The 72,089-nt window shown below is 39.8% G+C and overlaps 1 pseudogene; it reads left to right on the top strand.

Moving 5' to 3' along the window:
* Nucleotides 1-35,544: 35,544 nt before the first annotated feature.
* Nucleotides 35,545-48,049, top strand: LOC123600476 (annotated as a pseudogene).
* Nucleotides 48,050-72,089: the final 24,040 nt, after the last annotated feature.

The following is a 72,089-nucleotide window of genomic DNA, read 5'->3' as shown; positions in this document are numbered from 1 at the left end:
ATGGATGTAAATAAGCACTTATTAGAAAATGTCCATTTATTTATACGTTGTCTATACCTTCTCCCATGCTTCTTTCACAGTAATGGCCAATTGAGTAGCTGTGAGAGAGATGTTATGGCCCACAAAGTCAAAAATATTTAAGTAGTCGGTCCTTTTTATATAGGCACAAAAGTTTGCTGACCCCTGTCCTACACCATGGCATGTCAAGCCCCTTCATCATCTTTATTCTTTCCCAGATGCCTTTCATTATTTCAGTACCCAAGACTGTGATGCTCCCAAAATTGACAAGTTTGTGCCATTTCTTCTGGATACTCTTTCTACTAGTGCAGACAAAAATCCAGTGGTTTAAAGAAACCTCGAAGCACAAATCTAGTGAGATTAGCCTGGTTTGTAGGAGAAAAATATAAGTTTTTGTAGTTTTTTTCTGAATCGGTTCTTATTTTAATTTTTTACTGCTACCTTAAAATGTCCTTTTGAGTACCTGCTCTTGCATAGCATTGTTCTAGACACCGTATGAAATGCTAAGTAAAATAGTCCTTCCCCAAAAGAGTATGTAGAGAAAATATTTACCAAATAATTTATCTTTTTTATTACCTCCCTTCGGTAGATTACCGGAACCACGAAGGCAAGATGTTTGTCTGCCTTGTCCTCCTATGTCTCGCCCAGGCCTGGAAGAGTGTCTGGCACATAGTAGATGCTCTGAGAATATTGATTGGTTGAGAGGACTAATAACAAGAGGAAAATAGGCGCCTGGGTAGCTCAGTCAGTTGAGCGTCTGACTTTGGCTCAGGTCATGATCTCACGGTTCATCAGTGCCGAGCCCTGCATGGGGCTCTGTGCTGACAGCTCAGAGCCTGGAGCCTGCTTCGGATTCTATGTCTCCCTCTCTCTCTGCCTCTCCTCCGCTTGCACTTTGTCTCTCTCTCTCTCTCTCTCTCAGAAATAAGTTTTAAAAAACTTTTTAAAAAAAGAAGAGAAAGAAGAGGAAGATAAAATATCAAAATTTAGCTAAGTATTAAATTTGTGATAATATATACAGAGTACATGACAAGTTGGAATTCTGGGTAGAGATGGATCAACACGGTGAGGACACAGAGCTGGATGAAAACTGTGCACGTAATCTAACCTCCCTCAATGTGGAAATTCCGTTGATGGTCTTCAGATTAATATTTCTCATTTGCATCAGAATCTTCTAGTTCACTTATTAAAGACAAGAGATTCCTGATACCTACGACTCACCTACCGAATCAGAGCCTCTGAATCGAAGCCCAGACACACATTTTTTACCAAGCAGTCCCATGTGAATCTCTTGAAACCTACAATTTGAAAACTACCACTCCTAATAGAAGGTGACCCACCTCCATGTGAATACCCATAGCAATGAAGGTCTCACATTACCACAGGCCAGCCACTATGTCTGTTAGTGTTAGTAGTTGGGAAAAAAGTATTTCTCAGGCTGCAATCTGCCTCCTAGAATTTCCAGCCACTGGTCCCAGTTGCATTCATTAAAGTTGCAGATAACAATTTTTTTTTTCTCTTCCACATGACAGCCCTTCAAATGTGTGAAGACACCTATAAAATTTCTTCTCTAAGCTCAACAATTTATAAATGCTTTATTTTTTGTTGTTGTTGTTGTTCATCAGCAGGACTACCTGGCATCTATCAGCCACTCCAGGATCTCAGTCTGTGTTGCCAGAAGAACTTGACACCAAGAGTGAAAATAAATGGTTCCAGAATCTACAGATAAACCCCTCTTCTTTCCGCTCCAAGCAAAACAGTCTACCACAGCCGACTCTTCATCCACACCTGAAGCCTCACTGTGTGCCTCCTTGTCTAGCTTTTGATATTGACTCTCACTAGACTCATTGGAAGGGGATAAGGGGAACTTTGCTCATAGATCATGAATTCCAGTCTGCACACTATTCTTGGGGCTTTCCTAACAAGTTCTATATTTCTCAACATCTATCTTAAAATATGTCTCCCAGAACAGACTAGTTATAGTGGTCAAACTGTGACTCAATGAATCAGACTTAAACACTAATTAGCTCTGCAACCCTGGGTGATTATTGTTTAAACTTTATTAGCCTCCATTTGTTTTTTTTTATAGAAGAGACTGATACAAATCATGATAATATTTGTAAAGTATTTTATGTGGTACCCGGTATATGGTGAAATTTCTATAAATGTTGGTTACTATTACTACCCTCCTGGTAGAATGAGACCATTTCTTTCCAGCAATCCTGCAAGTGTTGTAATTTTTTATTTACATTCCTGTCTCCTATTGCAGATGGTGAACTTCTCAAGGCAGGGACCACATCTGACTTATCTCTAGCTACAGCTACTAAAAGGCCACTGGGGAGATCTCAAATAATTCAATACTCTCTAAATAAGTTTTCAACTTTTCCAGTACTTTGCATATTGCCAACCCTCTACTTTGTGCTTCTATACTAGGCCAGTGCTAATACACCCAACTTTCTGGGCAACCAATTTTTAAAAGCCACCATCGCACCGACCCAAGTCTTGGTAATCGTCTCAGAACCAGTCTCCCTGCCCTTGCTCTTATGCTGAGTCTATATCCCTATCTTTCACGTGATCTTCTGGCTTGGTCAGAAGGTTTTCATTCTGTACTTGCCTTGTCGACATAAGGACCAGGTTTGAGCTTGCTCTCTGATTCTCCCTGCTTCTGACCCCTAGACACATCTACCTTGCCTGCCTTATTGCAGTCCCCAGAGCCTAAGGCTGCACCTGCTGTTGGACATCAGGCCAGCACTCTAGCCATGTCTGTTCTATCACCCTGGAGAAGAGCAAAGCAGAAGGATGAGAAAGATGCCGTGATACAGGGGTGGCTGCCCTCACATTGTCATGTTGGTTTCAACTGTGTGCTATGCAGACAGAGGGTGAGAGCAAACACATCATTAATATTTCAGTGATTATCATCAGTGGTGAAGTGCTGATATAGCCGGTTCAACAAGACACGGGGTTATGTAGGTAAGTCCCAGAAAATGTCATCAGCGTCAGCTCTAGAAGTCAGAAGGGATGACGATGGCATCAGGTCTTAAAGCAAACCGCAAGTGCTGAGTTTGACCTCCTTTGTCCTTGTGGTGGTGGCCCGACACCCAATCAATCTCAGAACGGGAGTGTGATGCTGTGCACAGAAGAGGCTGGTACAGTTCAGCTGAGTGGGCGGGTTGATGGAGAGTGACTGTGGCATTGCTGAGTTCAAATGGAATTAAGGATTCATGAGAGCACTGCACAGGCAGGCAGAGAGCCCTGAGTGAATACAGAATGAGTCACAAGGGAGCCCCGGCGAGGCTTCAAATCCCAAATAAGCAAGGAATTGCTTTTTGATGATGCCAAACTATAAATATCATCACCTCAGAAAACCAGGTTCTCCTTTCAGGACGTCAGGAATGAGCGAAGAAGACTGTGAGGCCAAATGCATTTGCTATAGCCGGGCATAATGCTTTGCGTAAATAACACCGCCACTCTGAAGCCATTCTTGAAAGAATTTTGAAGAGGCATATTTTTCTTAAGCTATTATTTTAATAGTATCTTAGTCATACTGGAAGTCATGGATAGAATTCAAACAAAATCAGCGTCTCTAGCCTACTTACCAGGCGATAACGTTTATTTATTTATTTTTAATTAAAAAAAATTTTTTTTAATGTTTATTTATTTTTGAGACAGAGAGACAGAGCATGAACGGGGGAAGGTCAGAGAGAGAGGGAGACACAGAATCCCAAGCAGGCTCCAGGCTCTGAGCTGTCAGTGCAGAGCCCCACACGGGGCTTGAACTCACGGATTGCGAGATCATGACCTGAGCCAAAGTCGGACACTTAACCGACTGAGCCACCCAGGCGCCCCAATTTTTAATTTTTTTTAATCTTTACTTATTTTTGAGAAACCGAGAGACAGAGCACAAGTGGGGGAGGGGCAGAGAGAGGGAGACAGAATCTGAAGCAGGCTCCAGGCTCTGAGCTGTCAGCCCAGAGCCCAACGCGGGGCTCAGACCCATGAGCCATGCGATCATGACCTGGGCCGAAGTTGGACACTTAACTGACTGAACCACCAGGCGCTCCCAGGTGATAAAATTAAAAGCATTTTCTCTGGTCCCTACTCTGAATCTGCATATGGGATTGCTGATGTGTAAGCGTCACATAAAAAAACAATAGTGTGTTTCAGATTTAGGGTGATGGTTATTCCTCTAGTCCCTTACGCTCTTTCAAATTTCATTATTTCAACCGAAGACAGAAAACTGGAGAATAGCAATGGTATTTTTGCCAGAATTTTCTTAAAAGCGTTGAAACGAATGTGTCCAGAATCGTCGGGTTTTCCAATCTCTGACTCTGCTGTGCTTGTCATGAGCCGTTCTTGCAGAACACCTCCCTGCAGGATTTAATGGATTAGAACAGATCTTACAGCCGAGGAAGACGGTAAGGGCTGGATCCTCATGAACTGTCTGATTCTGCAAGGGCAGGTGGGCCCTATTTTCAGCAAAGCAGGTCCCGAATAATTTGCCCAAACAGAGGAAGCTGAAATCGTGCTTATAATCTAATCCTGTGCTGTGGTCACTGTGTGCCCGGGGGAGGTGGCATATGCTGTTCCACTGGAGCTGTGTGTAGATGCCTTAAGGACATCCACAGACACACACACACACACACGTAGATCTGTTACGATCCTACAGTCTCACTACTGCAGCTTTCAATATAATGTGTCAAAAAAGGGAAATAAAAAATACCTAATTTAGGGGAAATAAGTTATGCATGTGGGGGTCTGGATCCATATGGCTGTACTAGATTCTAATGTTTGGGAGCTGATTAAACCAAAGCAGGTCTGAGCTCTGGTCTGGACTACGTGACCAGAATTCCATTAAAGTAGATTCTGCATCTTCTGGGAAGAACTCATCTACTTTCGCTGATCTTTTCCAATTTCAGACTGCTCTGTCTGTGGTTGTTTGTCGACTAAATGGAAGGAGGCAGCGCTTCTGGCTATTTTGTGTTCCTATCTTTACAAACATCAGCGACAACAACAAAAAATTCCAGCACCTAACCAGACAAATGCAAACAAAATGCTGTGTGTTTGATTAATCACAGCAGTATCACAGAACATTCATCTTTTATTAAAAAGAATTGTCGGCTTTCCAGAATTTTCTGGGACTTTTCATTGTGTCCTCCATTTTTATGGTAATGTAAAGGAAAGCAGTGTTATATAAACCTAACACTTCTCTTTTTCTTGGATGTAATTTACACCATGTAAACTTCACAACTTCCTTTCAATACTTTAAAATTACACTGTGGGCTCCTCATCTGGGATTTTTATTACATAAATAAAACACTATCTGACTTTAAACTTAAATATATATATTTTCTCTTCCCTAAAAAGAATTATAGCTTGGAAATCACAACACTGATATATTTTTATTATTTCAATCTTTGCTCACAATATGCCTATACATTAGAACCAGGTTTTGGCCCTACTAAAATCCATCTGTGAATGTGACGTATGTTAATGAACAAATCATATTAATTTTTTCCTTAGAATAAAAGCACATGAGAAATGGCTTGGAATCTGTGGGTGAAAATCATAGAAGAGCTACTATCTAAGAAAGCACATGGTATATCAGAATAGCATTAAAAACCCTGAGATTTAGCAAAAAAAAAAAAAAAAATCTACCCTTCAATAAGGTGTTTATAGGCTCGCCTTATCAGACCTTTTACCATCTGGTCTTAGTCCATCTTCCCAGGCCACCTTCCCCTTTTAACCTCTCCTACTAACCTACCACTCTAAACCGATTTGGCTAGTCTCAATTCCCTGAATGTATGTACACTCATACCACCTGGACCATGCTCATGCTGTTCCTTCCACCTGCCCACCTTCCCATTCTTTCTCTACCCACTAAGAGCTACTTACTCTTCCAGACTCAACTCAGGTGTCACCTCTCCAGGGAAGCACTCCTAATGCACACTCTGTTGACTGTCCCTTCCCCACCTAGCACAAGAGAATGTCAGCCCCTTGCATGGCTGGCATAGTTTATCAAACTTCCTCAACCCCTGGTGTAGTAACTGGCATGAATAAATGAACATGCCAACCAATCAATTCTCAGTGAATAAACCTGAAAACGTCCTTCAGCTTCTATGACCTCCTCTGAGTCAAATTTCTCATTTAAATTATTCTTGCCCTAATTTTCCAGTGAAGCCTGCTGCTCATTGGTGGCTCCAAAGCTCTTATCAAGCCCTGGACTTGTCCTATTAATACCTATATTTTTCCCATCAGCAATCCCACAATATTTTCTTTGGGAACTTGTGACATGTTTAATACTAATATACACTGAGCACGAGACTAAGAATCAGGATACAGACAGTCTGGTCCTAAATATTCTACTAATTTACTGTGAAGCCTGAGCAAATTATTATTCCTGTCTGGGTCTTTGTCTGTTGTAAAATTAGGAGGATATAAAGAATGTCTTAGATCCCTTCCAACTTGAGGGAAAAAAAATGTCGTTGAGAATGTTTTAAGAGTAGTGTCCCCTACTTGAGGAACTATAGTTTAATAGAGATTTAATTCATATAATGCCTAGTTTTGCTAAGCCTTTTTCTAAGATCTGGGAATACAGTGGTAAGAAAAACAAAACCAAAACCAAAATGCCATCTGTAGCTTACTTCCTGGTGGCAGCAGGAAAATAAATGATAAACAACTCATTTACATATATGTATGTTTATACCTATTTCTATCTATCCAAAAAATCAGGAGGTGATAAGTGCTGATGAAGGAAAATTTTCAAGAACAAATTCGTAGAGAAAGAGACTATTGTTGGGGCGAAGGTGGAAGATAGATGGTTTATGATTTTATATACTATATGCAGTGATGGCCTCGTGTATAAGGTTGACAGCTGAGAAAGAGGGATGTTCCAGCAAAAGGGGACAGCAAGTGCAAAGGACTTGTGATGAGAATGTGATGGGCTTGTTCAAAGAAGAAAAAGAGGTGGAATAATGCTAAAGAATTAGAGAGAGGATGAGAAATGAAGTTGAAGAAGTTAAAGCAGAGGAAACAGATCACAAGGGCCTTGGCCATTGTAAGTGCTTGGCTTACAAGTGATGAGAAACTGTTGGAGGAATCAAAGGAAAAGAGTGACAAGATTTCAACCAACATTTTGGAATAGTCCTCGTGTTGGTTGGGTTGAGTTCAGACGGGATATGTTCAGTGAAACATATAGACATATAAAACCGCATAATCTACACATAAAACTGCAGGTGACTTGGTCTTGGGAAGAAGCAGTGGCTATGAGGACAAGCTATTGGATTCCATTTTTATTGGAAGGTAGAGCTGACAGAACTTCTTATGGATTAGTCATGTGCAGAGTGGGACAGACAGGTGTTACAACTTACAGTGTTTGTGGCCTCAGCAAGTGGAAGGATAGTGTTGGCACTTAGGGAAAACTGCAGAAAGAACAGGAGAGGCAGTGGTAGGTTGGCAGGAATATTCAGTTTTGACTGGGACATGGTAAGTTTGTGATGTCTATTGAACATTTAAATGGTTATGTCAAGTAGGCAGTTGAACAAGATACTGGAATTCAGTAAATCCTGGGTTACGATACGCATTTTGGAATGATCAAGATAGAGATGGTTTTAAAGATATGGGAAGAGGGTGTGATCATCAAAGGAGTGAATGTATATAGAGAATAGGAGTGGCTCAAAGATGGACTCCTGGGGAAATCTAGGAATAAGAGATTGAGGTGATGAAGGGAAATAGCCAAAGAATTTGAGAAACAGTGATCAGTGAGCTAAGAAGGAAGCAAAGAGACAACGTGTCCAGGAGCCAAATGAAAAATGTATTTCAAGAAACAGTAAATGACAGATGATGTCAAATGTAACTGAGAGGTAAAACATGGTAGAACTTGACTCAGCTTTCAATTCCCATTGCATTACTGGGAGTCTGTTTCTAATTACGGTCATTCTAGACCCTGTGCCAAGCAGGGACCCCATATTCTCATCATGGTCTGTATGAACTCGGGTGCCCTGGAGTTATGCCGTGCAAAGCCTGAGAATGTACACATGGCATCCTGAGCCAACTATACAGGGCCAGCAGGGTCTTTCTGCAAAGCTTCTTCAATCAGCAGTATCAGATGACTAGGTAATAGTGGATCTGTCTCAAGTGCACACAGGTACTTCCCCTACCTCAACACACACACACACACACACACACACACACTCAGAGTATTTGTCATTTTAAATGCAAAGATGAGAATAATGGCATATTCACCCTGATCTCCTTCTGAAAAGTAAATGGGTTTGTGTAAAAAAATGACACTAGTTGTTGATATTACTGTTGTTATTATTATTAACTGCTTACATTTTTGAAGTGATTAACAAGTACTAGGTATTATTTTAATAATTTTACATATATAATTTTGTTAAATCCTCATAACAACCTATGTGATTGATATTAATATCAACATGTCCTCAGATGTGGGTAGTTAGCCTTAAAGAGGTGGAGTGGCTAGGGGCCCCCGGGTGGCTCAGTTGGTTAAACATCTGACTACAGCTACTGTCATGATCTCTGGGTTGCAGGGTTTGACCCCTGCTTCAGGCTCTGTGCTGACAGCTCAGAGCCTGCAGCCTGCTTTAGATTCTGTGCTCCCTCTCTCTCTGCACCTCCCCTGCTCATGTTCTCTCTCTCTCTCTCTCTCTGTCTCTCAAAAATAAACAGTTAAAAAAATTTTTTTAAGAGGTGGAGTGGTTTTCTAAGGTCGAACAGCAAATAATGGTAGATTCTCTTTTCAAATCCAAAAGTCTGCCTCTGGGGCTCTCAGCCAAGAAATAAGAATGGGACCATTCAGTTCTCCTAAATGCCCTGTTCCTTGAATCATATGTGAACTTTGAACTCTCTGTTATCAAATGCTCCTTTTTTGTGATTCTCAACAAGGTTAGGCTATCTGGAACTAGCTCCAAAATTTTCCTGATGCTTGAAAATTCGGGCAATATCTGAATTTTCCATCGCCTTAGACAGTTACCTATTGCTAAAACAAAGTATCTTGTGGGACTGACCAATGAATAGTTAAAGAGCCATTTGAGCGGTAACCTTCCAATCCTTCAGGATTGTAAAACTGACCCAAATCATTACTAGCATTTCTGGAAGCATACCACAACATGATAATTAGCCGCTGAGTTCACTTTTCTGGTCATACTCCAAGGGTTAGATACCAGACTTTAATGACTAGGCAGTAGTTAGAACTTTACTAGCATCTTGGTTATGACAAGTATAGAATTGGTAAGAAATTATCTAATTCTTTTTATGTAAGTGACTGGTATCTGAGATGGCTTCTTTTTAAAACATAATAAATCCATAAATTTGAAATGTAAAGTCATTTGTTAGAGAAAGGAATCAAATTCCTTAGTAGACAGAAAGAACTTTAAAAAAATTGTCCATGCTATTGAAAAACAACCAGTTTAGAGTCCCACCCTCCCTCCCCACTGGAAAAAAAAACAAAACAAAAACATAAGTTTAGCCTCTAACTTTGCCTCCTTGTTCAGTGAAAAAAAAATATTCTTGGAAAATCTTATTTCATGGAGAATATGGCTAAATGACACTAAATATCTATGCTTAATGGATACCAGAAAATGTTTTCTTGAACTGTTTCCATTATTCTCCATGCTTTTCCATTCCCTCTGACAACCTTGATCACTTCAGGTAAATCTGGAAAGTATTAGGGAAGAGATGGAACAATTGACTCATTCTCAGCAAGGCAGGTGCCTTGGAACTTGACTTCCCAGTCATCATGATAGGCAGGTGCCTTGGAACTGCATTTCCCAGCCATTCTGATAGGCCGTCATCCAAAGTCTCATCTGGTCTCCCCAGTTTCTCACCCAGGACCTTCTGCATACCTTTGGAAGTAGTCACCCTGGGATCAGGCATGTGATCTCTAGCAGTGACTCTGTGTGTGTGTGTGTGCATGTGTATGTGCACGCATATGTGCATGTGCTTGCACATGTGTGCAAGGAACAAGTCTAAGTTCCCCACTTCATTAGCAAAACAGTCTACCCAGTAGAGTTTCCTGATGCAATTTAAACCTAGACTCTGATCACATCTTTCCTTCCTCAGTGGCATCAGATAGCAAAAACATGCGTTTCAAATTTGCAGCCAGTTTCGAACGCATATGCTACATTCTCATTCCTAAGCCATCTTAATAATTTCTTTGATGAGCTTTGGTGTCCATCTTAAGAAAATAATTTATGCTGAGCTTTGGTGTCCTCATGTGATCGAGAGGAATAAATAGATCTATGACAAGTGAGATGTACTTACATATAGCAAATGCACACACGGTCACCCCTTTAATTTGGACATCAGTGAAGCCTGAGCAGTAGCGTCTTCAGTTACATTTTTGAAAATTGTCATCCTGTTGTAGAAAATAAAGTTATCAAGCTGCTCTTTATAAAGTGATAGAAGTTAACTAATAGCTGGTTTTGAATTTAGAAACCATCTTAAAACCAGGTTAAAGCAGTAACATGAAATGTTTCATCTAGTCCTTGTCAACTGGAAAGTCTTTTAAATTTTCTTTGAAATGTTTATTTTTTTTTTGAGAGAGAGAGAAAGCTGGGGAGTGGCAGAGAGAGAGAGAGGGAGAGAGAAATCCCAAGCAGGATCTGCACTATCTGTGCAGAGCCTGACACGGGGCTTGAGCTCATTAACTGTGAGATCATGACCTGAGCAGAAACCAAAAGTTGGATGCTTAACCGACTGAGCCATCCAGGTGCCAATTTTTTGTGGACTCCAATTAAAACATGGCTATGCTCATGGGCCTCAAAAAGACTCAGAACTGCTGGGAATAAATAGATAACAGCTGACATTTGTTGGGTGCTTATGGTATTAATCTACTGCTGCATCGCAAATTACCGCAAAGCTTAATGCAACAAATATTATCTCACACACTTTTTTAGAGTCAGGAGTCCAGAAGCAGCAGCTGGGTAGTTCTGACTCAGAGTCCTTTATGAGGTTACAGTCAAAATGATGACCAGTTCAGTCATACAAGCTGAAGGTTCTGCTTATAAGCACCCTCACAGGCTTTTTGGCAGGAGGATTTAGTTCCTTGCTGGCTACTTACTGAAGGCCTCAGTTCCTCACCACATGCACCTGTGCATTCAGCAGCTTAGCTTACATGCCCTAGCAACAAGGCACTTGGCTTCTTCCAGAGCCAGGGATCCAGGAGGGCCGCTAAGACACAACGCCAAGTATCGGAAATAATACATCATTATTTTTCTCTGTAATCTATTCAGTGGAAGTAAGCCACTACGTCCAACCAGCTGTCAAAGGGATGAGAACTGAGCTCCACCTCTTGAGGAGAGGACTATCAGAAAGTCTGTAGACATATTTTAAACCCACCACACTTAATACACTAGAAACTGTTCTGGGCATACAATGTGAATTATTCCTATTTTTTGCCCCCTAACTCTCTGAGATTAGGAATTACTCCAGCTCCCATTTTATAGATGAGATCATTGAGGATTAGCAGTTGAAAGATACTCACAGCTATGTGGTAGTGCTGGGATTCCGAACCAGTGGAATCATTTGGAATCATCAAAATAATAATAATAAGATAATAATTTTCTTCAGCAAAAATCTTAATAAAGATTTCTTCTTCTTTTAAATTGATAATCTATACATAGAATATCTGACAATGCCTTGGGAAATAGAATTTTGGATTATGCAGACTATATCAGTCTCTGTGTCAAATAATTAGGAATTTACTGCTTATGGTTTAAGACCCAGCGTGACAGGTAAATACAAGTCTATAATATTTTACCATATGGATTATACTTCATTCTCAAACGCCATCAATCCCAGAAGAATACTTTTTAAAATATAAGAAATATTTAGGAAATGTGGCCATTTTTACAGTTTACTCACCCAGGATGGTAAACACTCGTAAGACATTCCCATGGAGTCAGCTGTAAAATGGTCTTAGTGTCTTTTTCACCCACTCTATCTTTTATGGTCTCAGATTTATTTCCAATTATCTCATAAACGTGGGGGGGGCTGGTGTGGGGGGGGCTCCACTGAGAAATTACTTAGACGGTCATTTAAACGCTGCTTTTCTGCCAACAGTGGCTCGGGTTTAATTTGCTAGGGGATAAAACTCCAATTGTTGATCAAGTCAAAGTAGAAGGGGGAAAGACTAAATGATCCGGATGACGGCTTCACTAACAGGCAAAGAACAAACCTCAGCAAGATATTAATCAAATAAATAATAGATGAGAAGTGGAGGGGACGGAGAAGGAAGGAAAGAAGGAGAGTGAACAAATAAATGAATGAACAAAAGAATGAATAAAGGAAGAAATGTGGGTCTGAACCCGAAAGAGAAAAGAATGGGATAGGTGAAATCTTCCATGGCAGGGAGAATAATGGTCTCCCGGTTTTGTGCAAAAGCTTTTCACGGCTCTCCATTGTCTCCAGCAGGGATGGAGAGACTGCTGCCTACTGCTGGCTCCTGCTGCCTGTCCCTGACAGGAGGAAGAGCCTAGGGCTGAGAGCCAGAGCCTCCCAGAAGATGGGCGGGACGGTTCTTCAGTCCCAGAGAAAGATCTTGGAGGCACTGCACGGAATCCTTTCCCCTCTCCAGGCATCCTTTGCTGCTTTAGGCAAGTACGGTTTTTATGCTCAATAAAGGGACATATTCTCCTTCAAAGATGCCAGACCCAAATCTCAATCGTTTATCTGAGAGCTAATTTATCTGATCATCAAAACAACCACAAAGAAGATTAAATGAGATAAAGCAAGTAAAGCATTTAGCATGGTATCAGAGAGGGTCAGCTGCAATCGTTATTATTAATATTATTATTATTAACTATATTTCAGGCTTTAGGAACCTATTCTTCCAGCAAATACTCCAAAGATCAGAACGAATATGTAGTCCCAAAGATTAAAAAACAAAACAAAACAACAACAACAACAAAACCAGGGGTCATGGCTACTGAAATCTTTAAGCATGCTCAATAAACGGCACCTCTGTAATCACCTCAGGATCTGAAAAAGTTTTTTAAAAAGGCCAAGGAGTGGCAGATAGATGTCCAAGTATGACATTTTGACAGGTGAAAGTTGAGCGGGGCCAGCTAATGTGTATACGAAGAATTAGGCAGACTACCCGCCCAGGTACGGCCACACCGAATAAGGGCAAGCCTCCCACATGCCCTCACAGGGGCAGAGCTAGCCTGGAGGCGCAGAGCAGAAAGACAACATCAAAAAATGGAAAGCGATGGCTGAGCTGAGTCTGCTTTTGCCTCGTTCATTCATCACAAGTGTACTAATCAGGTCCCTCTTCCTCCTGTAGATCAGAGTAAGCAAGAAGCAGATGACGTAAGGATATCTGCTCACTGAGCTCCTCCCATGGAAGTAAGCACCTAGAAGAGATGGAGAGAAGTCTTTCCCTGTAGCACTGGTTTCATAGAAAAATTCTGACTGTTCCCATCCAAGGTCTGGCCACATCCGTCCAGAACATTAGGTCTGGGAACAAAGACACAAAAGATCACTTTGAAAGTTGTAAAACTTTCTAGGAATGGCAGATGCTCTATAACAAACTTTTTGTTTTACTGATGTATTATCATTTTGTGCAGCATATTTTTTATTGAGGAGTCTGTTACCTTCATAAAGCCTAAGGAATTACTTTATAAACAAATAACACCTAACGCACCTAACCAAGGAACTGATGATATTACCACATTCGGGGAAAGCCCTCAACTTGTAACCCAAAGATCTGATTTTCAGTCCCAATCCAACCATTTTCTGGCCAAATATCCTTGACCAGTCGTTTATATTAAATCTCAGTTATCACATCTTTAAAATGCAGAAGATGCAGGTTGCCTAAAATGTTTCATAGATGCTGGTCACATCACTAAAGGATGTATGTAAAAGCACTTTGAGGCTACTGTGCATGTAGGTATGGCATCTCCAAGGGCTTCAAATGTATTTTAATTGAACAGAAAAATAAGAGAATCTTGTACCTTGGAAGTACAGGTAAAGGAAAAGAAACAGTTCATGTTTTACCAGTATATGACAGCAAAGCAGAGAGGAAAAAAGAAAAAAGAGATTTTGTTTTTTTCCCACGCATAAACCTATTAATTTTTCATGACGGGCTTAGCCTTGAAGAGATTTTACATACAAGAGGAGCTTTTTATTATGTAGTCCAAGGGCCAAAGATTTGGGAACCCATAAGTTGCCAAACAATCGGATATTTCATATAGATGCAAAACCAGTATATTTATCCCTTTCAAAAAAGTCAGGCTGAATCTAACACAAGTATCTTCTTGTAAATGCTTTTCATTCAAAAATGAAACAAAAGATGTGCCGCTGCTAAGAGCTTCAAGGTCTAGAATGCCTATGTGCTCCTTATTATAATTCCTTTCTTCAAAATAGGCATTTTGTGTCCCCGAAGGACAAGCCTTGTGTTCACTCAGCTCTAGGAATTGATTAATGTCGCAGGATGTGATGTATATTTAAGCCAGACTCATGGCCTATTAGTAATTCACAAACCGTGACTGTGCACAGTTCTGTGCTCAGCTCCATTTTGCATTACAAAATGTTTATAAATCTGCCTCCATTCTCAGAATGGCATATAAACACATCAACAAACTGTATGTATACTGAGGGAAGGGAGGTAGAGGGTTATGAATTTATTATAGCCTCAGGCTGCTCTGTGACAAATTAAATATCACCCTGGCCACTGAGGTCCCCACCAGGCAGTTGGTCAGAATGAACTGTAGATAGATTGAACCTCTCTTATTGGTGACAAGTCAGCAGCTCACCCAAACATTATAAATTGTATCCCCCACCCTCTAAAGAAAATCACACCATGTTAAAGGCAAGGCTCTCTTTTCTGAAAGTCTGCAATCTTATGATTTCCTTAGAAGAAAAAGAGAGTTTATGGCAAAAAAAAAAAAGTCACAAGACATAGATGGATGAAGAATGGTGGGAATATTATCCAATTTTGAGCCCCAGCACCTGTGAAGGAGGTTTCAGATTAAGTGAATATATATATGTGTATATATATATATATATATATATATATATATGCTCTTTTATATATACATATTTTGTTTCTAGAAGGCGAATTCTTTCCCTTCTCATCTTTAGGATCTTAACAGAAGAAAGTGGACAGAAAAGGGGCCACCAATCAAAGGGCTCACAATTTGCACTGAACCCTCCTCCAAGAGATGATTGTCTGGATTCCATTTTCAACAGGATTTAGTCACAAGGAAATCTCATTTTCCCTTTTAATCTAAGGGTATGCAGTTGTACTCAAAATATAAGTGTTCAGTGACTGGTAAGAAGATACGCTATGACCAGCTATCTTAAAAGATCCTACGGTCAACTAAAAGTTTCATCTTTTAAAGCTTTACCTTATAAAGTAAGGGGTTTTATTTATGTTAGCTATACTTTATTACAATAAACAAAGAAAAAAAATAAGGTATTTTCTCCCAGAGAAGCACACACACTAACTAGAAAGGGGAAAGTTTATCTGTGACATTATAGAATATAGACTTTCAGAACTAGAAGAGCTCTTAGAATATTCATCCCCTACAGAATTTTCCAGAATGTAATTCTAAGTTAGTTACATCTTTTGCCGTAAGAAAGGGTTCCAAAGTCAGAGTAGTCATTTTTTCTGCTCACCACCATCCAGCTTTCCTCTCCTCTGTGCAGTTTCTATTTTCCCTGTAGTTGAGTGGGATCATGTGACTGGTTCTGGCCAATGAATTTTGAGCGGGAATTATATGTGTCTATTTGGGCTGTACCATTTCATGGCTGGTTTGAGACCCTCCTGAACTTCCTCATTTTTTTCTGCCAAAATGACCTGCAATTTTCATGATGATATCTACTCCATGAGCTGGTATCCCTGAGTGACTATGAACAAAAGAGCCCGTCTCCATTAAATCATATTACAAATGGAATAAGAGAGTGAGGAGAGAGAGAGCGAGAGAGAGAGAGAGAGAGAGACCTTCCTATTCTAAGCTTGTGAAATTTGGCTGTATTTTTTCTCTCAGCATAACCTAGTCTATACTCACTGATACAATGTTCAGTTAAGTTGGAAGAACACAGTTTTACACAGATGCCTCTATGACAGAAATGTTCAAGGTTTTAAAGTGACAATAGAAAATATGAATCTTCAAAGCAGGTATATATTGGAAGCATTTTTCACACTTATATGATAACAGAAGTCTTTGCTTTATTTTATTTCGTTTTTGTGTATTGTGCAGGACACTTATGTCAAAGATCATAATGTTCCACAGAGCAATTAGAGAAAAAAACAAAATAGTTAAACAAAGTCCTAAGAGATGAAGGTCTTCTTCAAGGTAATATTCAATCCTATTTAGCGGCAGACATGGGAGCTGATGCCCAAGGTCCATCCTGGACCTAGAAAACTGGGATAGTTTCACAAGTGAGTCAAATGTTTGCTAACGTTCTAACCTTTCACATGAGTCTTTACAAAATTAGCACATTGCAAGCACCCACACCACCTTACCACCTCACCATGCAAATTAAAATCAATACAAGGTTACCATTTGCCCACAGAGATTTAAAACAAAAAAACACCCCCAAGAAAAGCTCAAAAAATTTCCCAACCAAGATAAAAGCTAGAGATAATGTTAACATTTTCTGGAAATCTGAGGGAAAAAAAAATTCAGTTGGATCTTCTGAACCAGGACTCTGTAGACCTCTGAGGGGGAAAATATGTTTTGCTAAATCCTGGCAGTGAGAGCCTCGAGGACATGTCACACTCCTTTTCCTTGGGGAAAATTTAGCCAAAACTGAGATTTCAGTCTGAAATGAGGGGGAAACTAATTCACTGAGGGGGTTGTTAAGCCATGGAAGACACCTTTCTCCTTTGAAACAATTTCTTTTGACTGTGGGAAGGGCCCTAGTAGAATTTCTTTCTCTGTCACAAAATCATCACAAAAACCAGATTGATAGCTTTGACAGTGTGGAAGCAAAGATCTACTGAAACACTATTGGGATTTAATCACAGTATTAAAGGAAGGGGTGAAACCTGTTTCAAAAACAAACAAACAAAACACAGAAAACCCAAATCCCAAAAAGCAAAAAACAACAACAATAACAACACACACACACACATACACACACACACATAAACTGCGGCATGAATATGGATATTTCCAGAACTTGATTCAGAAAAGTTCTAAGAATTTTTTTTAATTACCTTTGGTAGCAACTCCAACCTGAATCTCTGAGTTTCCCCAAAGCACTTTATCACATACGCTTAGGAAGGTTTTAAATGGTACGCTGTGTCTTTCTGGAAATATGTCACAGGTTCTCTGTGGCTGCTTTGAAATGAGCCAGATTGTATTGGGTTCTTCACTGGAGTGAAATGAGATCTTTAGTTAAAAAGTAATGAAGTGTAATTGGAACATAAATAATTTTAAACCATTTTGGTCTAGGCCAGAACACTGGCATGTGAATCATTTTGAGTCATGCCTCAGGGAGTATATTGGTAGACACAGGTGGGGAGCCTGAATTCCAAATAGTGCCTTGAGGGTTCCAGACATAATGGCGAGGGCAGACAGACCTCTGCATTTTTTAGTCAAAGAGCCTCTACAGAAAGCTTTCTGCTGCACTGCTCACCCCCATGGAGAACAGAGGGGCCCACAGCCTTCCCAGCCAGCTGGAGAAGCAGAAACAGTTCAGCTCGGCTCATGAATGCTCTCTCGGCCTCAGCAAACACCCAAATAACTGCAGGACCCAGCCTAAGCTCTCCTTCCCCACAAAACAAGAAGTGCAATTAGAATAGACAGGACTTGGGAAAATATGAATTTGAAGCTACTGTAACAGCTTCCTTGGAGGACTGGAATACAGACGGAGATACCCACTAATATACAGAAGGAAGTAGACCACACCTGGATGCCAGAGGAACCTCCTTCACCTGGCATTCATTTGCATAACCCCACCCCTCCAGATATAGGATGTCCTTACTCATCCAAGGGGCTACTTGTCATGGAACTGCTACTATGCCAAGACAAAGCATCAGTCATTGTCTGCCTCCTGCATAAAAATGTGATTGAAAAAAAAATCTGATTGGAGCCTCCTTCCTGTGTAAATACCACAAAGAGGTTCATCCCTCAGGAAAAACAACAACAACAACAACAACAACTGTATTGTCATCCCACCTTCTTTTCTTCCTTGTAGCCCAGTTCTTTCATTTTCTCTGCAGCTCTGATCTGATAAATACATGCTCAGGAAAAATGTTCTGGATTTAACAGCTTATTCTTTCCAGAGCTGGGGCTTCTAAAGAGATCATGAGAACCGTGAAAACAGTGAATCTGAAAAAAAATTATGAATCTGATGGTAAGCTTTCTCGATTCACTATCATTCATTGACTAAGGAAGAAGGGAGGTCTGCCTGCAAATGGTAAGCTAGAGCAGTAGGTATCTACCAGTTCAGTCATTGCCTCACTCCTACATTCAATTAACAAACGTGTTAGAAACTTCGATAAGCAGAACACTGTGCTCATTACTGACTCAGATACAGAGATTAAAAAGACACATGCCCTGATTTACAGAAACTTCCAGTCTGGTAGAAGAGACAGGTATATAAACAAATATCTATAACACAAAACACAGAGACATAAAATACATGATAGAAGAGGGGAGGTGGGTGGGGGATGGGGAAAATAGATGATGGGGACTAAAGAGTACACTTACCATGATGAGCTAATGTATAGAACTAATATATAGAACTAATGTATAGAATTGTACACCTGAAACTAATATAACTCTGTATGCTAACTATACTGGAATTAGAATTAAAAACTTAATTAAAAAAACTTTAAAAACCATGGGATGGGGGAACTGCAGCCTACGATAGAATACGGAGAGCACAGTTGATTCAAGCCTCAACCTAAGAGTACTGGTTTTATGCGTGGAGTGGGGAGGGGGAGCGCAGACCTACTGGGTGGAGCAGACAGCACGGGTGATAGACAGAAAGCTGGCCACAGAAGCAGAATCTGGCCAGACCTCAAAAGGTCAGAAAACCATCTGCTGTGTTAAAGAGTTTGGAAATGTCTATTAATAACTATATTCATTTCCTAGGGCTTCTGTAACAAGCCAGCACCAAGTGGTTAACTATAAACAACAGGAATTTATTCTCTCACAGTTCCAGAGGCCAAAAATCCAAAAGTAAGGTGTTGGCAGGACCATGATCTCTCTGAGGGCTCTAGGAAAGAATCCTTCCTTGCTTCTTCCTAGCTAGCAATTCTTGGCATCCCTTGGCTTACAGCTGGATTGCTCCTTTTCTGCTTTGGTCTTCATGGCTGTCCTTTCTGAGTCTGTCTCTGTTTCTCTGCTTTTTCTTCTTATAAAGATGCCGGTCATCGGTTTAGGCCCCCCTAATCCAGTATGACCTCATCTTGACTAATTACATCTGCAAAAACCCTATTTCCAAATATTATCACATTTTGAGGTTCCAGATGGACATGAATTTTAGGGGAACACTATTCAGCCTGGTATAGTAATCAATGTCATTTACCATTTTTGAGGTAAAGGGTAGGATAATCTGTCATAGAGCCAAGCAGGTAAGCTTTGTGTCTAATATTCTAATTAAAATCCCCTTCGTAAAGACAATTAGGGACACACCTGGTGGCTTAGTTGGCTAACCATCTGATTTTGGCTCAGGTAATGATCTCATGGTTTATGAGTTTGAGCCCCACATCAGGATCTCTGCTGTCAGGACAGAGGCCACTTCAGATTCTCCGTCTCCCTCTCTGTCTCTGCTCCTCCCCCACTTGCCCGTGCTTGCATGCGCGCGCTCTCTCTCTCTCTCTCTTTCTCAAAAAAAAAAAAAAAAAACCCAAAACAAAACAAAAAACCCCCACAACATTTAAAAAATCCTTTCGGTAAAGATAAGTTCAATAACTATTTCAAAAGTAGCATAGACTGAATAGCCAGTCAGACATGGAAGGATGAAGGAAGAGAGAGGACCAATGATCTTTCTTTCAGGTTTCCAGTAAAGGTGATAAGATAACAATGCTGATGGCAATGATGATAGCATCAAACGTTTGTTGAGTATTTCCTATGTGCTAGGCATCTTTCTAGCTGCTGGTATATCATTAGTGCTCATAACAACCCTAGTGAGAAAGATTTTTCCCATATTGCAGATGGTGACTTTAACCAGTATAATAGAGCTACCTCTCTAAGATGGTACTGCCTTGAACTAAGGGAATCCACAAGAAAAAGTTTTATTAAAGAAGACAAAGAACAGGGGAACAAACTTGGTTGGAAGCATAGTTAAGGAAGTGTGCTTCCTAGCACTTGCTTCAGAATCTGAATTATATGTGGTGCCTTAGAATGAGCAGGCTTATGTAAAAGATCCAAATACACAGCATAAACACTGTGCTAGAGAACAATGTAATACCTCAGAACGTTGTACGAAATTATCAGAGGGGGAGATTCAATGATAGAAAACACTCTTATGCATTTCTGTTTAGACTTGCTAGTCCAGTCTCCATCCAGACTCTATGCTCTGCTCCTCTGCAGCTCAGTTAGGGGATCGTAGAGCTCTTGGTCACTGGGAGGAAGTGTTACGGCATCATGTTCCAAACTGCCTTATCGCTTTCTCGTTACTGATACTACAGAGCCATCTAATCATCAGAACGGTTCCATATATTGTATCTTCATTTAAAAAGAAAGAAGTCTCCTTGGGACGCCCGGGTGGCTCAGTCAGTTGAGCTTCTGACTCTTGATTTCGCTCAGGTCATCATCCCAGGGTTGTAGGATCCAACCCTCTTGGGATTCTCTCTCTCTCTCCCTCTGCCCCTCTCCCCTACTTGTGCTCTATCTCTCTCTCTTTCTGTCTAAGGAAACAAAAAAAAGTCTCCTTTAGGCATAGATCACCTCTAACTAGCACCCACTCTTCTTTTACAATACCTTTTTTTTTTAAGTCACCTTTCCTTACTTTTTTAATTCTTCGACTTTTCTCTTTTACCCACAGTAATCTGGACAACAGTGCACTGCCCCTGCCTAGATTACCAATGATACAACTGAGGCAGCTTCTGATACTACCATAGTATTTGACACTCATGACCTCTCCTGCCTTCTTGAAACTTAATGTTTCGGTGGTTTGGAGGACATTCCCCTACTGCTGGTTTCCTTCTCACCTCTAGAGTTTCTTCTGTGCCCAGTTTCTTTTTGTATTTCTCTGCCCAGAATTTAAATCAATGATTTTCAAGTAGGGCATTATGAATAACTCATAAGGGGATGTGATGGGGATGAGGATTTTGTTAGGCAGCATCAAAGATGACCCCCAATGATGTGTTCCTCATGGTATTTATTCTTGTATGATCTCCTCTTCTTGAGTGCAGCCTGGTGGACTGGATTTACAGACGTACTTCTAATGGATAGAATACTACCAATGAGATGTGATGCCACTTTTGAGATTAGGCTATAAAAAGACTGTGGTTTCCATCTTGAAAGAATCTTCTCTTGCTCTCTCTTGGATTGCTCAACCTGGAAAAGCCTGCTGCCAGCTCATGAGACAACTATATGGAGAGGCCTATGTGATGAGAGACAGGGGTCTGCCCAAACCCATGTGAGTGAGCTTGAAAGAAAATACTCTGCCAGTCAAGCTTTCGGATGAGACCAGAGGCATGACTAACAACTAGACTGCAAACTGAAACGCCATAAGCCAGAGGCACCCAGCTAAGCCTCACCCAGATTCCTGGCCCATAGAAACTGAGATAAAAAAATGTGTGTCGTTTTAAGCTGCTAAATTGGGAGGTGATTTGTTAGGCGGCAATAGATAACTAATATAAGAACCCTGACTGTTAGGCTTTACCACCTACTCCCAGCTCCCAGCTCCCAGCCCCCACTGCAGTTCCTGCTTGCAGACTCCAGCTCCCACCCATTGCCCTTTTCTCCACCACTACCAGAACCATTCAACCAGAGTAGTTCTGTTTTGACTTCTCCTATAAATTGATTTTCTTTATACAATTTTATTGTGTTTTATTGCACAACTACTTCCCCAGATACAAACTAGTTTGACAGCCAGTGTTCTAAATGTTGATGTTTCTCAGGGTTCCCTCCTTGGTATGTTTCTCTTTTCACTTTTCCCACTCTCCCCTAGAAATCACGCTTATGTCCATGTCAATAACTACCTCTCTCTACGTTCGTAGTTCCCAAATGCACATTCCTAGACTTACCTCAAAACTGAACTGATCATTGACCACCTCCACTTAAATGTCCCACGGGCATCTGAAAGTCAAAATGCCCAAAACCAAACTCATAAACTTTCTTGAAAAATATGTTTTTCTCCTATATTTTCCACTTTAATAAATGGTGCTACCATTACTCAGATCATCTTTAGTTTCCTCCTCTCATTCCCCAGCATTCTTTCAAGAAACATTTAAAATCCCATAAAATCAACTTCCTTGCTGTGCCTTGGAGATATCTATATTCTGTACCAACCATGTCATTCTCTTATGTTCAGGCCACCATTGTTTCTGCCTGAACTATTTCAACACTCTCATAAACAATCTACCCATATCCATACGACACAGAGGTGGAGAACTCAGGTTCTTATTTCATACTCATTTCTAGTCTCAAATCATTTTAATCCTACCTCTGTCCCTTACTTGCTAGGTTATATTGGATAAACCATTTACTCTCACTCCTTATAGTTATATCATCCATAAAGCAAAGGTAATAAGAATACTTGCTCATAAGGTGGTTCTAAACACACTAGCAGACTCAGGTAACAGGTCTGGAATACCGCCTGGCATAGAAATAGCTCTCAGTAAATGTTTGTGATTATTGAAAGGCAGTCTAGCAGAGTGGTGAGGACATGGACAGTCAGCCTGATGAGTCTGAATTCTTATTCTGCCATTTATTATCCAAATGAACCTGGGAAAGTTACTTTACTGCTCTGTTCCTCCACGTCTTCGTCTATATTATAGGGATACCAATACTAATCAACACACAAAATTGTTCTAATGTTGGCACATACCAACCACTAGCCAAATGTTTTCTGGTATTACCTCTATTGTGCCACTTTTAGATCCATGCATTACCTTGCCAAAGTGATATTTCTAAACCTCAGAGCCAAACCTTATGACATTCCCCTGCTCTTTGACAGTCCACCCATCATTACTCCTTAGCACAGCATCTTGCAACTTTCATGATCTGTCAAACATCTCCAGCTTAATCTCTCTCCATTCTTCCCCACTGAACTGTAAACTCAATTCAGACTAAGGTATTGACCTTCAAATGTTCCATGTTCTCACATGTCTCTCTGTCATTGCAAATGCTGTCCCTTCGACCATAAAGACCCGTTCTACACTACTGACCTAGCTAATTTCTACCCATCCTTTCAAAACCTAGCTGATGATGTAAAGTTTTCCAGGAAAATTCCCTAACTGCCACTGATAGCCCATGTAACACAAATATACACACACACTAACACACCCATGCGTGTTGGTAGATCTTCCATGAGTGCCCATAGTTCCCTGCACACATTTCTGTTTCTAATATCCAGAATATTGTAACTAACTGTGTACATTTATGACTCTCCACTAGACATGAGATGTGTGCACCAGCAATGAGCAGGGACATATGGAACATTATAGGGAGTCAATAAATATTTAATCAATGAATAAACGAGGTCGCTAATTTGCCATGTCCTTTTTTCTTTAAGAGACTGTATGAACTTTCTGCATTTTGTTCCTATAGTTGACTTTTGTAGCACTACCTTGATATGGCTGGACAAACAACTAGAGAGAGTCTTAGAGCTCAATGAGCACGTGAACTCTGAACAATGAGGATCCCCAAGAGGCTCCAGACACTTTATAGCCATGTGTTCAACTGAGCCCAAGTGAATGAAGTCATAATAATCTCTCCGAGCCTGTCCATTCCATAGCTTCAGACTGCTACATACCTGGCTAGAGTCTGCTATCTTTAGCTCCCCACTCCCACAAAATTCCACAATACTTTTATGAAATTCAGAGTTTTTGAATACTTCAAGCAAAAGCTTCAGACCAACAACTCCAATGTAGGTTTGGTGTCCCATATTTCAACAATTTTCTAAGTACAGTTCTCTAAGTCAGTTGCTTAAATTGGGGCTCCATTAGCCAGTGTATTGATTTCCAATTGATGGGAGGGCCAAGGTGTGAATCACTTCACTAAAATGCCAAGAAAGATAAGTGAAAAGACCAAAGAGTTTCCTGTCTTTTTTGGTTTAATCAAGGAACTGCCAAGTTCCCGGTTCTTAAAAATATGTAAGAATGAGGAAGCTATACTTTTTTTTCTTCCTATACAATTTTCTCCTTTGATATGACCTGAAGAAAAAAAAAATCGCTGTCGAGAAATAACATGTTCTCCTGATAGAAATGGAAGAAATTGGAGCGATCGTCTTCGGGTCTCAACACAAACAAAAAATGAGCAGTGCCATATTACTAATGATATCTCCTACTGAAACCGGAGATGGTTTCATAAAGGGTCTAAATATGTGAGATGAGCAAGGACTTTTTCTTCAACAGAACATTTTTCTGTAGCTACGAAAGAGAATTGAAGGGAAAATTATACCCGTAAAACTGATTGAGAGGATAAAGAAAGAATGCTTTATATTTCTAACACAGAGAAATGGAAACATTTTTCCAGAATGTGTTTTCTTTACTACAGTAAGGTGGCAATGATCAGGGTAAGATTGAAAGGGAATTTTTTTATTCTTTCTAAGATATACATATTGAGATCTTTGGCATTTCTTTGGGCACAAATAATTTTCACAGAGATGTTGGCTGGAAATTTCTATGCTGCTGCATAAATAGCAAATAGAAGAAATAAACAAGTGGTTAGAATATTTTATGTAAGAAAATACAACTCATAAAAAGTGATGACAAATAACAGACAAAAAAGTGTTGACTTAAGAAAAGAGATGTCAATTTCAATTAACAACTGAGAGATTGTGTCTGCAAAGGTGGGTCCAATAAGGTATATCCAGGGCTACACAGTGTAATACATCTCACCTGTACCATAAAACCATTCTAGACTCAGAGGAAAAGAAGTTAATGCTTAAAACAAAACAAAACAAAACTTCAAAGTCTATCTTCAAACCTGTGATACATTCTTGTTAACTCATCTCCTAGTGGAAGACAGTGACTTTATCAGCAACCAAATGATGTATTAATGAAAGCCAGTCCTGCCTAGGAAAGGATTTTCCCAAGATACCTACCTGGCAAGGGACTGATATCAAGGATGATAGAAAACAAAAAAAAAAAAAAAAAAAAAAAAACAATGGAGGAATAGACAGGACTCTGAACAGATACATTAAAAGGGAGATTATGTGGATAGCCAATAGGTACAGGAAGGAGTATACCATTATGCACCCATAAAATATGCCAAAATCTTAAGGACTGAGTGTACTAAGTGTTGGTGAGGATGTGGAGAAACTACAACTCTCTGTGGGAAAATAAAATGATACAGTCACTTTGGAAAAAAGTTCTGATTGTTCCTCCTATTCTCTGCCGGACAGTAGGTACCTAACATTGGTGAGCACTTTGCTACAAGTTGCAAAACCACATCTTGTCATAAAGATGCAAGAAGTTTGTTTTTCTTTTGGATAAAGCCAATTAGCAAACACAGCTGACCTATGTCTTGCCTCTAATGTCATGTAGTACTTTTCCACTAGCTTACCCCCAGCCCTAAAAACCTATGCCAGACTTTGTTCCACTGGAGTTGAGGTCAGACTGAGTTCTGTCCTCTCTCCTTTTTGTTACATTCTTGAATGGTCATCTTTGCCTGTTTAACTTTGATCCAATTTTTGCTTTGACACGGGGTAACTGTTACACATTCTTTCAAGAATCAGCTTAAATGTCACTGTTGTTTAGGAAGTCCTAATTACCTTGGGCTACCTTCTCATGCAAGCATTAGGTTGTCTTCCTTCTAAACTTCCACAACATTTGGTAGGTACACACTCCAAATAAAACATTTTTCTTTTTGTTTACCTGTCTCATCTTCCAGAACGAGAGTTCCTTGATATGCAAATATGTCTTGCATCTTTGTATCCCAAGCTTCTAGAATAACCTTTAGTCCATAATGGACATCAATTAATAGTGGTTAGATGAGGGGCAGCTGGGTGGCTCAGTCGGTTAAATGTCCAACTTCGGCTCAGGTCATGATCTCGTGGTCCGCGAGTTTGAGCCCTGTGTCAGGCTCTGTACTGACAGCTCAGAGCCTGGAAGCCTGTTTTGAATTCTGTGTACCCCCCTCTCTCTGCCCCTCCCCAACTTGTGCTCTGTCTCACTCTGTCTCTCAAAAATAAATAAATTAAAAAAAATTTTAGATAGTGGTTAGATGAATTAATAATTAAATGAACAAAGATATCAGGTTCAGATCTTGCCATAACATGATGCTGGTTAGTAGGCTACTTACTACTTATTTAATGTCTAAAGTATCTGAAGCAGTCATACAGAGCACATTATCTGATAAGTGTAACCCACAAAAATCTATACTGAGCAAGTGAGAAAAGAATATCCCTCTTCCTCCTGGAATATATTTCATTTTATGTCCTCTACTAGTTTCTAGCCTCTGGAGATCTCAAATATCCCCATACCCACTCTGCTAAAACATTTATGACAAACCTAAAGATGTTACGTTTTTTTCTTTTGGATAGGGAATAACCATATTCCTGAACTCAGCTATTTGAGCTAAAAATGTAGGGAGCTGAATACGAGAATATTGTGAGTTTCATGGCAACCTTGACAGTGTTTTCCTAAAAAGGAGGACAACAACCTTGTGCTTTTAATACCTCAAGGCCTGTACATGCAATGGAAAAACAGACTTCAAGGTTTATAGAACACATCGTATTCACCACATGCCTGAGGAACACAGCTACAATTTCTTTGGTGCTAATAAGGGAAAACACATTAAGCTAACCATTCTGCAAGCATTATTTTATTTAAATACCAATTCTATACTTTAGAGTCTGTAATTATTTTCACTGGCCAACCTCATCTTGTTGAAATCTCCCTTTGCCCCTTTGTCCCAGCCACACGACCTTCGTTCTGTGCGTGAAGTCCCTGTCTCGGAGCTTCTTGAAACTAGCTGTTTCTTTCATCTGAATTCTTTTCCCTGCAAGACTCTGCTTGGCCGGTTCTTTCTCATCTTTCAGGTGTCAGCTTAAATCTCATCTTCTCAGAGAGGCTTTTCTTGACTATTGAAGCTTAAAGCTGCTGTCTGCCTCACCCCGGTCACTCTTTACCACTACCTCTTGACTTATTTTCCATATAGTAGCAGTTCTCAGAAGGTACTCTGCAGTCTTATGGGGACCTCTGAGACCCTTTTAGGGGCTCCCCGAGGAGAAAATATTTTCATAATAATACTGAGATGTCATTTGCCTTCTCTGCTGTATTGACATTTGCACTGATGCTGCAAAACCAATGGTAGATAAGATCTTCGGTGCCTCGGTAGGAATCAAGGCATTGGCACCGAACTGCACTAATGGTCATTGTATTCTTCCACACCATGCAGTCAGTCACAGGACACACAAACACAAAAATCAAAACAAAAAATCAAAAAAGTCACTTAAGAACATCATTAATGGGGCACCTGGGTGGCTCAGTCGGTTAAGTGGCCGACTTCGGCTCAGGTCACGATCTCGCGGTCTGTGAGTTCGAGCCCCGCGTTGGGCTCTGTGCTGACCGCTCAGAGCTTGGAGCCTGTTTTGGATTCTGTGTCTCCCTCTCTCTCTGATCCTCCCCCATTCATGCTCTGTCTCTCTCTGTCTCAAAAATAAATAAACGTTAAAAAAATTAAAAAAAAAGAACATCATTAATAAAGCAGTAAAATGTATTAATTTTATCAAACCTCTACACTTTTTTTTTTAATGTTTATTCATTTCTAAGAGAGGGAGAGAGAGAGAGAGAGCACACACGCACAACAGGGGGAGGGGCAGAGGATCCAAAGCAGGCTCTGCACTGACAGCATAGAGCCTGATACGGGGCTCGAACTCATGAACCATGGGATCATGACCTGAGCTGAAGTCAGATGCTTAGCCAACTGAGCCACCCAGGAGCCCCTAAACCTCTACTCTTAAATACACACTTTTTCAACATTCTATGTGATGAAATGGGAAGTACTTGTAAAGCACTTTTGATGCATTGCACAATATAATGATAATCTCAAAGGAATGCACTCGTGTGACCACATTGAGAACAGAATTAACTATTTCGTTTTTCATGGAACAGAATTTCCATTTAAAAGAACAACTGAGAAACTTGAGTACTTAGCAAATATTTTTAAACAATAAGAAAAAGTGAGCCTGTCGCTGTAAGGAAAACAACTGACAATATTTGTTGCCAGTAATCAAATGTAAGATTTCTGGGAAAATGAGACTTTGAGAAAATTTGCACCTTCAGGAGCTTCACGGCTTTCAAATACTTACGACTTCTCTGATGAGAGCTGTAGTACTGTCAACAAATGTGAGCGTTTTCATATTATATAATGAAATATGCCCATACTGGGGACATGCACTCACCTCAGTGAACCAGTGTTTTCCAAATGATCAATGTGATGCACGACGTTACAAAATCATGAATAGATGATAGATCCTTTCAGAGTGCTAGACGGATGGCTTTTATCGTAACAGCGTATGAAAAGTTCATTGATACGATTTCCAATTCTACATTACCATTAGCCTGTAAGAAGTTACCACTTCTTATCACCAGCTTCCATTCTGCTGTATGTTTTTAATTATTGTTCATTGTCTATACCCATCCATCAGGTAGTTAGCCATGAGAGGAGGATCTAACTCTGGCTTGTTATTGATGTCTTCTGTGCCAAAAAGAGGGGTACATACTAGGTGCTCAATAAATATTTGGTTGCATGAAAGAATCCCTATTTGAAAGATGAAGAAACTTAGTCTTGAAGATCTAAAATTATAGCATCACCGGGGTGGCTCAGTTGGTTAAGCATCTGACTCTGGATTTCTGCTCAGGTCATGATCTCACAGTTCATGAGTTCAAGCCCGATGTCGGGCTCTGTACTGACAGTTGGAGCCTGCTTGGGATTCTCTCTCTCCTTCTCTTTCTGCCCTTTCCCCGCTCTTGCATGCTCTCTCGTTCTCTCTCAAAATAAATAAACATTAAAAAAAAAAAGCCTTAAAGTTATGTACCCAAGGTCACAGATCTAGTAAGTAGCTAAAAGGGATTCAAATTAAGCTCTGTACAATTTCGAAGCTGATCTCCTTTTTTTTATATAAACTTTTTTTTTTTTTTTTAATGTTTACCTACTTTTGAGAGACAGAGAAAGACAGAGCTCAAGAGGGGAAGGGCCAGAGAGAGAAGGAGACACAGAATCCGAAGCAGGCTCCAGGCTCTGAGATGTCAGCACAGAGCCTGACGCCGGGCTCGAACCCACGAACCGCGAGATCATGACCGGAGCTGAAGTCGGACGCTCAACAGACTGAGCCACCCAGGCGCCCCTGTAGCTGATCTCTTAATTGAATCTCTCCACCAAACTGCCTCTGCAGTGAGGCTGTGGAAGTGGTCTTGCCATATCCATATATAGTTTTTTTTTTTAATTTTTTTTTTAACGTTTATTTAGTTTTGAGACAGAGAGAGACAGAGCATGAACGGGGGAGGGTCAGAGAGAGGGAGACACGGAATCTGAAACAGGCTTCAGGCTCCGAGCTGTCAGCACAGAGCCCGATGAGGGGCTTGAACTCACGGACTACGAGATCATGACCTGAGCCGAAGTCGGCTGCTCAACCGACTGAGCCACCCAGGCGCCCCCACAACTAGTTTTAACATCAAAGGACTTTCAGCCTTGGGGAACTCTTAGAGCATCTTAAGTTTGATGTGAAATCATTTTATTTTATTTTCTAAAGATTTTTACATTTATTTTGTTTATTATTTGTTTTATTATTATTTTTTTTTTCAACGTTTACTTATTTTTGGGACAGAGAGAGACACAGCATGAACGGGGGAAGGGCAGAGAGAGAGGGAGACACAGAATTGGAAACAGGCTCCAGGCTCTGAGCCATCAGCCCAGAGCCCGACGCGGGGCTCAAACTCACGGACCGCGAGATCGTGACCTGGCTGAAGTCGGACGCTTAACCGACTGCGCCACCCAGGCGCCCCTATTTTATTATTTTTTAAGTAAGCTCTACTCCCAGCATGGGGCTTGAACTCACAACCCTGAGATCAAGAGTCACACGCTCCACGACTGAGCCAGCCAAGCGCCCCGATGTGAAGTCATTTTAGAATTCTCAGGCACCTCAGAGAGTATTTAGTCCATCTTCTCGTAGACTTAGCTGGGGCCACAGTCAGTTATTCACGTAGCTGAGAAAAAGCCCCGGAGCTTCCATCCATACCCATTAGGGCAACAGATGCGGAAGCAATGCCATAGATGTCACATGAAGCAGTCTTCATTTCTCCTACCTCATGCCCAGTTCTTTCTTTTCTAAAACCCCAGATAGTGAAGAAAGGAACAAAACAAAAATGGAAACAAAGAAAAAAACAGCCCACAAAAACCGGAGGCCTGGCCTCCTAAGTTGAGGGCTTTAATTTTCTGACCACAGCAAAAATTTTTCCATAGCGGACAACTAGGTCACACAGCTTTTAGAGGTGTGCCTTGATGAATGACCCCCAGCTACACCAGGCAGGCCCCACAATATCAAAGAGTGCAGCGTCTGAAGTGGGAGTACATTCTGGCAATTCCAGCACTTGCTAGAGGCACAGACTGCAAGTCTTTGGAGAATAAGGCCCCGTGGAAAGGCCCTTGCCAGGTCTGTCTTGTGGTTTAATTACTTTTCCTTGACATGTGACACTTAAGCCAGCAACAAAAACACTCCATTAGTAAATCATTTCATATGCTGCAAAGCAAATGTGACTGAAACTGTCACTCAAGAATATGTTCATACGTGTGTTCACAGGTAACATAGCTGGGTAGTTGGCAAATAACATAAAAAGAGGCCGTGCCTCCTACACTTTGCCCTAATAGTGCTCAAGGTCATACTTCTCTGACACAAGCCCAGTGCGCAGCACAATTCCCTTGATCGATATTATTCTGAAGCGTTGAGTACCTACTTAGAGTGGTAAGCTTACCAGCTTCTAGCACAGAGCAGATGATCAATAAATAACCTTTGAATGACTAATTTTCCATAATGTCAGTATGTATTTTATGCTTTTACCATGAGTATGGTTCCTCTAATCTGGAAACATTGTGGTTGTATGGAAGACCAAACAAATCCTGCCGTCTGCAGCAGAGAAGGTTAAATTTGTAAATCATGGATGTTTCCATATACTTCTGTTGGTAATGATGATATTTTACCTTCAGAGAGATCTTATATCCACCTCACAGCTGTCAGAAGAAAATGGTGGCTTAGCCTACAGTCCAACTACAAAAAATAAAACAATAACACCTACCTCTTCCTGAAGAAATTCAAACACATTATCATTTGGTGGGGTGAGGAAGATATTAAAGAAGCCAGATACTTAAATTGAGGGAGTTATTAATACAAGGTTTAAAATTATCCCAATTAATGCACTTGCTAACTATTTTCCCTTACCTTGATAATATTCATTTCTGAATTTCAATCTATGTTATATTCAGATACTAGCACAAAATAATTGCTTAATAAATTTTGTTGAATTAATCTGATACAGTGATTCCCAAAGTATAGTCCAAGGACTCCCAGAGTTGTGATGTCCTGGAGCACACACACCAACTGTCAAGTTTTTGACAATTTTAGCACTCCTTTGTTAAATTTAACCATTACTTAAATTAAATCATAAAAACATAGGGGTGCCTGGGTGGCTCAGTTGGTTAAGCGTCCGACTTTGGCTCAGGTCATGATCTCGCAGCTCATGAGTTCGAGCCCCACATGGGGCTCTGTGCCGACAGCTGGGAGACTGCAGCCTGCACCGATTCTGTGTCTCCCTCTCTCTCTGCCCCTCCCCTGCTCGCACTCTCTCAAAAATAAATAAACATTAAATGTTTTTTTTTAATTTAAAAAACATACAATTAAACACGTTATATTAAAATAAAGGTAGTAAATGCTCAAAACCCATCATTGCCTAAATATCTTACTACATTTCACTATTTCTAGGCTTTCAAGGTTATTTCTATCGATTGCATTTACATGGAAGAAATATTATATAGTGGTGTTTGCTATGCATTTATTCCAAACTCTGTGGTATCGGCCATGTTAAGAATATTTACACCAGGAAAATTGGCAAATGGTGCACATTGGGCTTCTCTTTCCTCCGTGGTGGGTTGGGTGCAACACTTCTGAGAATTCCCAAGACTCTTTCAGGTGGTCTACCAAGTCTCCCCTTTTAATGTGAGAGGCCACATTTTCTCCATATATGTCAACTAAAACATATTAAAACAGATTGAATGCAAAAGCGGATGAGTTCAACTGCAGGCCAGACACTAATTTTCAAAAAATGCAAAACTATGCCCTTCTAATTTTTCTTTTTTCACAAAAATGTACTGTTAACATGCACATTTTTATATCTCTTTTTAAATGGATGAATAAGTATTTTTACTCTTAGTTTTAAATTCTAATATGGTAAATATTGATATAGTACACAAAAACAAAAGCTCTTTGGCATCCTTAATAATTTTTTTTTCTTGCTATAAACGGGTGTAAGATAAAAAGTTTGAGAACCATTGATTTAATGGAGTAGTAAATCCCATATCTTGCCTGTTTGACTTAGTGTGGTCAACCTAGAAAAAGCACGCCTGTACTCCTATGCTTATGTGAACCTGGGAAATGAATTCTTGACCTCTTCAAATCTTTATTTTACCATTTGCAAAAAACAGCGCTAAACAAGATGATCTCGATGAACCCTTTTTTTTTTTTTAGCTCTTAGATTCTGTAACTATGAGAATTATAAATGAGCTTTGCTCCTAGTTCGAAGGCAGTAGAAACGTTTGTGCTTTGTCGTATTTTTCATACCTCCGACCCAAATCATCACTGTTTTTAATAATCTTTTCACCTAAGCTCCTGCCCCCCCAAAGAATTTAACATTCGATTACATCATTCTATTTACAGAAGTCACTACGTCCAATTGTCAAAAAATCAGACCAGTCTTGGACTACAGTGTATGCCATGCAGCAGGCATAACGAAATGCCACAACAAAATAACATGGCTTCCTGTCACTCCATGGGTCCAAATTCAGTAAAGCAACCATTGTGGGGGCTCTGCTTTGCATCTCCCCACAGCAGCATAGAAAACTAAAAGACACGTGCTGCCTGAGTATTTTTTCCCTGCAAATAATCACGCATGAGTATTTACTAGGCATCCTAAGAATCTGCTGAATGATCAATTTCACGCAAGTCCGCATCAGCTTTGCCGAGGAAATCACTGCGGAAAATGCAAATGGTATATGCAATAAAAGGCCCTTGCCAAGTGCACCAAGACAGCAGCCTTCGCTTTCGTATCACAGCTGCGTCTCCCTCCGGTTCCCTGGCGCATCCGCCAGCCAGAGCGAGAGGTGAAATCGCTTCCCAGCCGGCTGGAAATTCAGCTTCCCTCTCAACAGCAAACGACCAGAAAAAGCAAGCCCTCCCGGTGCGAGGCCTCGCGGGGAACTGCAGGGCCGAGGGCGCGCGTGGGTGACCGGCACCGCGGGGCGCGCCCGCCCCCTTATCTCGGGCGGTGGGCTGATCAGGGCCCCGCGGGGGCCCGGCGGGGGAGGCGGGAGCGGAATCGCGGCTGCGCCAAAATGGCTGCCAGCATCTAGCTGCCGGGAGGGGCGCTGCTCCGGGCCTCGGGTGGGCTGCCCTCCCCTAAGCGGCTCAGTGCGCCCCAGTCCGCGCGGTCCGGGAGCGTCCGCTTGAAGCCGCGGCGGAGGCGCCTCCCAGACGACCCGTATTTACCACTACCCTTCCCGAGGCCAAGGCCCGGCGCCCGCCACTCCTTCAGTTAAGTCTGCAGAGGGTCACCCCCCGCACCGCCCTCCACTACGCGACACGTGCGGCACGGCATCGCCATGGCAACCGCCTCTTCTCCCCCTCTCTTATTATTGAACATCTGAGGCACAGGGCGTCCCTGAACTTGTTACTGCACTAGTTAATGCGGTCCTCCGAGGGCTTAGTTTCCTAACTATTGTTCTTTGCGCAACCGACTGCTTCCTGAAGCTGGAAAAACCTAGCGTGTGTTTCAAACGTTCTCCCCACCACTCCTGAGCCAAGCATGTCAGTGAATGAGAATTCTCCTCCAGGGATGCGCTGCAGAGTAGAGTGGAAGGAACCAGCTCCCAGCCTAATTTACTGGCACTAACCTTGGAACCATTTTAACGTTTGGTGGCTTCCGTTTTAAGAAATGTAAACCATTAATGATTAAATACAGTATATTTATTATCTATTGATAGTTGTATGACTACCTTCTCTCCCTCTCCCACCTATAATTAATGTGTGAAGATGAAATATTCTCTCTGGCTATGACTTATCAGTATGCCCAGTGAAATGGCATTCAGGGAAGTAAATTGATCAAACAATTATTCCTTTCAATTGTGAGTAATTGCAAATAATGACCCCAAAGGAAAAAATTGTGTGTGCTCATTAACAGTCAAAGAAATGTAAATTAAAATAGCAAAGGTATGCTGTTTAGTGAGCGTTTTGTTTGTTTTTAATAATAGCCAATGCTGACAAGGGTGTGACAAAGCATTCATGTGGCTGGTGAGTGAGTAAATTGGTACAATCTTCTTGGAGACAATTTTTTCAAGAAATAATTAAGAGATTTGAACAAAATACAGCTACAAAATCGCTCATAGCAGGAATGCTTATAGTTGTTTTTTTTTTTTTTTTTTGTAAATCCAGCTAAATGTAGCATAAAGGAATGGATAAATCAATACAATGATATACAGTGTATCTGTTTAAAATAAAATGAAAGAATACTTAATTTCTTGAAAGATAATTTTAACGATTTATAGCTAAGTGAAAAGTAGATATTAAATAATGATAAATTTGATACTATTTTTATTTTCTCTTCATGTATTTAACAAGGAAAATGTTAACCATGATTATCTCTGGGTGGTAGAATTACAAATGACTGTATCTTGTTTCTTGTTCTTTCTTTGACAGTGATAAGCATTATTTTCTATAACAATTAAAAAAATTCAAAACCATGTTTTTTTAAAATTGTGTCAACAGGTCCAACGGGTTTTTTAAAAATAAATATACATATTTATAATAATATAATTATAATTTATTTCCCCATAGATTATAATTAAATAAATATATTTTCCTCAAAGGAAAGTGAAAATTTTAATAGAAAAGAGCTCTGGATCAATCACTCTGATCATTTGGTTTTTCCCTTCAGTTACCCAAGTACTTACATTTGGTTTGGAAAGGAAATATTTCTTTAATTCTTTACATCCACCAAAGGAAGTAAAAATGGGTGTCCATTGAAAACATAATGATATTAAGGAATACACTCAAAAACATTATAGTGTCATAAACCTTCATTAACTTTCATTTTGTTCTCATTCTCTGGCTGTAGAATTACAAATTGAAAAGCAGTTGTTGGTTTAAAGTGGAAATTTATGAGTAATGGCGAGAGGACAGACTTCAGTGCCAGACTTCTCCAAATGGAATTCTGCCAAACCACCTCCTCTATGGTCCCTGCACCCAGGCTCTGGGATAGTAGGGAATGGCCTGTCACCTCATTCACACATGACAGGTTGATCTTTCAGGGAAACTGCTCTCTTCACACTCTGGTGAGAGTGATCCTGGCTGTTGTGAGGTAGTTTGTGGCAAACCTCCCAACAATAACCTCAAGGCACCTCATTTCTGAGGAAGGCTCGAGAAGAACCCGGACCCAATGGCTGCAATGAAATCAGGCCTCGTGAAGGCTTAAGAACTTCTCCCTTTGAATTATCCTGAAGAAAACAAGGTATAGACCTGGGCAGAGATAGAGCTATAAGAATGTTTGTCTTTATACTAGTTTATAACAGTAAAATTTGGGAATCCACATAAATGTCCGGGAATCAGATAAATTATATTATAGATGGATGATGAAACTGCCTGCAGCTGTTAAAATTAAAAATGGAGAAGAATATTTGATGATGCAGGACAATGCTCACACTGCAGTGTTAAGAGAAAAGAAAGACATGTTAAATATAGACCACGCAATGTAATCCAGTCTTTATAAAATACGTTACACATAATGTTTAATGTATTACATACAAAATTGAAAATTTAAGCTAAAAACTCATGGATTTCCAGTTTTGTTTCTTTTTCTTTTATCATCTCTAATAAATCCATTAATAATAAGCTATTAGTGATTAAGTAATTATTAGTAAGGCTTTAATGGAAGAACATATGTTTTATTAGAAGCCAGGGCACAGTTCTACAGGTTCTGGTGACTTTTCAGGTATGCGTTTTGTAGGCACCTGGAAACACTTTCAAAGCATACATTTTGTTAGCTCAGCAATGAAAGGATGATACATCACTTGGGTCACATTACTCACTTCTGTTTATCTGAACTAAAGTTCTGGACCCTGTCTTTCTCTCCCACCTAATTGTTAGAGCAGATAAGACACCATTCACCTAAGGACATCTGTTTACAACACTGAAAAGATTAAATTAAGCTAAAGATTACCCAGGCCCCAAGTAAGCACATCTATACACTCTTTTGTCCATATGTGCACTCTATTTCAGTTTGATATTCCATAAACCTATCATTTATAAATGGAGAAATGGTTGACCACATGACTCTCTGATGGAAAATCCATAAAGGCTAATCTTTCAGGATGCATGGCCAAGTTTTTCAGGCTTAAAAAGCCTTTGCTGCCTGCTCCCTCCCCCCCCCCCCCCACCACCAGAGCCTCAAGCCCCACTGTAGCTTTCCCATGTGCCCTGTGCCCAGCCATAGTGAGACTACGACAGCTAACACAACTGGAATCTTACGATGTACTGGACGTTGTTCTGATTCTGCCAGCAAACCTATAGGGTATTTTCTAGATGAAGAAACTGAGGCACAGAGAGTTTAAGTAATTTCATCATCCATATCTCCCATGATAATAAGCATTAGTTTATGAACCCAGGAAGCCTGCTCTCGCTCTTAACTGTGATACTACCACCCAGATAAATAGTTCACCAAAGAAGTCATTAGCTTCAATTAATCTCTGCCTTAGCCCAGCTCTTCCCTGTGTGGAGAGTCTTCCACTTAGCCAAATTCACACTCCTTTCAAATCACAGAGGCAATATATCTCCTTTGCAAAGTCTCCTCAATCATCTCAAGCAGACTAAAGGATTTTCCTCTATGCCCCCATGAGGACCTCGGTTATGGTTCTTAACACACTGCTGTGAGGCATATTTATTTACCTGCTTCTACCACCAATTTGCTAGCTCTTCAAAGCCAGGGTGTAAATCTCTGTTAATCTTTATACCTCCAGTGCCCCACATAGCATCTGACACATAAGAAGTTCTTAATAATTAATGTATGTATGAATGATTATGAGGAGTACTATACAGTTCTGCTTACCTAAAACTAAGGTCTTCAATGTCCCACCATGAGAGCCACCACCTGTCCCTTAGAGTTGGTGCTATGTAGGTGAACACTGGACTGGTAGCTAGGGGACAAGAGAAATGCTAACTGTGCTCCAAAAGTGCCATCTTTGATGGGCTCTTAAATGTTAAATGTGGACCTATCCTTGCAAAGAGAAGGGAGAATATCAATAGAGCCTCTTAAGATACTATCAGGTATTAATTTTGGTTATTTGCCAGCTGTTTTGTTAGGAAAGAGGGCCCCTTTTAAGGTGGGAGACATGGTGGCTAAGTCTGATAGAGAACTTGGGCTCAGGATGTGGCCAAAAAGGTACACACCTTGATGAAGCTATGTAGTCAGCAACCTAAATATATACCCAGGTCTGTCTACTTCGGGCAGTTCACACTTCTCCTATCTCAGAAGATTCACCAAGACAGGCATGAAACTCATTGTCTATCCATTTCAATGTTCTTGGATAGTAAAACATTATTCTTGCTAGTTTCACTCACATAGAGACATATTTCTGTTTGAATCCTTCTTACTATATGCACCATCTTTCTGCGGTGCCTGCATTTTTGTTAAGCTCTCTCAAATCTCTTTTGGAACAAACCTGGGAATAAATAAACACATAAGATGAAAATAAACATACCGTTGATTCACTTTATGGGTCTGGTTTGAACTTTGCTTTGGGCTTCTAGGTTTATGTGTAACCACATATCTCGAGGAAGGTAGGATATCCTCACAGATACCAAAAACAAATGCTTTGAAAAGAAGTGTCAAAATCCCAGGAGCCTTTTATCCACTCGTTTGGAGGAAAATAAAACCAATTTTACCTAAAATATTTCGTACAATCAAATTATACATATGGACATTTGGCTATGTAGAGGTTAATTTGACCATCATAGAAAAATTTGGCTCATGTTATAGTGCTATTGCATTTTAAACTATGAGTTCTTTTTGAAGTTTTGAAAAGTTCTCATAGATATCTAGTGACTCCTTGTGGAGTATTCTCTCTTCATGTAACAATTCACTGAAAAGTTTAGAAATCATAGAACATTAAGATTGAAGGGGCCGTGGAAGCATTCAATGATAACTCCCGTCCAGGTGGGGCGCTATCTAGCAATAACCATGAAAAAGGGTTGAACATCTCTGGTAACAAGAAGACATCTTTTGGATTATGGCCTCCTGTCCTCTATAATGGTGAAACAGACTTACAAACCAGGTTGCAATTTTCTTGGGATTTTGCCACAGAGGTAGCTATTTCAATAGGGCTCATAATGAAAACCAAAAAGGGAAAGAGGGGAATCAAACATTGGCTACAACCTGTGATTTTCATTGGAATTATGTTGGGAAACTGAATCCTCAAGACGGTTGGTCTCACTTAGTGGTCAAATAAACAATGTTCCAAGTGCAATGAGGTGTTTCTTAAAAAACAAAAATCTCACTTATTCTGAAATTTCACCATTACTTTATATTTTTGGGTTTTTAAAATAATATCCGACAATCTTGATAGTAAGAATTTGTCATTTGGGTCTCAATACCTAGTGTCTTGCCATGAAACTACACTACTTGTCTTTTGTGGAACAACTTTCTCCTACATTGTGTGTAGTCTATGTGGGATGGTAAAATTAGTTGCCAACTGACTACTTTTGAAGCCTCAGGATAGTCAGGTGGTTATCAGACCCAAACATCCAGTTTCCCCCAAGACACAGAATCTGAGGTAAGTAAGCAAGAACCCAAAAGGCCCATTTGAGGCTACTATTGCAGCATTGGTGCCCTACCGGAATATCTCAGTTGTGAGGCACCTCCTCACCATATAATGCTATCTTGGGTCTTGACATGTTCCAAGTCTGGTTCTGGCACCCCTAATATCCTTCTAATACAGTCTCCTTTTTTAAAAAGTCAGCCAGATTCTAAAATTGATTGTGATGATGGTTGCACAATTCTGTGCATATACTAAAAAACATTTAATTATGTACTTTCATGGTTATTTGGTACATGAATTAGATCTCAATAAAGCTCTTATTTCCCCCATCCCCAAACAAAAATAGTTAGCTACAGCTGGTTTCCATTGCTTGAAACATAGCAAGATCTAACTCATATAATCTTCCTGTCAAAATGCATATATCTAAGCTGTAAAGGATTACACATTTTCAATTCTCTTTAACATTGAGTTTACCAAGAAAAAGTAATGGCCACTAGTTTTGATAGGAGTTGATTAAGTCTTGCATATACAGTGCTATTTTAAGAGGACAGGCAACAATAAAGCACCACATGGGTGAGATTTTAGATGTTCAGACCAGCATGGGACATTAAATAGTAGGAAGGTTAGAGACAGAGGTGTGGAATGTGTAATGGTCATCCATAGAAGAGGTAAGTTTTTCTGCCACTGGTCATAAATCTGAATTTATCTGAAGTCATAAACCTAGCACTAAGTTTATTATTCCTGTCCTGCAAATCATTTGTTATCCACCCCATTAGTTCTTTTTTTAAAAAATATTTATTTATTTTGAGAAAGAGAGAGAGAGAGCACAAGCAGAGGAGGACCAGAGAGAGGGAGAGACAGAATCCCAAGCAGGTTCCATGCTGTCAGCACAAACCCCAATGTGGGGCTCAAATTCATGAATCATGAGATCGTGACCTGGGCTGAAATTAAGAATTAGCACATAACCGACTGAGTCACTCAGGCACCCCCCCCCCCATTACTTCTAATAACAAGTGTAATAAACTAAAATCCAAATCCAGCAAAATCAGCAAAAGTTGGCCAAGACCAAGACATATTTTAATTAAATATGCAAAATACAGTGCTAAAGAAAAAATCTTAAAGGCAGCAAGACAAAAGAAGTCACTAACTTATAAGGGAAAATTCACAAAGCTAGCTGGAGATTTTTCGATAGAAACTTGGCAAGCCAGAGGGCATGGAATGATATATTCAAAGTGCTGAATGGGAAAAACCTGCAACCAAGAATACTCTATCCAGCAAGGCTATCATTCAGAATAGAGAAAGATAAAGACTTTCCCAGTTAAACAAAACTCAAGAGAGTTTGTGACCACTAAACCAGCCTTGCAAGAAATATTGAAGGGAACTCTTTGAGTAGAAAAGAGAGATCAAAAGTGACAATATAAAAACAGGAAACACAAAAGCAGTAAAATGAATATATCTCTAAAAATCACTCAAGGTACTCACACCAAAAAAGGACACAAAATATAATAATTTATACATAAAATGTGGGTGAGGAAAGGAGAAAAGATTGGGTTCAAACTTGAATGGCCAGCAACTTAATAGAGACTGTTACTTGTAGCAGTTATTATATACTAACATAATGGGAACCATTTATCAAAACCCACTAATAAACATGGAAAGAATAAAGAGAAAAAATTTAAATCACTAAAAAAAATCAGCAAAACTTTAAAGAAAGACAAAAAAAAATGATCAAAGAAAATCTCCAGAAACAACCACAAAATAAATAATAAAACAGCAATAAATACAAATCTATCAATAATTACTTTGAATGTAAGTGGACTAAATGCTCCAATCAAAAGACAGTGTCAGAATGACCCATTTATATGCTGCCTACAAGAGACTCATTTTAGACCTAAAGACACCTACAGATTGAAAATGAGGGGATTGATGAGGTGCCTGGGTGGCTCAGTCGGTTAAGCATCTGACTTTTGATTTTGGCTCAGGTCATGATCTCACCGTTTGTGGGTTCAAGCCACATTTTAGGCTCTGTGCTGACAGTGCAGAGCCTGCTTGCGCTTCTCTCTCCCTCTTCCTGCCCCCCTCAACTAAATAAACATTTAAAAAAAAGAAAATGAGGGGATGGAGAAACATCTATCATGAAAAATTGATGTCAAAAAAACGCTGGAGTAGCAATACATATATTGGACAAACTAAACTTAAAAACAAGGACTATAACAACAGAAAAAGAGGGGCACTATATAATGATAAAGGGGATGATCCAATAAGAAGATATAACATCCAGGGGTGCCTGGGTGGCTCAGTAGGTTAAGCGTCCGACTGCAGCCAGGTCACGATCTCGCGGTCCATGAGTTCGAGCCCCGCGTCGGGCTCTGGGCTGATGGCTCGGAGCCTGGAGCCTGTTTCCGATTCTGTGTCTCCCTCTCTCTCTGCCCCTCCCCCGTTCATGCTCTGTCTCTCTCTGTTCCAAAAATAAATAAATAAACATTGAAAAAAAAATTAAAAAAAAAAGAAGATATAACATCCATAAATATTTATGCACCCAAATATATAAAACAATTAATAACAAACAAAAAACAAAAAAAGAACTTGACATACAATATAGTATATTTATATACTTTTGCATGGATTCTTTATAGTATAAAGAATGGATATACAATGCAATTTGAATTGACATACAAAAGCGTGGATTCTTTACAGTATAAAGAATTGATATGCAATAATAGTATGGGAATTTAACATCCCACTTACATCATTGGACAGATCATCTAAACAGAAAATAAATAAGAAAACAATGGCTTTGAATGGCAGATTTGACCAAATAGACCTAACAGATACATTTAAAACATTTCATTCTAAAAGAGCAGAATACACATTCTTTTCAAGTACACATGGAACATTCTCCAGAATCACATATTAGGTCACAAAACAGACCTCAACAAATACAAAAAGATTGAAATCAGACCATGCACCTTTTCTGACCACAAGAGTATGAAATAAGAAATCAACCACAAGAAAAAATCTGGAAAGACCACAAATACATGGATGTTAAACAACATACTACTACACAATGAATGGGTCAACCAGGAAATCAAAGAAGAAATTAAAAAAAAATACATGTGAACAACTAAAAATGAAAACACAATGTCCAAAGCCTTCGGGATGCAGCAAAAGTGGCTCAAAGAGGGAAGTATATAGCAATACAGGTCTATCTCAAGAAGCAAGAAAAATCTCAAATACACAATTTAAATTTTTTTTTTTAATGTTTTATTCATTTTTGAGACAGAGAGAGACAGAGCATGAACGGGGGAGGGGCAGAGAGAGAGGGAGACACAGAATTGGAAGCAGGCTCCAGGCTCTGAGCCATCAGCCCAGAGCCCGATGCGGGGCTCGAACTCACGGACCGCGAGATCGTGACCTGGCTGAAGTCGGACGCTTAACCGACTGCGCCACCCAGGCGCCCCTCAAATACACAATTTAACCTGACACCTAAAGGAAAAAGAAAAGGAACAACAAAACAAAGGCTAAAGCTAGCAAAAGGAAGGAAATAATAAATATTAGAACAGAAATATATGATATAGAAACTAAAAAGAAATGCAACAGAAGAGATCAATGAAACTAGGGGCTTGTTCTTTGAAAAAATAATCAGGTTGATAAACCTCTAGCCAGACTTATTAAAAAGAAAAGAGAAAGGACTCAAATAAAGAAAATCACAAATGAGAATGGAGAAATAACAACTGGTTCCACAGAAATACAAACAGTTTGATTATGAAAAACTGTATGTGAACAAATTGGACAACCTGGAAAAAATGGATAAATTTCTACAAACATGTGAGCTACCACAACTGAAACAGGAAGAAATAGAAAACTTGAACACACAGATAACCAGCAAAGAAATGGAGTCAGTAATCAAAAAACTCCCAGCAGGGGCACCTGGGTGACTCAGTCGGTTGAGTGTTCGACTTCAGCTCAGGGCATGATCTCACAGCTCATGAGTTCGAGGCCCACGTCAGGCTCTGTACTGACAGCTCAAAGCCTGGAGCCTACCTAGGATTCTGTGTCTCCCTCTCTCTCTGCCCCTCCCCTGCTCATGCTTTCTCTCTCTCTCTCTCTCTCTCTCTCTCTCTCTCTCTCTCAAAAATAAATAAACACTAAAAAAAAAAAAAAAAAACTCCAACAAACAAAAGTCCAGGACCAGATGGATTCATAGGCTAATTTTGCCAAACATTTAAACAAGAGATAATATCTATTCTTCTCAAACTATTCCAGAAAATAGAAAAGGAAGGAAAACTTCCAATTTCATTCTATGTGGTCAGCATTACCCTGATACCAAAACCAGATAAAGACACCGCTAATTAAGAGAACTACAGGCTGATATCTCTGGAAAGCATGGATTCAAAAACTCTCGATAGAATACTAGCAAACCAAATCCAACAATATATTGAAAAAATTATTCATCACAATCAAGTGGGGTTTATTCCTGGGTTGCAAGGGTGTTTTGATAGTCACAAATCAATCAACGTGATACATCTCATTAATAAAAGAAAGGATAAGGACCATCTGATCATTTCAATAGATGCAGAAAAAACATTTGATGAAGTACAACATCCATTCATGATAAAAACTCTCAAAAAAATAGATTTAGAGGGAACATGCCTCAACATTATAAAGGCCATATATGAAAAACCCACAACTCATATCCTAAATGGGGAAAAAATGAGACCTTTTCCTCTATGCTCAGGAATAAGACAGGGATGTCCATTCTCACCACTTTTATTCAACATAGTATTGAATGCTCTAGCCACAGCAATCAGACAACTAAGAGAAATAAGAGGCCTCCAAATCTGCAAGGAAGAAGCAAAACCCTCACTATTTGCAGATGACATGATACTATATATAGAAAACCAAAAATACTCCCCACACACAAAAATACTAGAACTGATTAATGAATTCAGTAAAGCTGCAGGATACAAAATCAATACACAGAAATCTGTTGCATTTCTATACACTAATAATGAATCAGCAGAAAGAGAAATTAAGGAATCAATCCCATTTACAGTTGCACTAAAAACAATGAAAGATACCTAGGAATAAGCCTAAACAACGAGGGGAAAGACCTGTACTCTGAAAACTATGAAATACTAATGAAAGAAATTGAAGATGACACAAACACATGGAAAGACATTCCATACTCATGAATTGGAAGAAAAAAATATTACTAAAATATCTATACTAACCAAAGCAATCTACAGATTTAATGCAATCCCTATCAAAATACCAATAGCATTTTTCAGAGAACTAGAGAAAACAATCCTAAAATTTTTAATGAGCCACAAAAGACCCTGAATAGCCAGAGCAACTTTGAAAAAGAAAAAGGAAAAAAAAAAGGAAAGCCTGAGGCATCACAATTCCAGACTTATATTACTAAGTTGCAATAATCAATACAGTATGGCATTGGCACAAAAATAGACACATAGATCCCTGGAACAGAACAGAAAACTTAAAAATGAACCCATACCTCTAATGTCAGTCAATCTTTGACAAAGCAGGATAGAATATGCAATGGGAAAGAGACAGTCTCTTCAAGAAACAGTGTTGGGAAAACTGGACAGCAATATGCAAAAGAATGAAACTGGGCCACTTTCTTACACCATATACACAAATAAGCTCAAAATGGATTGAAGACCTAATTATGAGACCTGAAACCATAAAAATCCTAGAAGAAAACACAGGTGGTAATTTCTTTGACATCAGTCATAGCAACTTCTTTTTGATAGGTCCCCGAGTCAAGGGAAATAAAATAAAAAATAAACTTTTCAGACTACATCAAATTATAAAGTTTCTGGGTGCATGGGTGGATCAGTTGGTTGAGTATCCAACTTAAACACAGGTCATGATCTTACGGTTCTTGAGTTCGAGTCCAATGTTGGGCTCTGTGCTGACAACTCAGAGCCTGGAGCTTGCTTTGGATTCTGTGTCTCCCTCTCTTTCTCTGCCCCTCCCCTGTTCATGCTCTGCCTCTCTCTCAAAAAATAAATAAACATTAAAAAAATTTTTTTAAATAAATAAATAATAAGCTTCTGCATAGCAAAGGAAACAATAAACAAAACTAGAAGGCAACCTTCTGAATGAGAGAAGATATTTGCAAATTACATGTCTAATGACGGGTTAGTATCCAAAAAAATATAAAGAACTTATAAAACTCAACATCCAAAAAACCAAATAATCCAATTAAAAAATGGGCAGAAGGGGGGCCTGGGTGGATCAGTTGGTTAAGCGTCCGACTTCGGCTCACGTCATGATCTCACGGTCTGTGAGTTCGAGCCCCGCGTCGGGCTCTGTGCTGACAGCTCAGAGCCTGGAGCCCATTTCAGATTCTGTGTCTCCCTCTCTCTCTGCCCCTCCCCTGTTCATGCTCTGTCTCTCTCTGTCTCAAAAATAAATAAACATTAAAAAAAATTAAAATAAAATAAAATAAAATAATAAAAATAAATAAAAAATGGGCAGAAGACATGAATAGACATTTTTCCAAAGAACACATACAAATGGCCAACAGACACATGAAAAGATGCACAATATTGCACATAATCAGGGGAATGTAAATCAAAACTACAATAAGATATCACCTCACACCTGTCAGAATGGCTAAAATCAACAACACAAGAAACAACATGTGTTGGCAAGGATATGGAGAAAGGGGAACCCTTATGCGCTATTGGTGGGAGTGCAAACTGGTGCAGCCACTCTAGAAAACAGTAAGGAAGTTCCTCAAAAAGTTAAAAATAGAACTCTATGGTCCAGCAATTACACTACTAGATATTTACCCAAAGAATACAAAAGTACAAATTCGGAGGAATACATGCACCCTGATGTTTATAGTAGCATTATCTGCAATACACAAATTATGGAAAGAGTTTAAGTGTCCATCAATTGATGAATGGATAAAGAAGATGTCGGGGCACCTGGGTGGCTCAGTGGTTAAGCATCTGACTTCAGCTCAGGTCATGATCTGGCGGTTCATGGGTTCGAAGCCCATGTTGGGCTCTGTGCTGACAGCTCAGAGGCTGGAGCCTGTTTCCGATTCTGTGTCTCCCTCTCTCTCTGCCCCTCCCCCACTCATGCTCAGTCTCTCTATCAATAAAGGAATAAACGTTAAAAAAATTTAGAAGATGTGTTACATATACTTAGTGGAGTATTACTTAGCCATGAAAAAGAATGAGATCTTGCCATTTGCAACAATGTGGGTTGAACTAAAGAGCATTATGAAATAAGTCTGTTAGAGAAAGATAAATACTGTATGATTTTCACTCCTATGTGAAATTTAAGAAACAAAACAAATAAATAAATGGAAAAAAAAGAATATAGAGAGAGGCAAACCAAGAAACAGACTCTTAACTATAGGGAACAAACTGATGGTTACCAGAGGCAGGTGGGTGGAAGGATTAAATAGGTGATGAGGATTAGGGAGTGCGCTTGTGGTGAATCCCTGGTGATGTATGGAAGTGTTGAATCACTACATTGTACACCCGAAACTAACATTACACTTCATGTTACTAACTGGAATTTAAATTTAAAAATTTAGAAAATAAAGTGAAAACTAAGAAAATTACAAAATAGATATGCACATGGTATGGAGTGCTTTCTTCCTTCTCACCTGCCAACGTGGTGTTCAGGTGCTTCATTGAGGTTGGCTGGACGTAGAGTGACCTACGTCTCCTTTGGGCCTCATATGGGGGAAGCAGGCTTGGACTGTAGATGTTATTGATCAGAACAAGGCTTTGGTTGCTGGACCCTGCACTCAGCTAAGGATACAGGCTATGCCTTTCAAATCCATGCAGCTCACTGACTTCATCCTCAAGTTCCCACACAGTACCCAGCAGAAGTATGTCCAACACACCTGGTGGAAGGCAGGTATCAGTATAAAATGGGCAGCCACAAGATGCACCAAGTAGATTAAAACCAGAGAAAGAAAGGGGCGCCTGGGTGGCGCAGTCGGTCAAGCGTCCGACTTCAGCCAGGTCACGATCTCGTGGTCCGGGAGTTCGAGCCCCGCGTCAGGCTCTGGGCTGATGGCTCAGAGCCTGGAGCCTGTTTCCGATTCTGTGTCTCCCTCTCTCTCTGCCCCTCCCCCGTTCATGCTCTGTCTCTCTCTGTCCCAAAAATAAATAAACGTTGAAAAAAAAAAAAAAAGAAAGAAAGAAACATTTAAAATAAAAAAAAAAAAACAGAGAAAGAAAAGCCAAGTTGACAGATTTTGATTGTTATAAAGTCATGAAGGCAAAGAGAGTGGGGAATAGAATAATCAAGCTTGATGTTAGGAAGCTGCAAAAAGCAGCTCTCCTGAAAGTTTCTCCCCCCAAAAAGCACCTGCTGCTAAGGATATAACTGCAGCCGCTGTTGCAAAGTTTCCAGCAAAAAAAATGGCCAGTATCCAGGTGCCTGGGTGGCTCAGTCAGTTAAGCCTCCATCTCTTGATTTTGGCTCAGGTGATGATCTCATGGTTCATGAGATCAAGTCCCATGTCAGGCTCCATGCTGACAGCGTGGAGCCTGCTTGGGGTTCTCACTCTCCCTTTCTCACTGCCCCTCCCCTACTGGTATGCACCCTCTCTTTCTTCCTCTCTCAAAATAAATAAATAAACATAAAAAAAAAAAGATGGCAACTGCGGGCAAGAAGGCTCCACCCCAGAATGTTCCTGCCCAGAGAGCTGCAGGCCAGAATGCAATGCCTCCAAAGGCTCAGAAGGGTCCAAAAGCTCCAGCCCAGAAAGCATGTGCTCTGAAGGCATCTGGCAAGAAAACACAAAAGCATAAGAGGCTATTTTAAATAAGTAATAAAGGTTCTTTTGGACACGCAAAAAAAAAAAAAAAAACCTGACAAAATTACAAAATAAAAAAAAGTGCAGTATTTGAAGATAAAAGACTCACATGTAAACAATGCATAATTCACAATTAATACACACTGCAAACCTTAGGGTAAAATCTGTTTTATTTTACTTACAATTCATAACAGCCTTGTATTTCAACTTCGAACAATTTAGTGGTTTTCTCAAGGTTACAGAGCCAACAAATAAATGAAATGAAATTCAAACGCAGATCCTCTGATTCCAAAGGCCATGCTTTCTCTTCACGTAGCATATAATGCCTGCTCTTTCAGCATTCTGAGATGAAAGCTCTCAATCAAAACTGAAGCAAGAAGAAATATAGATTCAGCCATACTAATAAAATATTAACTTTCTATTAGATCAACATGGTTAGGCACATTTTTTACATTTTCACACACACGTGTATGTGCACACCCCCTCTAAGGAGCACCACATTTTCTAGGAATATTAGAATTATTTAATCTGTTCCTAACTTACTTCTTAGACTCACCTCTTCTTCTCTGCACCCCAATACACTCCAAATACCGTGAATTATTTATATGCCATGTTTATTGAAGTTTACATATACTTTTCTCTCTGCTCAAAATACCCTTCCTCGGGTGCCCCAATTTTTGCCTAATCATTTCAAGGAAAATGGCTCAGTTCAACCTTCTCTTAGACCCTAACAGTGAATGATCTCAACATTTCCTGTCTTACAGACTTCTGAAGTATCCTGTGTCTACCTCTGACACAGGGCATTTCAATCTGTATTACATTGGCGACTCACTTTTTTCGACCACTACAGGGCACATTACTTGGGTCTAAAAACTGTATCTATTTGTTTTTAACTTTCAGTCCCTACCCAGTTCCTGGAAAATATGAAGTACCCAATCAATGCCTATTGATGAATAAAACCATCGATCATTCAAGAGTTTGGAAAACTAAAACATTTTTTCCTGAAATCTAATAAATCCAGTTCAGTGTACGGGAGGATGTTCTGGTTAAACAAATAATTTGCTTGAAAGATTCTCTATAGCATAAATACTATCAAAGAACCATGATATTATGAGATATATGAAAGCCCCGCTAAACATAATTTACTTTTTTTTAATGAAATTTTGGATATTATTATGCTTCAACATCATTTAATAAAGAGATCTGGTTAGTGTGTCAAATGCCAAGGAACTTACTATATAGTGGTGTCACTGTTGTCGTTCCAAATATTAATCCAACAGTATTTCTTTTTTTTGATATTTTAATGTTTTTTTATTTATTTTAATTAAAAAAAATTTTTTAACATTTATTCCTTTTTGAGAGACAGAGCATGAGTGTGGGAGGGGCAGAGAGAGAGGAAGACACAGAATCTGCAGCAGGCTCTAGGCTGAGCTGTCAGCACAGAGCCCAATGCGGGGCTCCAACTCATGGACTGCGAGATCGCGATTGCAACATCATGACCTGAACCCAAGCTGGATGCTCAACCGACTGAGCCCCCCAGATGCCCCTGTTTTAATTTTTTTTAATGTTTATTTATTTGTGATAGAGACAGAGAGTGAGCGGGGGGTGGGGGGGGAGCAGAGAGAGAGGGAGACACAGAATCTGAAGCAGACTCCAGGCTCTGAGATTCCAGCACAGAGCCGGATGCAGGGCTAGAACTCACGAACTGTGAGATCATGACCTGAGCTGAAGTTGGACACTTAACCGACTGAGCCACCCAGGCACCCCAATCCAACAGTATTTCTAAAAAGCTTATTTTGTGGGCACCTGGTTGGCTCAGTCAGTTAAGCATCCAGCTTCAGCTCAGGTCATGATCTTGCAGTCAGTGAGTTCGAGCCCCATGTCTGGCTCTGTGCTGACAGCTCAGAGCCTGGAGCCTGCTCTGGATTCTGCCTCTCCCTCTCTCTTTCTGCCCCTCCCTTGCTCACACTCTGTTTCTCTCTCTGTCTCACAAAAATAAATAAATATTTAAAAATTTTTAAATAAAAACTTATTTTGGCAGCAACTGTAGAGACTATATTCAGTAATTTTCGGGATATCTTATTAATCTTCTGATACTGTCACACTGATGCACTGACCTTGAAAAGTATGTCACCAATATTAAATTTGTCCTAGGCAAGAACTCATGCTTGAAGGAGGCCAAGCCAATGATCTCCTGCCTATGTATTCTTCCCAATTTACCTGTCCTATTTTTATCATCCATGTCCCATTCTTGGCTTGATATCCTGACCTGATATCCTGTCTTGCCTTCTCACATTATATAACCTTTTAGACTCTGTCCCTCATTTAGGACTACGGTGATCAGGATGTTATGGGCTGGAGCACCTCCTTAATTTTTACCATTCCCCATTGCCTATGGTGGGGACTCTACTCCAGCTCCCAGTGGACTTTTCTTTTCCTGGGCTACTCCCCAGCATCCTCCAGGGAGAATGGCAAGGTAGAGGGATTAGACAGGCAAAATTTTGACAAGTTTGTTATTCCTCCTTATCATCAAAAATATATGACCAGAACTTTATGATAGGGACCCAGTGGACATTTGAATTAATGGCGAATTTTGTTTGGGGGAGAAACTGTTCTCAGCATTTCCTGAATTCTAATCCTTACTTTGAACTTCTGTGCGTGGGCACAGACAAGACAGTTCTCTTTCATGTCTTAACATCACTCTCTGTAAAATTGACTCTAAGAACAGCTATCTACTTAAAAAGTGGATACCTAGATCAACTTTTGTTTGTGAAGAGTTACACTAGAATTGAAAAGGCCCCCATGTGCTTAAAATGATGGTTTTCTCCTGTTTCATTTGAGTGAATGCCAGGAAATCTTGATGGGATTTTAGCGTGTCATGTGCATATGTGTCTAATGCACAGAATGTTTATATATTAAATTATGTCATATGAACTAGATATAATTTTTAATATAAAATATGACTTTATTAGATGTCTGCCATAAAGTCACAACCATGGGTGTCCTAAGGTTGGGAATGTGGGCAGACAAGCAGTCTAAGCAAGCATGAATTTCCATTTCTCAGTTTTCCTACAGGCTTGTTCCTCAATCATTCCTTTCTTTAAAGACAAGCTGTAGAAAGTATCAACTATCAAGAAATATATATGGAAGAAATTTTAAAATTCGAGCCAATACTTGTCTCAGAAAATCGCTGCTCACTTTGGAAACAGAATGCTCCAGCTTAGTTCAAGGAGCTCCTGATCTCCATACCAGCGTCGTTTCAAAACCTCTGTGCTCACATTCTCAAGACCAGCCTCTAAAGCAACTGTTCCCCCTATATTTTTCCTTAAAATGAACTGCAAGTTAAAATAGGGTGGTTTTACTCAAATGGGGATTGAGATGCTAATATTTCCAAAGAAAATGAATCCAGAGTTTAGCATAAATATATAAAATGTACATTTCTCATATCTAATAATTTTTTACATTCCACGTAGAACATTCACACTGCACTCATTCATGGACTCTGTGCCTAATTTGAAACATATTTTCCATTGGAGAGATGATTTTATATGGAAAAGGAAATAACTCCTGTGGTCCCTCTGTGCATATTGAAAAAGAAGTCTGGAGCCATTATATAGTTTATGCTTAAGTTTTGATTAAAAGATACCATGAAAATCCCATGAGAGGGCAGTCCAAGGTAGAGGATTTGATTTTAGCATAATGAAAAAAGATTGGGTGCCCAAATACCAGTTTTAAGTATCTTTTCTTACTGAACTATATAATAAACAATCCACATGAATGTAAAAACCAGCAACTTCCTGAATCATGGTCACATCTGTTTTCCAGTCAAACTTAAATCCCCTATCTCTAAATTTAGTGAATAATTCATTTTAGATCTGGAAGAGAAGTTAGTCCAACTCCCTCATATTACAGATGAGGAAATTGAGGCAGAGAGAGATTTCTCCTCCATAACCCCTACTAATCTTTCCAGTCTCAGCCTAAGTCAATCCTTGGGGAAGCTCTCTCTGATTCCTGCCACCACCAAAAACGATGCCTCCTTGATACAGACTTACAAATTCCTCTGTATTTTTCCTTCATACTGTTTAACATAACTTATAAGCATGCAGCTGTTGTTGTTGTTTTAATGTTTATTTAGGTATTTTGAGAGAGAGAGAGAGACAGAGAGCAGGGGAGGAGCAGAGAGAGAGGGAGCGAGAGAATTCCAAGCAGGTTTCAGGCTGTCAGCACGGAGACCCGCATGGGGCTTGATCCCGCGAACTGTGAGACGATGACCTGAGCTGAAATTAAGAGTTGGAGGCTTAACTGACTGAGCCACCCAGGCGCCCCATTATGCACTTGTTTTTTGTGATGTTTTGGTTTAAAATCTGTTGTCACAAGGGAAAGCTCCATGAGGCTCCACACTGACTAGCACATGCCAGGCACAGAAAGGGTGCCCAGTAACTATTTAATAAACCAATGTTTAAGTGACATGCAATGACACAAACATATGTGTCACTTCATTTATAAAATGAGAGGATACACTAGATGGTCTTGAAAATTTATACCAACTAGAATAAAATTTATGAATGCTCAGTTAGATCTGATGTTCTTTCTGCTCTGCCACAAATGTCAGAGAAGACAAGTCTTGTTGCTATTTCTGTTTCTCCATTTCCTGTTTGTGTAACTTTGGACAAATTATTCTCTACATTGAAGCTCAATTTCTTGAATAGAAAAAAATAATAAAAATCTCTCTTCCAACTGATTTATTTTTTAAATTTTATTTAAAAATTTTTAAGTTCATTATTTTAGAGAGAAAGCATGAGCAGAGGAGGATCGGAGAGAGAGGAGGGAGCAAGAACCCAAGCAGGCTCCCCACCGACAGCGTGGAACCTGAGGTAGGGCCCAATCCCATGAACCATGAGATCATGACCTGAGCCGAAATCAAGAGTCAGATGCTTTAGCTGACTGAGCCGCCCAGGCGCCCCTAATTGTATTCTTTAATTATGGTAATATGTGTAAACACAAAATTTATCATTTTAACCATTTTTTTCTAAATATTTATTTTTGAGAAAGAGAGTGAGTGGGAGAAGTGCGGGGGGTGGGGGGCGGTGGATAGAGGATGTAAAACAGACACTGCGCTGACAGCAGACAGCCTGGTGCAGGACTCAAACCCACTGACTGTGAGATCATGACCTGAGCCAAAGTCAGACACTCAACCAGCTCAGCCACCTAGGTACTCCACCATTTTGATCATTTTTAAGTGTACAGTTCAGTGTCATTGAGTACATTCATGTTGTTGTACGACAATCACCACCATCCATCTTTGGAAATGTTTTCATCTTCTCAAGGCATTTACTTTTGTTCTCCCACTTGACCAATCCTTCCCTTTTTCTCAGACCTCCAATCCATTTACCTTTTCTCACCATCCGTCACTTGAATTATCTGTTACTATGTAACAGGCCATTTATTGGGCTCACAATTCTGTGAGGTGGTTCTTCTGATCGAAACTGGGCTCAAATGATCTTGTTTCTGAGTTTGGTTCAATTGGTTAGTTGACTGGGGCTTGGCTGCTCTTGGATGGCCTTACTCATATGTCTAGCCATAGGTTGGTTGTTGGTAGGTGTGACAAGAATGACTAAATCATGTAATGTCATCCTCCCAGTAGAAAAATTATTCATATTGTGGTGATGGCAGTATCCCAATAGCACCAATAAGTCAAGACCCAGTGCTCCAATGCTTTTCAAGTGTGGAGCCATTATCAGTGTGGAGGAGACCACAAAAAGGCATGGATGCAGGAAGGCCTGGACAAATTGGGGGACATTACTACAAAAACATATCACACCCTTGTTAACAAATTGGATTCCATGTTCTACCACTACGTTCATTTCTACACATTATCAACTCTCTTCCTAATTCTCCCTCCAAAACACTCAATTGGAAAAAAATCAAAACTGTGGTCAGAGCTAACAATCTGCCTATCCTGTCCTATATTGGAGTAATTTATATTACTGAAGAATATCATCCAAACAGGCTAGATGCATTCACTTGTAATTCATGACTACAAATCCCATCTGGGCACTGAGTATTACTTATTACTCCCACATTATTTTTCTGATTAATTCATTTCGATATTGTCCTAGAGATAATCTTACTTCCTAGTATCCAGCACATAAATACACACATGGAGAAAGAGAGAGAATCAGAGAATCACAAGGGTGTTTCCTTCTCTTGCTGACAACAACTCTCCTGCAGCTGATAGCACAGTCTTTGCCTTCCTTCTAGATAGATGCCTTTCAAATCCATTTCTTCAGGCTTAATCTACTTCTTATGCTTCCTCCTCATATACCCAGCTGCGTCCTGTCATCTCACTTAGATGTCTGCTAGGCAGCTCGAACATAACATGCCCAAACAGAACATTTGATTCTGTTTGTTTCTTCACCCTCATCCTGCAGCACACAAACCTCGTCTCTCTCTCCTGGTTTTCCTCCATTTCTAATGGCACTTAATGTTGCTCAAGCCCGTAAGTGGGAGTCACTCTTGTTTCCTCTTTCTTGCTAGCCCTCCTCATCAATCCATTAGCAAGTCTTGTCAGATACCAAAAATCTATTTCAAATGCACATGCTTTTTTAGATCTCTGCTTCCACTACCCTTGCCAGGCTACCATCACCCCTCATCACCTGCAATGTCTTCTTAACTGCTCTCCCTGCTCCTTCTCTTGGACTGTTGTGTCTACTCTCTCTACGCAGCTGCTGGAATCTTTCCAGAACACGAATGATCATGTTGCTCCTCTGCTTGACATTTTCTAATGGCTTTTCACTACACACAGAATTAAATACAAACTCCTAATGGTTGTTTGCAAGGCCCTGATATGGACCCTGTCTGCCTCCTCCTCAGCCTCACCTGACATTACTCTTCTCTGTATTCTTATGCCTCAGCTACTCAGGCCCAAGTTCTATTGCTTGAACACACAAGGCCTATTCCTGCCTCAGTGGCTTTGGCACTTCCTATTTCCTCCACATAGGATGTTGTTCATGTGGTGAGGCATTATCATCAATCCGGTCTCATCTCAGATATCACCTGGCCATCCTTTCTAACGTCGCTTCCCCTCTACGTCCTCCTCATACATAACTATACACACCCCTGCTCACTCTCCATCACATCACCCTGCTTCTTTCTCACAGTGTTCGTATTACTTGAGATTTTTTGTTTATATCTCTTCCACTAAAATATAAAATCCTCAATTGCTGACATACCTGTTTTGTTCACTACTTTATTCCCAGCTTCCAGGAAAAAGTATGATAAATAGTAGGCATTCAATAAATACCTAAAAGAAGAATAACTAAGTATTTTACATTACATGCTTTCTGTGAGAAGTTTTTTTAATAACTTTTTTACTGTGTCATTTATTTTTGACAGGGCACAAGGGGGGAAGGGCAGAGAGAGGGGGACAGAGGATCCAAAGTGGGCTCCACTCTGACACTGAGGCTGATGTGAGGCTCGAACTCATGAACCACGAGATCATGACCTGAGCTGAAGTCGGATGCTCAACTGACAGAGCCACCCTGGTGCCTCTGTGAGAAATTTAAAAATGTATATTAAGCACTCTAGTACATTGTAGTCCCTCAATAAATGTTGTTCATCTCTTTCCTCACAACTGAAAATTGATATTTTTTCATCTTTTTCCCTTGGCACGTAGCAGTTTCTAGAAATAGTATGCATATAATAATAATTTTTTGTATCAAAGCAATGATTCTATAATAAGTGGCCAGTATGGATTCCATAGGGTATTTCAGTCAAGATATTTTTGGTAACAAGTAACATAAATCAATTTATACTAACTTACATATAAAAGAATAATCATAATAAGGGCAAAGGTGTCATCTTATAGATATACAGAAAGTACAGCCATGAATTCCCTGGATCTGGGAACTGAGAAGTAGAAAATTATTACATACCATAGCTATTTCTTCTGTGGTAGCATACATTTTTGTCTGGATCATTCTGTCTCTGCAGTTCAGATCTTTCTAGTGTTTTAAGCAACAGCTATCCCAACCCTGGCTTTCTATTGTGCATAGTTCTAATGACCAAAAGACAGTAAACTAGTGTCTGAGAAAGAAATTTCCAAATTCCTATCAAGAAAATCTGATTTACCCAAATTGGGTCAAATACTTGCCTCTACTCAAGCATGTATGGCCAGGGGTTGTGGTTATGTATTAACAAATGATTGTGCATGTGTGTGTGGGTAAGAGCAGAGTAGAGTTCTCAGGAAAAAAAAAATGAACAAATAAAGAAATGGACAAATTCCTCAGAATGCATTTACCTCTCAAGATCCTTAAGTTCAACTTACAGAGGAGTGGAGAATCTATCTCCAATGGCAGCTTTGGTTTTCAGATCTTAGCTGATTTTCCTGAACCATGTCCCATTCAAATGGTGAAAAATACATTGAGAGGGGAAACTTGGCCCAGATGTATGTGGAGAGTTTGCCTTGTGTCAGTCACTAATGAGACTTCACACTCCAGGGGCCTACCAGTGAGCGGGTGTCTGATAGGTGTAAATTACAAGTCAGATACACAAAGCACTCACAATATGGGGGCAAGAAGTCTTGTCTGATAATGTTGAAGGAACAAATGTAATTGGCATTTTGATCAGGATACACATATTCCCAGGAAGAACCATTTTGAAGCAAGTTACCAAGTAGAGATTGAAACTGAGATGCAAATAGACACCACTTTTCATCTTTGACCTCTAGAGAAGCTTGATTTATTAAGAGTGTAGGAAAACAGAATGATTTGATTCCTGGTGTTAGCACGGGCACTACAGTGGAATCATGGAAGGAAGGGAAAGTGGATTTGTTTTAATCCTTTTTGTCTTATCCTCTAAAAGGCAAGCCTACTGGTTTCCCATGCATAAGAGAGAAGTATTTTTTGAATTTCAGGACATAATTCTTCCACCTGCCACATCCCATCTGTGACTCTCTTATGAAGAATGAACACTCTTTGAATTGAGAGATAGGGAAGAATGAGAAAAGGGTGAAAATTAGACTGACTTTTTTGAACAGGGAATAAAAGTTAGAAAAATTAAGAAGAGGATGTATGACTGAATGCTGCCTTATATTTTAGACTGTCCAGACTAGAAGGAAAATATTTGTTATCTACGTCAAGTCCAGCTTCATTTTAACAACATCAGGGGACAGTAATTAAGAAGGTATAAATGTTGGATATGCAAAGGTTATTTATGCCTTGAGCAAGTAAAACAGAGATTATAGTGTTTATCACTTATTCCTTAGATTTCCAACTTGACTTCATAAACACATGTTAAGACCTGACATCATAGACCAGGGCAAAAACACAGAATGTACACTATTTGTCATTGTCTGGCATGACATCCAGCAAAACTCATTGGACTTAACTATGCTAACCATTTTGAATGGTCCATATATCAGCTGTTTTCTGGCAACTACATTTTTATTTATTCATTCATTCATTCTTGCATTTCTTGACACATCCATTCTCCCAAAAGATTTTTTTGAGAACATTTCCAATTCCAGGAGGCAAATATAATAAGGCAAAGGAGGAGGAGAAGGAGGAGAAAGAGTAAGAGGAGAAGAAAAATTAATTAGGACCTTGCAGAGTACTTTGTTGTGTTGTGCACTTACTCTATGTGGTAGTTAATTTTATCTGTCAACTTTGCTAGGCTATAGTGTCCAGTTGTTTGATCAAACACTAGTCCAGATGTTGCTGTGAAGGTGTTCTGTAGCTATCATTTAATATTTAAAAGATCATCCCTGTGGGGCGCCAGGGTGACTCAGTCAGTTAAGCATCTGACTCTTGATTTCAGCTCAGATCATGATCTCATGGTTCACCCTGACCAGTGCAGAGCCTGCTTGAGATTCCCTCTGCCTCTCCTTCTCTCTCTCTCTCTCTCTGCCCCTCCCCCCTCAAAATAATTAATAAAATAAATTTGTAAAATAAAATTAAAAAAGCAATCATCCTTGATAATATGAGAGGGCCTCATCCAATCAGTTAAAGCCTTAAGAGCAAAAACTGAGGTTAACCAGCAAAGAAGGGATTCTGTCTCAAGATTTTAACATAGAAGTCCTCCCTGAATTTCTAGCCTCCCTAAATTTCTGACCCACACACTTTAGACTGAAGATTGCAATCGACTCTTTTCTGAGTTTGCAGGCTGCTGTCCTGCCTCACAGATTTTGATTTGCCAGCCTCCACAGTCATGTGAGCCCATTCCTTCAAATTTCCATCTTTCCTCCTCCCACTGTGCTCTCTCTTTCTTCTCTATATTAGGCACTTTCCGAAAGCTTTATATTTACTTAATATCTCATGTAATCTCTGCAACCAGATGCAGATCCAGATATTATTAGGCTTAAAAGTAGTCTATTTGGAAGGTTCTTTTTAAGGAAAGCAATATAAAATTAGAAATACAAAATTAGATACTGAATTTGGAGAAAATCTCCATAAATGAAGCCTTGCAACATACCCTTTGTTAATGTCATGGTAAATCCATCTCTCTCTCTTTTTTTTTTTTAATGTTTATTTTATTTTTTAAGACAGAACATGAGCAGGGGAGGGGCAGAGAGAGAGGGTGACACAGAATCCGAAGCAGGCTCCAGGCTCTGAGTTGTCCGCACAGAGCCCAAAGCCGGGCTCCAGCTCAGGAACCATGAGATCATGAACTGAGCCAAAGTTGGATGCTTAACCAACTGAGCCACCCAGGCACCCCAATCCTTCTCTCTTTACAACAACCTGTGAGATAGGTACTGTTATTTTTATTTTTCCCACCTGACCTAGGAGGGAATTGAGATTTAAAAGAGTGACGTGCCTCATGCCTTAAAGCTCAAGATTGGACAATGTAAAATTCTAGAATAAATTATACGTTATGCTTAAGACTTAAGGTGACTTATGTAAGTATCTTAGGTAACATTTCACACAGTAAGTTTCTATTTTCGATTGAAGAGAGGCAATTCTGAGAGGTCTATGCCTGCCAATTTGATGTACCTTTTTAATTTCTAGATCCAAAGTGTACCACCACCACTGCTCACCGAATAGAACATAGAGAAACAACGCACCATGTAATCAAAGGCTTGAAACCCATATGGTGCTGGCATACTAGGATCTCTGGTCAAAAAATGGTAATAGTGCATTTAAAAAAAACTGAAGCAAAATGGAATGCTTTTAGTATTTATGGGTTTTATTATTTTTTTAAATGTTTATGTATTTTTGAGAAAGAGAGACAGAACATGAGTAGGGGAGGAGCAGAGAGAGAGACACACACAGAATCTGAAGCAGGCTCCAGGTTCTCAGCTGTCAGCACAGAGCCCAATGTGGGGCTCGAACTCATGAGCCACAAGATCATGACCTGAGTCGAAGTTGGACAGTCAACCAACTGAGCCACCCAGGAATCCCCTCTGTCCTTATGGATTTTAAAACATATTTCCTTTTCTGTTGCTCTTTATTCCCAAACAAATGTCATACATTATATTCAAGATACTCAGCTTTGACACAAATATCACTGGACCTATGATAAGCCTTAAACAAATCTAAATATTTTGCTATATTTACTTCAGATCTTTAAAACAAAATATTATAGTTAAAAATTAAACAACCATTGTATTCCCTCCTTGGTTACATTTCTCTCTACCTCCATAATTACTGGTAGAATAAATAAATAACTGAACTAATAAGCAAATCCAGTTGCAATAATATTTTCTCTTCTCTCCTTCTCAGCAAAGCCATAGTGCTTCCACCCTCTAGGCTAGACAACACCAACAAATAAACATACCCTACAGATCTGAGTGAAGAAACGAGATGGATATTCTGATGCACCCAGAATGTCCAATAATGTCACTGGGCAATATGTTCTATGGGAATGGAAACACCCTGAATCAGCTCAGACTTAGTCCCCTCCTTAACCTTAATCAACTTACTGGCCCTAGATGCATCTGTCTTTTAAAATTTTCTATCAGAATTTCTGCACATCTATTTTTAGAATCACAGAATCACTTCTCTTTAATTTTTAGTGAGATCAAGAGCTCTAGGTGAGGACTGACGCCACAAAGTTTATGAAAAAAATCAGCCTCCATATGTGAAAGTCACTTTTAGCGTGAGAGGTGTGACATTTTCTCTGTTGGAAAGAGAAAATGATATAGACATAGGTAACAGCATCACTTCAAAGTTGTGTGATCTATAACATCTAAAGAATTCCTGTCTTTGAGTTCTGCTCTGGCTTTCTTGTTCATGGCTTGCAATCTCTAGCTGACCCTCAACACTGGGGAAAGAGAGGAACGAGCTGTTCCCCACCACACCAGGGTTCAGAATTCTTCTGCTCACTGAAGGGAAGTGGAGGTCTTGTCTGTGGCTGAAAAGAGACATTTATTAAATTAAATGTCCATAGCAGTCAATAACTCAAACTCTGAGCCAGGCAGGCTTTGTTTGGTGTCTTGGCTTTTTACCTTACTAATTGTATAAAGACTGAACAAGTGACCCCTTCATTATAACTTAGTTTATTCATCTGTGATATGGAAATAATACTAGTAACTACTTCATTAGGTTAACATTTAATTATATATTTCATCTAAAGTTTGCTACATGGTGCATAACACAGGATAGATGTGCACCAACGGGCACTGAGCTGCCTCTCCAACTCCCTTCCTCCTCTGGAAGCTCTGCCCTCACCATCAATGTCATCTCAGGGGCCACCATGTGAATACATTATGACCTCACTCCCTGACCATAGTTGATGATTTTGAGGTGGGCATCTGATCAGTCCTTTCCCAATAATTTTGGAACTAGAACTGAGAAGCAGACTCTCCTTGAATAACTTCTGCCAAAGATGACAGAAAGCTGACTCAAAAGCTGACTTCTTGGGCAGCCATGATCATCTACTATGAATAAAAAGCTGGTGTTTAGTGGAAGAGAAGGAAAACATACAATGGTGTCTTAATGACATTTGAAATTCTGTTTACAGTTGGTTCTGAGATACAGCCATATCCCTGCATTCTATAAGATCTTGTTCTACACCATATCCCAACAACCTTCCAACCCTTTATACTTAAATTAGTTGAAGCTGAACTTTGATCTCTTGCTAACAATGGCAGCACTTAAAAATATATCATCTCATTTACATTTCAGTAAAGGTGAATATTATTTACATTTTACAGATAAGGAAACTGAGTTTCAGTAAGTGTTTGCTCAAGGTCAAACCACTGATGAAAGGTTGAACCAGGATGCAATATGATCCTGCTTCCAAGCATTTATTCCTGCTTCTCCCTTCCCTCCATCATGTTCTTGCTTTTTCTTTCTGTTCTCCTCTCTCCCTTCACCTAACTTCTCTTGTCCTTCAGGTACCAGCCTATAGTTCCCTTAGGAAGTTTCTCTTAACTCTAAGGACCAAATAAAGGTTTTCATTCTATGCTCCATAACTTCTACACTTCCCTTTATCATAGTATTTATCACCTTGTATCCTGAATGTCTCTCTTCCTTTCTGTATGCTCCACTATACCGTAAACTGTCTAAATGTAAGAGGGGTCTTGTTTCTATCTTTGTATCTCCTGCCAGGCATAGCCCCTGGCATAAAGTAGACCCTTTATACACATACTTGGAATTGAATGAGTAAAAATATTTATAGGAGGAAAAAAGGGGCTCTCCATATCTCCAAAATCACACAACTAAGAAAGGCACCCACTTTCTCATACAGAAGATCAGGCCTGCAGTCAGAAACTTCTCTTCCTGAGCTAGATGCTCTTATCTTAGAAAATAATACAAATCATCTTTTTGCTTAACAGCACCCTCTTCTACACCTCCTCCCCATTTCCCTGAAGCTTTGCAGCTCTGTTCTAATTGGGAGGTGAGACTGAAAATAGCAAATAAAGACAATTTAAATACTCTGAGCTATCATATGGCAGTTCTACAGGACAGGAAAATGTGTCTTGGGCTAATAATGTTCATAAAATTTCTGGCTTTAAATTCAGCCATGCTGCCTTATAATCTCCAGGAATAGAAGCTATGGTTTTTCATTAAGTTTTACTTCAGAATGTCAAAAATATTCTGGCTTTCATATTTTTTCTTGACATCCAAGGAAATATATGCATAAACAGAGCATGCATGCATACCTACACACTCACACACAGAGAAAGAGAATGTAAGTTTTAAATAAAATAATTAAATCTAATTATTAATCTAATATTTAATCTAATAATTAAATCTAAAATAATTACAATGCTATTAAAGAGTCTTCAAAGTTGAATCAATCATAATGAAAAAAGTTGAAAGAATAATATTTAAGAAGATAAATTTTTAATGAACATGGTCTGCCCCTTATTAAACTTTTCTACCCAGAAATGATCTCAAGAAAAGGAAGACCAATTGGAATTGATGCTAAAATGAGCTATCAGCTATGAGATTTTTTTCTTTTTTTGATTTGGTGAGCCTCATGTCTCAGCTTGATAAAGAAGACAGCATGTCTTTTTGTAGGGACCATACTGAAATGGTTTTGAATTATTAGGACTTCTGGGAAACTGTGCCTATTTTGGACAGGTGAACTACTCTGAAGCTGTGAATCTGTTGCCATCCTCATTAAATAAAATCCTGAAAGATCAAATCCTCATGCAGGTTGGGACCAGAAGCTTTCAAAGAGCTGCTAAGCAGTGAGGGGTCTACTTTGTGGCCAATAGCCATCCAAGTTGCTCTTTGAAAGCATTGTCTCCTAAACAAATGGAAGGAAGGGGACAAGAGCTCTTCAGCAATATAGAGGACACAGCAAACAAAAAGAAATGTAGTGTGAGTGCTTTCAGAGTAGTGCAGCTTAGCTCCGGAACATGCAAGATGTCGCCTTTCTTCTTGCAGGATGGGGGATGGGAGAATGGAAGAAGACAGAAACACTGAGGGTTAATATAATTAAACCAATGCTCTCATAACGTGGGGAATAGAGTTTGACTAAAAGAACATATTTCTCAATCACTGTCAAAACTATTTTCTACAGGATGCTTTTTCGTTCTCAAGCCTATATGTCTTACTGTTTTTAAAATCTTCTATGAGCTGTGTTCACCTTCCATGAATCTTTTTTTTTTTTTTTTGACACTGAAAGTTGCTATTTCTGAATTTTGGTATGATGGAACAATCTGTTCAACTGTAGCTTTTCATTTGCTGATTACAATAAGGAAAGGGTTAGTTGTTTTATAAATTCAATTTATCATGAAAGGTACTAACGCAAAGAGATAAATTAAATTGATGTTTGTATTTATTGCCATGAAGATGAAAAGAGTTACTTGGAAATAAGCTGCAAACCTGCTCTAACCAGAATGCAAGTGAAAATCAATAATTCATTCTCATACATCTTCCTGCACTTTGCTGGCAATTGCAGACAAAATTAACAGCAACTCTGACAACCAAAAGAATGACTCTACCATGTTTCCCCAGGAGGGCTGCACCATTTCAGTTCCAGTGACATGATAAGCAATTGGATTTGGAATTTATTGTAGTTAGGGGGTGGGTTCAGGTGAGGGTTCTCAAACAAGGTCTTGCATGGTTTGGACTTCCCACCAGTGCCAAGGGAGGGGGTGCCCAGGCTTTCTTACCAGTTCACTGAGATGTGGAGCAGAAGAGAAAGGAGGGTGCTTGAAAGCTGCCAGCAACGAAACGTTAAAAATACGGTCAGATCATTTAATACACTCTTCATCTCTTATTGGGCCCCAATACCCTCTATTCTCCGATTCTCTCTGCACCAATCTGCCACTTTAGTTTCTTTCAAGAACTGCTCCCTCTGTCAGGCTGTTTTGTGTGTGTGTGTGTGTGTGTGTGTGTGTGTGCGTGTGTGTGTGTGTGTGTGTGTGTGTGTGTGTGTCTTTGGGGGCTCTGTTAGCAATGGTAAAAACTGTAAACATAAGTCTCAGTGACCTGTTAATGTTAGTGATTGTCACCATATAAATGACTAAACTGCTTTATCTACATGTGGAATGAGAGAAAGAAAGGGAGACAGGGAAATAGAGACAAAGATGGAGAAAATGAATCATATGTTTGGATTTCCCCAAGGCAAGGTATCGACTCTGGCCCGTTTAATTATGTCCAGTGAAGTAAAGCCAGGTAGTTCAAATATGGCTACTCAAGTGCCCTCTTTCTTAACGTCCTGTGGTTGGGGTAAATTTTCGTAAAAGGAGGGATGACAGGGGGACTATTATGGCATCTTTGACATACTAAGTGAACACCGGCAACTGCGTTGTGAGATACAATTGGAGAAGTATTATTTCAATATTGATCACAGAAGATGGGAGAACAGAAAAAGACATGGTCAACTAAGGCCATGACAATTCAAAACACAGCATGGTATGCTGTACACATTAAGCTCATAGATGATTGATTGTTGATTGAATGAGGTCGTAAATAAGCAAAAGTTGGTCATATTAGTAAAAAGAGAGAGATCCATCATTCGTTAAATGCTAATTGAGCACCAAGTATGTTTTAGGTATTCTAAGTAAACACTAAGGTTACATCCATAGACAAAACAAAAAATATCGTGCCCGCATGGAGTTGCGGTAGGAAAAGGGAGATTGAAAATGAATAAATAATTTGTAATATAATGGTTTGTAGTGATAAGAATATTTTTATGAAAAATAGACAACAGCATTCTATGTAGGCTAATAGGTTGTCCATTGAGTACTTACTATATACAAGTCCCTGATCTAAATCCTTATGGTGCATTCTCTCACATTTAATCTTCCCAACCACTATCATGCAGCTACTCTGATTACCGCAGTTCATGAGTGAGGTTTCTGAAACACCAGGGAGGTTGTTTTGCTCAAACTACACAGCTTTGGTAAAGGAGCACAGGTCTACCTAATATGAGAGACGGTGCACCTAAGTTCTGCATTGTCTTGTGGTCGTTAGAAGGTGTCCAGTGCACACATGTTTAATACATAGACTTTACTTTTTTTAATTTTTAAAAATGTTTTATTTCTTTATTTTTGAGAGAGAGGGAGGGGAAGAGAGAGAGAGCGCGAGCGTGTGGGCACATGTGCGCGCGCAACTGGGAGAGGGGCAGAGAGAGGGAGACACAGAATCCGAAGCAGGCTCCAGGCTCCGAGCTGTCAGCACAGAGCCTGATGCAGGATTCGAACTCACGGACCGTGAGATCATGACCTGAGCTGAAGTCGGACGCTTAACCGATTGAGCCACCCAGGTGCCCCTAATACATAGATTTTAATCCTAATGAAAAACGTGTGGAAACTCTTAGCCAGAAAAGATTCTCTTTTCCAATGGGGGCCTGATTTCTCTTCTTTATTCCAGTTGTTTTTGAAAAAAAAAAAAAAAAAAAAAACAGCCAAAGCATCTTGTAAGCCAAAGGACTAATTGTGAAATTTCTCTTGATAATGATTTTACAGGTGATACCATTCACATCAAGTGGGTTCGAAAAATGGTTAAACTTTGTCTGTCTTAATCAAAACTTTCTTTTAAATATGTGCTCCTCTCTAGCATTTAAAGAGCACCTGTTGCTGTGGTTTTTAAGCTTATCAAAAGGTCACACCAAGATAAATTATAAGTGGAAGAGGTGAGAAATTGTAAGGGAGAGGAGTGGAGATTTGTAGCAAAGGGAAAAAGCAGACCCAGCGGGAAGACATTTTCATCAGTGGGGGACAGTCAAGGTTGATGAATGTAAGGTGGAAAGTAATCTAATTCCTATAAATGCCCATGTTTATGAAACGGACAGGTCCAAAGCACAGTCTCTCCAAAGAAGGTTTTCTTAGAGTCTAGGAAAAGATTCTGCCTGAAAAGTGTCCGATTCCTCCATATTAAGTCCTATCTGCCACTTATCAGATAAGTTCTTGCCTGGGTGAACAGCATCTTAACAGGATGTGAGGCTTTGAATAAGGAGGCTGGCAAGAAGCAGTCTTGGCATAGGTGTCTTCCCCTTGTTTTACCTTTCCTAGTTACTTTTTGTACTACATGTCTCTGAATCTCCTAGCTAAATACTTTTCTCTCAGACACTTTGACCACAGCCAAGTCAGCTCCTGAGTCTACCCAAAGCTCCTTTTGCCTAGTAAGTAACAGGCCTAACATTCATAACAAGAGTCAAATATGGTCCAACCTGCTCCATTTATCAATGTAGACCACTATTCTGAAGAGTTCCTTTACTCACTCAAGACTTTCAAACTCATCCAATCCACTCATGAGCTTTTTAATCAATAAAGGCAATTTCAATATTGCTATATCTAATAAACTGTAAATACTACACAGTCTGGATTTAATTTAAAATTTTCTTCCTTCCCCACTACTATTAGTTCTGGTCCTATCTGATTCTTTCTCTTCTTTAATTGCTCAGGATCTTTCTATGTGTCGTGTCTAATGTGAGTTAACTGCTAGTACCCATTCTTCCCCCCCTTTTTAAGAGAAATTTTAGCTATATACGTGGTTACCCAGATAAAGACTACATTTTCCAGCCCTCCTTGCAGACATGCATGGCCATGTGATTAGGTTTGGGCCAATGGAATTTGATCAGAGCAATGTGTTTAACATCTGTATCATGCCTCTTCCTATACATTGGCATATAAAAGTAGAGGAGGGCCATCCACAAACATGTCGTAAAGGCAGCATTCTCAGGTTTAAGAGCAATAAAATGAACAGACCTTGCCCTTCTGTACTGTCAAGTCACCCCACCAGTCTTGGACTCCTTTCTCAGGGATGAGAGAGAAATAACTTTGAACTTGTTTAAACCATTGAAGCCACTATGTTTTAAAGTCTTCTGATTACAGTAAGCAAGCCCACATTCTAACTACTGTACTCTATTCATGTTCCACCCCGTTTTTCACTTCTTGGTCGCTCCGTACACCAGGATGTCTACTATTGACTAGAGGTCTTGGTTTGTAATTGTCTGAAGTATGGGTTTTGGAGTTGCCATCAGCCAAATTTAAACAAGATTTTCTTCATTCCAATGCACCCACTGTAATCTGCTACGTACACAGGAAGTTATATTTCTTTGTTTTCATAGCCCTACAGAAGAGCACCTTGTAGGTATCAAAGTTTCCTGAGTGTGCAGATGGAGATTCTCCAGGAAATATTTGTCTGGACCACCCCTGACCTTTAAACTCTATCACCCTGTTCATGCTCCATAACCTGTATAGCACACAAAGTCAAACCAATAAGGAAGAACAAAAAACTTTAACACTTTCCCAACATCCTTCCCATTTAGCTTGTCTTAAAACTTTGTTTACATTAATAACATTAGTTTGTTTGTATTTTAGAAAATTGTGTTGATGCTTGGAAAAGATAATTTAAAATTGTCAATAAGCCCAGCACCCAGAGTTTACCATTCCACTGACATTTAGTATTTGGTCGATATTGCCCTATTTTATTTCTGTTATTTTTAAAAATAAATCTCACATTTAAAAACTAACTGAATTTAAATTTCACACTTAAATTTTCACATTTAGGGGCACCTGAGTGGCTCAGTCGGTTAAGCGTCCAGCTTTGGCTCGGGTCATGATCTTGTGGGTTCGTGAGTTCGAGCCCCGCATCAGGCTCTGTTGACACCTCAGAGCCTGGAGCCTGCTTCAGATTCAGTCTCCCTCTCTCGCTGCCCCTCCTCCATTCATGCTCTGAATGTGTGTCTCTCTCTCTCAAAAATAAATGAACATATAAAAAAAAAACTAACTGAACTCTACGTTATATGTATTAGAGTATGCCAATTGCTATAACAACTCCAGTTGCGGTGTTTAACATAACAAAGGTGTATGTCTCACTTAAATATGAGCTGAATATGGTTCGTCTGGAACATTTACTCCATTTAATCATGCAGAGACCCAAGCTTTTCCCTCTAGTGGCTATGCCATCTTTGGGTCTTCAAAGTCCTGTACTGCATTCTCTGGATCTGGCAAAGAGATAAGAGTTAGCATGGAGGCACGGAGGAGCTCATGGAAGATTTCAGGCCTTAGGCTTCTGCTTACATTCTATTAACCGAAAATCAGACATTTAAGAACATTTAAATAAAGAGACTGGGAAGTGCAATTTAGCTGTGAGCTGAGGAAGGAAAGGTCCTCTTGATGAGCATCCACTTTATCTATACAACATAGTATTTTCTCATGTGAATAAATATTCTTGGAAAATTAACTAAATGATTGCATAGATAGCTCCTGCCTACTGTAAATAGTCATATCCCTGGTTCTCAAATTGCTAACTAGATACTCGAGTTTTCACTTCTGTTTGTGGAAGTATCTCATTAAAATTCCATTTTCTCTTTCTATCCATTTCTTGGTTCTGTTCTTTCTTCTTTTAACATCTCACAATGATGTTAGTGAGAAATTTTCCACTATAAATCTGAGGTCGCAGGAACCGATTAGCTCCAAAAGCTGATATGCATTTGGAAGAACAGGAAGCAAAAGGGATATTTGGAACCTGTCAACTACTCACTTTTTGGGGGGCTGTTAATAGTTCCCTATTTTCTTCAGGAAATCATCCCCTCTACTGCTCTCAAATCATGTACTTTAAACGAAACTGACTCCAGCCAGGAGTCAGGGATTAAACCTGTGTCTGCTTAATTAAAACATCTTATTTGCCTCTCCAAACAGTTATTTCAAGCAAAGGAAAGTCTGTGTGAGAGTGGCTGAAACTTAGGAGAAAGCAAAGCAGAAGAAATCCAAAACAATTTGGATTAGGCTTCTGTCTCTTTTGACAGAGTCCTGGCTACTAATAAATAGAGAAACAAGCAGGGAGTAATTCAGTTTCATCAATTCAAGGAGACACTGCTCCAGAAAAAGAAAACAAAGCAGAATCTAGGAAACAACAGAACATATTAAAAATGAACAAATATTTTTTTAACGTTTATTTATTTTTGAGACAGAGACAGAGAGAGCATGAACAGGGGAGGGGCAGAGAGAGAGGGAGACACAGAATCCAAAACAGGCTCCAGGCTCCGAGCCATCAGCCCAGAGCCCGACGCGGGGCTCGAACTCACGGACCGCAAGATCGTGACCTGAGCTGAAGTCGGATGCTCAACTGACTGAGCCACTCAGGCGCCCTAAAAATGAACAAATTTTTATAAATAAAAGCATCCTAATTGAGTAACTCAGTAAACTGAAAGAGTAAATCAAAGGAGGAAGAGTACTGGAACAAGTCTGTTGTAGAGAAGATAGTTCCAAACTTGTTCAGTAGTTAATTCCAAGATGATTGAGTATCTGCTATGGTATCCTTGTAAGTACAGCCAGGTAAGCTTCACCAGTTAAAACACAGATATATTCCTAAAGTACCAACATAGCCACTTATATTTTTGTAGACAGATTAGGTTTTCTGTCTCAGGTTACAAAAAAATCTTTAATAGAATGTTCCAGCTCAACCTGAGCAGAGGTTTAGTGTGGACTTGGCAAGAAGATCAGTTACCAATTGCCCAGGTGAAAAGCAGTAAGAGAAGCTTGAGGAATTCCCAAGTCACACAGCCTCTAAAACTGTGGCTCAGTCATTGAGCGACTGACTTTAGCTCAGGTCATGATCTCACAATTCATGAGTTTGAGCTCTGCACTGAGCTCTATGCTGTCAGCACACAGCCCACTTCAGATCCTCTTTCCCCCATCTTTGCCCTGCACCCCCCCCATGTGTGTGCTCATGTGCTCTCTTGCTCTCTCTCTCTGTTTCTCTTTCTCTCTCTCTCTCTCCCTCTCGCTCTGGCTCTCTCTCTCTCTCTCAAAAATAAAAATAAACATTAAAAAAAAGCAAAAACTGGCCAGCCTGGAGACTTCCAAGTGAAGCCTAAGGGCCAAATTGGCCTGGAGACATTCTGTTTAGTTCACATTGTTTGTTAATTTGACATTATATCTGCCAGTATTTAAAAACAAAATTCCAGGGCACCTGGGTGGCTCTCTTGGTTGAATGTCTGACTTCGGCTCAGATCATGTTCTCAGGGTTTGTGAGTTTGAGCCCCATATGGGGCTCATTGCTGTCAGTGTGGAGCCTGCTTTGGATCCACTGTCCCCCTCTCTCTTTGCCCCTTCCTTGCTTGCACTCTCTCTCAAAAATAAATAAAACATTTAAAGTAAAAAAAAAAAACAAAAACAAAATTCTGTGATGCCACATAAATATCTCCATTTTCTACCTCTTGGAAAAATTCCACCATTTCCACGTGGCCATAACCAACTGGAATTGAGGGGCTGCTGCCTCTTTCTGCTGGGGTGTGAATTTTCTGTGTTACCACATCCCCCATCCCCACTAGCCTTCCTTCCTTTGTGTATTATGCTTGAACCCTGTAGGCCTTTGAATTATGATCCTAAATAGTGACGAGTTGAACATCTTTTATTATTCTGGATCTTTTTTTGGATCAAACTTTGTAGAATCTTCAGCTTGTCTTGAGCTGTTGTAACTAAAGGAAAGAATGGAGTGGTAAAGGGGCAATGGGTCTGGGTGGAAGGAACCACTGAGACTGAAATGCAGCTAGAATTCTGTGCCAACAACGTACCCTGACAACTGAAAGGAAGATGTCCCGTTCAAATCTTCCTCTTTGTAATTCATTGGCAAAGAGCAGACCACAGGTAGAAGTTATGGCTTGAGAGAGTAATACTCAGGGTAGCATTGTGGTAGCAGGAAGAGCCCCAGGAAACTCCAGGGGTAACATTTCAGCAACTCACGGATGGATCAGTTCTCTGGCACCAAATTCAGCAGAAGTCCAGTAAGTGACTCAGATGGATAAGGGCAGCCCAAGGGACGCTTGCCAAAAAGGATAGTTCAACATCAAAGCCAGGAGTGACACTTCAGGTTTAACTGCTGTGTGATCTCATTAGAACCCAGAGCAACCTAAAGGGATTCTGGTTTTATTTGATTTTCAGGCAACTTTTCATTTGCACATACTCTGCAGATCTCGCAGTGAGATATATACAGTTGAATCTTGAATATTTACTCCAAATAACAGCTCTACCTTCTGCAGTGACTGACGTTGACATTGAATTGAATAGATCCACTGAATTTTCTGAGTAATGTTAAGTATTGCCTGAGATGAACTGCCAAGTGGAAAAAAATCAGACTCACGAATAATGATTTGGGATACCAGTCACACAGCCAAGTACACTTGTTTTATGCCCTTGTCTCCAGTGCTCATTTTATTTCTTGCCCTTTGATCTAAGACTTCTGCCATCTGATTCTTGAGGGGATCGACAACGTGTCTTATCAGACTGACTCCTTGTCAACAGAATGGCCGTGCACTGTCTCTGTGATGTCTTCCTCATTGTCCAGGATGCATGTTTACTCTCCCACTTCTGGTCATGTTAGAAAATCACATTCTTGTACATCTTGGAGAGAATGAGGGCAACCAATGCCCACAATAAGCCAAGTATTGGGATATTTTGTAAGACTTTTATTATCAATACTAAAGGGAAGAAATGGAGAGATTATTAAGAAGAGCTGCTCTGTGGTCCCTAATTGAACAAGCTCTGATAAACTAAGAGACTTTTAGGTTCTCTTAAGCCCAGAGGGATGTTGTTATAGCTTGAATTATGTTCCCTCCCATAATTATGTCCCCCACAGGTTAATCCTAACTCTGAGGACTTTATTTGAGATCAGGTCTTTATAGGTATATAAATGATGTGACGTTATTTGAGATCAGGTCTTTGTAGGTAGGTATAACTAGTTGAGTGAAGATAATGTCATACTAAACTAGGAAGAGTCCTAGTACAGTACCAGTACCAGAGTCCTAGTACCAGTACAACTGGTAGCTTAATAAAAAGAATGCCATGTGAGGAGACAAACAGACTCACAGGGAGAAGAATGTCATGTGAAGATTAAAGTTATTCTGCCATAAACCAAGAAACTAACCAAAACTAGGAGAGAGGCCTGGAACAGACCATTTCCTAGCAACTTTAGCAAGAGCATGGCCTCACTGACACCTTGATTTCACATTTCTGATCTCTAGAACTGTGATACAATAAATTTTTGTTGTTCTAAGCCATCCACCTTGTGACACTTTATCATGACACCCTAGGAAACCAACACGGAGATGTTTTGAGTTTCTCTCCACTCTATTCTGTATTAGGTGAGAGGCATAGCTTGGGGACTGTGGGAAAACATGAAGAGAATAAAACAGGGGTCCTTCCTTCAGTAAGTTTGCTGGGGAAGCACAAATAATAAAAC

The sequence above is a fragment of the Leopardus geoffroyi genome, chromosome D1 (genome assembly GCF_018350155.1).
Source record: "Leopardus geoffroyi isolate Oge1 chromosome D1, O.geoffroyi_Oge1_pat1.0, whole genome shotgun sequence".
Lineage (NCBI taxonomy): Eukaryota > Metazoa > Chordata > Mammalia > Carnivora > Felidae > Leopardus > Leopardus geoffroyi.
This window is presented reverse-complemented; position numbering and strand designations above follow the sequence as displayed.